The sequence below is a fragment of the Eleutherodactylus coqui genome, chromosome 1, assembly GCF_035609145.1.
Source record: "Eleutherodactylus coqui strain aEleCoq1 chromosome 1, aEleCoq1.hap1, whole genome shotgun sequence".
In the NCBI taxonomy this organism is placed as follows: domain Eukaryota; kingdom Metazoa; phylum Chordata; class Amphibia; order Anura; family Eleutherodactylidae; genus Eleutherodactylus; species Eleutherodactylus coqui.
In genome coordinates this window covers 436,864,818-436,936,906 of record NC_089837.1, presented here as the reverse complement: position 1 = coordinate 436,936,906, position 72,089 = coordinate 436,864,818, and the positions used below count along the sequence as shown (strand labels likewise).

Genomic DNA, 72,089 nt, shown 5'->3' with positions numbered 1-72,089 from the left:
CGTAGGAAATTATTTCCCATTGCAGGTATAATAAAAGCAGTGGTCTGACGGTATAGCGATAATGAATCTTTGCACAAAGAATATAAAAACAGTGATATTGCAGCACAGGGGTAATGAGCAAATGGGTAACAGAATAAGAATAATGGTCACAGTGATGTCACAGTTAATGGATAATAAATATTGCAATATTGGTGAATAATGGTGCACATAGTGACATCACAGAACATGTTTAATAAAAGTCATGATGTCACAGGTAAATGCTTAGAAATCACAGTTATGCCACAACACTGAGGTAAAAAAAAACTAATATTAGTTTTATCGCAGAATAGAGATAATAAATGCTTGTACACACAGGACCTGGGTACAACAGCAAAGTCTGTACTGTGCACCTATAATCATGCCCCTAGGAAGGTCGCCATGCCCATTTTGCCCAGGAACCTTCACAGACCTTAATTCAGCCCTGTTTGACTGAAGAAAAAAGTTTGCAGAAATGGTGTAAAGGACAGAAAGTTCACTGGCTGTGTGAAGAACTGTGACCAATGCAAAGTCAGACATGGTCTCTCTATAGCTGCATCGTTGATTTAATTTGTACTGGAGAGATAGGACAATTCTTCATTATGTCAGATTTCATTAGACACAATCATTGGAGGATGATGGGATAATCTATATGCCATTCAATATACTTACATCATCAGCAAAGTTTGCTGTATAGTTATTAAAAAAAGTGACTCAAATAATGGCGAATCTGATATCAGATTCGAGGGATGATTGGATTTGGTTGAATTTATTGCCCTCCAAACCAAGACAGAAGTAAGGTTCATACAGCTGATATGCCGCCAGTTTAAGTTTTTTGGAATGCAGATAAAGTTGAGTTCAAGTTATGGGTTAAGAGAATTCTCCACTTTGGAGAATACCAACTTGTCAGATGGGTCTCATAAGTTTAACCCTTTCAAGTCCAATTTGTATCCTGGTTTTCCTAGGGGGCTTACTCTTTTTCTGCTGTTATACAACGGTGCCATCTGCTGGCTAAGGCCAGTACTGCATGAGGTGACACGTTGGATAAGCTCCGACAGCAGAGACGCTGGCAATATACAGTAAGAGAACCCCAACGGAAGTCTTCCAACATCAGAGCTGTACAGCCTTAAATCATAATGTCTTCACAGGTCAGACAGTGGATTGGAAAGGGTTAAACTCCGGAAATCAGCTGTAATGTGAGGGTAAACTTGGCAGCAAGTATTCGATTTCCCTGCAGTGCCACCACGTGGGAAAATTAACCATTACACAGTGCGCATTCAAATTAATTGATTATTTGTGTAATGCGGGACAGGTTGTCCAAAGTGAGAGATGTTCTCTACTGTAGCCAAAAGATGATGTTGAGCTGGGAAACTCCTCTCCCCATTACCTCAAAATTTCCTAAAAGGGTATGAAAATGGGTTTTCAAAATTGCACAATCCCTTTAAGGTATCTGAGCATGCTCCTGCTAGAGTATGAGGGAGAAGACAAGTGACTGGGCAATTGGGGGTCTGGAATTTTGTATAGGAACACTATCTGGAAACTGTGCTGTGTTTCGAGCCAGTCCATTGCATCTGAACAATTTTGGGGTTGGGCACTTTCTGGACAATACAAAGTTTTTGTTGGCCTTTGCATTACATTCTGCCATCTGTAATGTTTATTATTAGAGTTGAGTGAATGTATTCTGCCGAGTTTGATGCTCGTTCGTGTATTCGCGTACTCAATGGTGCTCGTTACTCGAACGAGCATCACGCCGTGTTCGCCCCTGCCCCAGTTTGTGGCTCCTCCCCGCTGTGACTTGAGAGAGAGAGAGAACACATGAACCAAGGAAAAAAAAAAAAAAGCTCCGGACCCGGCGTCCCACATACAAAAATGCTCGAGTCTCCCATTGAAGTCAATGGGATTCGTTACTCGAATAAAGCTCTTGAATTTTAATTTTTAAATTTTTAAATTATTTTCTGCGGTCATTTTGTGCGCGCAATACCTTTTTTATTTTTCCGGCGACGTAGTTGAGCAAGGGCTCATTTTTCGCGGGATGTCCTGTAGTTTCCGATAGTATCAATTTGGAATACATACGACTTTTTGACCGCTTTTTATTGCGTTTTTTCTGAGAGGCAGGGTAACTAAAAGGCCTTAGTCAGATGGGCGTTTTTTGCCGCGATTTGCGCATGCGTCCGGCGATTTTATAAAACCATTGCTTTGCAATGGTATCGGACACATGAGCGCTTTTTATGCGCTCGTCCGATAAATTATAGAACAGAAATCGCAGATCGCACCTATCTGCGATCTGCGATTCCTGTTCTCTTCTCTATATGCGCTCAATGGGGCTGGCGGCAGCAGCGCCGACCCCATTGAGAACATATAAAAGACAAATCCTTCTTCTCTGCCACAGCTGTAACAGCTGTAGCAGAGAAGAACGATGTTTGCCCATTGAATTCAATGGAGCCGGCAATACAGCCGGCTCCATTGAAAGCAATGGGCTGCCGGCATGCGCGGGATGAATTGTCGGGAAGGGCTTAAAAATATAAGCCCTTCCCTGCAATTCATCCAGAAATGTGTTACAATAAAAAATATATATATACTCACCTGCTCCCGGCAGCCGGAGTTCCGTGCGGCCGGCCTGCAGTGGGTGTGAAGGGGGTGTGAGTCAGACCTGCCCCCTGATTGGCTCAGCGGCCGGCCTGCAGTGGGTGTGAAGGGGGTGTGAGTCAGACCTGCCCCCTGATTGGCTCAGCGCTGAGCCAATCAGGGGGCAGGTCTGACTCACACCCCCTTCACACCCACTGCAGGCCGGCCGCGCGGAACTCCGGCTGCCGGGAGCAGGTAAGTATATATATATTTTTTTATTTTAACACTTTTCTGGATGAATTGCAGGGAAGGGCTTATATATTTAAGCCCTTCCCGACAATTCATCCCACACTCGCCCGCAGCGCATTGCTTTCAATGGAGCGGGCTGTATTGCCGGCTCCATTGAATGCAATGCGCTGGACAGCTCCGGCCCGTTTCTAATGAAACGCAGCTAGGAGCAGATTTTCGGGCGATTTTCGGGCACCGGTCACGCGATTTGCGGATGCAAAAACGCCCGTCTGACTAAGGCCAAAAAGTGCATTTCTGGCGTTCTTAATTTCTTTTTTCGGACGACGTTCACCGTGCGCAAAAAATAATGCACTACTTTGATAGATCGGACGTTTACGGATGCGGCGATATCAAATACATATTTTTATTTTATGATTTAGATTTTTTAATAACAGATATGGCAAAAGGGGGGTGATTTAAACTTTTATAACTATTTTTTTTTCACAATTAAAAAAACTTGATTTTTTTTTTTTACTTTACTTTGAAGTCCCCCTGGGGGACTTTACCATGCGATACTTTGATCGCTCCTGCAGTATGACGTAATGTTATAGCATTACGTCATACTGCAATTTACCAGGCAGTCTATCAAGCCACGCCACGGGGATGGCTTGATAGGCAGTCTGGTAAGGCAGCCCTAGGGCCTTTCATTAGGCCCCCGGCTGCCATGGCACCTGCACGGCTCCCCCGATCTCACCGCGGGGGGGCCGTGCAGAACCCCCGAACATCGTTTGGGGGATTCAAATGCCTCTGTCAGAATTAACAGCGGCACTTCAATGGTTAATAGCTAGAGATGAGCGAACGTACTCGTCCGAGCTTGATATTCGTGCGAATATTACGGTGTTCGGGATGCTCGTTACTCGTAACGAGTACCACGCGGTGTTCCGGTTACTTTCAGTTTCCTCTCTGAGACGTTAGCGCGCTTTTCTGGCCAATTGAAAGACAGGGAAGGCATTACAACTTCCCCCTGTGACGTTCAAGCCCTATACCACCCCCCTGCTGTGAGTGGCTGGGGAGATCTGATGTCACCCGAGTATAAAAATCGGCCCCTCCCGCGGCTCGCCACACATGCCTTGTGAGTTAGCTGAGGGACAGTGCTGTTCTATTGGAGTTGCTGTAGGGAGATTGTTTGTAGTGAGTGTAGGCTTCAAGAACCCCAACGGTCCTTCTTAGGGCCACATCTACGTGTGTGCAGGCTGCTGTTAGCAGTGGAGAAAATTTTTTTTTTTTTCTCAAAATCGGCAGTGCAGAGCATTGCACCCGGTATTAGGGACAGAAGTGGTGCTTAGGCAGGGAGAGTGTTAGGAGTGAGTGTAGCCTTCAAGATCCTCAACGGTCCTTTCTAGGGCCACATTTAACTGTGTGGAGTACTGTGCAGGCTGCTGTTAGCTGTGTTGCTTTTTTTTTTTTTTTCTCAAAATCGGCGGTGCAGAGCATTGCACCCTCCATTGATACTACAGGCACAGAATTGTGTAGGCAGGGCCACAACACAGTTATTAGTCATTGAATAGACGCAGTGGGCCTATCCTTTTAAACAAAAGGGAAGAAAGTATATTTGCCCTGCCTCTGTCAGTCCTAAGGGCTCTGGGTACGTGTGTGCTGCGTGTAGAACGTAAAAAAATCAGACGCAACCAGCTACGGTTGAGTGCAGCCTTGCGCCAATTTCTTTTCTGCCTGGGAAATACCTGCTCTGCCACAGTTAATAACTCTGCAACAGTAAAGTTCTGTGCCACTTTTGCAGGGACGCAACACAGTGTCAGTTATTAAACTTATTATTCAGTGAATAGACGCAGTGGGCCTATCCTTTTAAACAAAAGGGAAGAAAGTATATTTGCCCTGCCTCTGTCAGTCCTAAGGGCTCTGGGTACGTGTGTGCTGCGTGGAGAACGTAAAAAAATCAGACGCAACCAGCTACGGTTGAGTGAAGCCTTGCGCCAATTTCTTTCCTGCCTGGGAAATCAAATCACTGGTAATACAGCATGCTGAGGGGTAGGGGTAGGCCTAGAGGATGTGGACGCGGCCGAGGACGCGGAGGGCCAAGTGGGGGTGTGGGCACAGGCCGAGCCAGTGCGGTGGCCAGGGGTAGAGGCAGGGCCAGACCGAATAATCCACCAACTGTTTCCCAAAGCGCCCCCTCGCGCCATGCCACCCTGCACAGGTCAAGGTGCTCTACGGTGTGGCAGTTTTTCACAGAGACGCCTGACGACCGACGAACAGTGGTGTGCAACCTTTGTCGCGCCAAGATCAGCTGGGGAGGCACCACCAACAGCATGCGCAGGCATATGATGGCCAAGCACCCCACAAGGTGGGACGATGTCCGTTCACCGCCTCCGGTTTGCACCACTGCCTCTCCCCCTGTGCCCCAACCTGCCACTGAGATCCAACCCCCCTCTCAGGACACAGGCACTACCGTCTCCTGGCCTGCACCCACACCCTCACCTCCGCTGTCCTCGGCCCCATCCAGCAATGTCTCTCAGCGCAGCGTCCAGACGTCGCTAGTGCCACAGTTTGAGCGCAAGCGCAAGTACGACACCACGCACCCGCAAGCTCAAGCGTTAAACGTGCACATTGCAAAATTGATCAGCCTAGAGATGCTGCTGTATAGGCTTGTGGAAACGGAGGCTTTCAAAAGCATGATGGCGGCGGCTGCCTCGCGCTACTCGGTTCCCAGTCGCCACTACTTTTCCCGATGTGCCGTCCCAGCCCTGCACGACCACGTCTCCCGCAACATTGTACGCGCCCTCACCAACGCGGTTACTGCCAAGGTCCACTTAACAACGGACACGTGGACAAGCACAGGCGGGCAGGGCCACTATATCTCCCTGACGGCACATTGGGTGAATTTAGTGGAGGCTGGGACAGAGTCAGAGCCTGGGACCGCTCACGTCCTACCCACCCCCAGAATTGTGGGCCACAGCTCGGTGGTGGTATCTGCGGCGGTGTATGCTTCCTCCACTAAAGCACCTTCCTCCTCCTCCTCCAACGCAACCTCTGTCTCGCAATCAAGATGTGTCAGCAGCACGTCGCCAGCAGTCGGTGTCACGCGGCGTGGCAGCACAGCGGTGGGCAAGCGTCAGCAGGCCGTGCTGAAACTACTCAGCTTAGGAGAGAAGAGGCACACGGCCCACGAACTGCTGCAGGGTCTGACAGAGTAGACCGACCACTGGCTTGCGCCGCTGAGCCTCCAACCGGGCATGGTCGTGTGTGACAACGGCCGTAAGCTGGTGGCGGCTCTGCAGCTCGGCAGCCTCACGCACGTGCCATGCCTGGCCCATGTCTTTAATTTGGTGGTTCAGCGCTTTCTGAAAAGCTACCCCCACTTGTCATACCTGCTCGGAAAGGTGCGCCAGCTCTGCGCACATTTCCGCAAATCCCACACGCACGCTGCCACCCTGCGGACACTGCAACATAGGTTTAATCTGCCAGTGCACCGACTGCTGTGCGACGTGCCCACACAGTGGAACTCGACGCTCCACATGTTGGCCAGACTCTATGAGCAGCGTAGAGCTATAGTGGAATACCAACTCCAACTTGCGCGGCGCAGTGGGAGTCAGCCTCCTCAATTATTTACAGAAGAGTGGCCCTGGTTGGCAGCCATCTGCCAGGTCCTTGGAAAATTTGAGGAGTCTACCCAGGTGGTGAGCGGCGATGCTGCAATCATTAGCGTCACCATTCCTCTGCTATGCATCTTGAGAAGTTCCCTGCAAAGCATAAAGGCAGACGCTTTGCGCTCGGAAACAGAGCTGGGGGAAGACAGTATGTCGCTGGATAGTCAGAGCACCCTCCTGTCTATATCTCAGCGTGTTGAGGAGGAGGAGGAGGAGCATGAGGAGGATGAGGAAGAGGGGGAAGAGACAGCTTGGCCCACTGCTGACGGTACACCGGCTGATTGCCTGTCATCCTTTCAGCGTGTATGGCCTGAGGAGGAGGAAGAGGAGGAGGAGGAGGATCCTGAAAGTGATCTTCCTAGTGAAGACAGCCATGTGTTGCGTACAGGTACCCTGGCACACATGGCTGACTTCATGTTAGGATGCCTTTCTCGTGACCCTCGCGTTACACGCATTCTGGCCACTACGGATTACTGGGTGTACACACTGCTCGATCCACGGTATAAGGACAGCCTTTGCACTCTCATTCCCGAAGAGGAAAGGGGTTCGAGAATGATGCTATACCACAGGGCGCTGGTGGACAAACTGATGGTAAACTTCCCATCCGACAGCGCTAGTGGCAGAAGGCGCAGTTCCGAGGGCCAGGTAGCAGGGGAGGCGCAGAGATCAGGCAGCATGTACAGCGCAGGCAGGGGAACATTCTCCAAGGCCTTTGCCAGCTTTATGGCTCCCCAGCAAGACTGTGTCACCGCTCCCCAGTCAAGGCTGAGTCGGCGGGAGCACTGTAAAAGGATGGTGAGGGAGTACGTAGCCGATCGCACGACCGTCCTCCGTGACGCCTCTGCCCCCTACAACTACTGGGTGTCGAAGCTGGACACGTGGCCTGAAATCGCGCTGTATGCCCTGGAGGTGCTTGCTTGTCCTGCGGCTAGCGTCTTGTCAGAGAGTGTGTTTAGTGTGGCTGGGGGAATCATCACGGATAAGCGTACCCACCTGTCAACCGACAGTGCCGACAGGCTTACACTCATCAAGATGAACAAAGCCTGGATTTCCCCAGACTTCTCTTCTCCACCAGCGGACAGCAGCGATACGTAAGCAATACGTAGGCTGCACCCGCGGATGGAAGCTACGTTCTCTCTCACCATCCAAAACGGGGACATTTCTGCTTCATCAATCTGTGTCTAATATTCCTCCTCCTCCTCCTCCTGCTCCTCCTCCTGAAACCTCACGTAATCACGCTGAACGGGCAATTTTTCTTAGGGCCACAAGGCTCACTCATATAATTTTTCTAAACAATTTTTATATGTTTCAATGCTCTTAAAAGCGTTGAAACTTTAACTTGAACCAATTTTTCGTTAAACTGGTCTGCCTCCAGGCCTAGTTACCACTTAAGCCACATTAACCAAAGCGATTAATGGGTTTCACCTGCCCTCTTGGTTGGCCATGGCCAATTTTTTGGATGTACATTAGTACTGTTGATACAGCAATTTTTGTGGGCCCTCGCCTACAGTGTAATCAAATGAATTTTTAGCCCACCTGCATTACAGCTGACGTTACATCCGCTGTGTTGGGCAATGCAATGGGATATTTTTGTGTATCGCCGGTGGCTTCCAGGGAGCCACCCATGCTGTAGGTGCACACAGAGTTTAACCTACATGTGTCCACTTGTAAAGAACCCTAGTCTGACTGGGGCATGCAGTGTGGGCCGAAGCCCACCTGCATTAAGCACGACATTACTACCTCAGCTGTGTTGGGCAATGCAATGGGATATTTTTATGTACCGCCGGTGGGTTCCTGGCACCCACCCATGCTGTCGGTCCACAGGGACTTCACAATAGGGAGTTTTTACCTGCCTGTGTCTATGAATTAAAAAGCCCGGTCTGACTGGGGCATGCAGACACCTTGACAGAATGAATAGTGTGTGGCACATAGGTTCCCCATTGCTATGCCCACGTGTGCAGCTCCTGATGGCGGTGGCACAGGATTTTATTTCTCATTGCTTCTGTACAGCATTGTGGGCTATCGCCCCGCCCCTTTTAAAGAGGGTGGCTGCCTAGCCGTGCCAACCCTCTGCAGTGTGTGCCTGCGGTTCCTCCTCATGGCAGACGCACTTATAAATAGACATGAGTGTGGCGTGGCATGAGGGCAGCTGAAGGCTGCGCAGGGACAATTTGGTGTGCGCTGTGGACACTGGGTCGTGCGGGGGGGTTGGGCAGCATGTAACCCAGGAGAAGTGGCAGCGGAGTGTCATGCAGGCAGTGATTGTGCTTTGTTGGAGGTAGTGTGGTGCTTAGCTAAGGTATGCATTGCTAATGAGGGCTTTTCAGAAGTAAAAGTTGTTGGGAGGGGGGGGGGCACTCTTGCCGGTATTGTGGCTTAATAGTGGGACCTGTGAACTTGAGATGCAGCCCAACATGTAGCCCCTCGCCTGCCCTATCCGTTGCTGTGTCGTTCCCATCACTTTCTTGAATTGCCCAGATTTTCACACATGAAAACCTTAGCGAGCATCGGCGAAATACAAAAATGCTCGGGTCGCCCATTGACTTCAATGGGGTTCGTTACTCGAAATGAACCCTCGAGCATTGCGATAATTTCGTCCCGAGTAACGAGCACCCGAGCATTTTGGTGCTCGCTCATCTCTATTAATAGCCGCAATCGGCCGATAGCGGCTATTGCCCGCGGGTGTCAGTTGTTATAAACAGCTGACACCCACACTGTATGAAGAGAGGTTACCACGCAACCTCTCTTCATAATACCCCGCCGTTCCATGACGTACCGGTACGGCCAGGCCAGGCCAGGCTCCCAATAATGGGTTGGATTCTGCATGCCGATTTCCACAGGAAGACCTGTGATCATTCATGGAAAGTAATTGTGAATGGTCGTGGAAGCGTTTTTTCACAAGGAAGAAAGATTTTTCGTTCTTCTCCAGCCGGCATTCTGGCTTTTCTATTTTCTTATGAAGTAGCGAGCAATGTTAATCCGCACTAGAATAGAGCATGCTGCGATTTTTCTTCTGCCCGTGGAATCCACAATTCCTACCTGCACATCTGAGTGAATCAGCGACAGTTCATGCCTTTCAAGGCCCACGTATTTCTGAATATCATCCACACAGATGCAAAATCCACAATTCAAATCCACCCATGTGAGCCCAGACTAACAATTATCCATCCTAGTTTATTCATGACCAGCTCCTAACTAGAGTAATTCTAGTAAGGTAATGTTCTGATATTTTTTGAGTATCAGCGATAGGAGCTTTTAACAAGGCTTAGGTTGGGTCCTTTCTAAGATCACACCAGTGACTGAATAAATCATATGGTAAATATGAATGAAAACTCTATGAGCAGTTGGGCACTCCCATCATATGCAGTACGTAGTGTCCCCCTGCCCGCACTTCCTGAAGCCTAACGACAAAGCTCCAATGCACATGCGCGACAGTCTAGCAGGCACCATATACCATTGGAATTGGGTCTTTCCATCCGGCTTCCACCAGTGACATACTGTATTCTGAGGTAGTTTAGCAGTGGTTTGTGCCAAATGCTCCTATTGCCTTAGATCTAATACCTTCCCTGTTTTCTTCTACTATTTTTGCATATGGGGTAATTTATTAGTCACAAGTGAAAGCACTTCATAAATTGAAGAGATCACTCCCTGCATCCCAGATGCATTTAAACAAACAGATTCAAAAGGGATTTTCATTGTCGGCTTTTAGGTTATAACTTATAAAGTGTGTGATCTGGTATTAACTAAAGTGTTCTGAGTCTGGTAGTTTATGGAAGTTACAAAAAAACCCTGAGTGGCCTGATACCTAATCTATTTATGAAGTCACCAGTTCTCAGGAAGCCCTTGTAAAGCCACCAATTTGGAGGAGACAATGAGGCCTGATACAAAGTCAAGACTTTTCAACACTGGACTCACAGTTTATGGGCAGATTCCAGATGGAACCTCATCTGCAACTAGTCCCATAGAGACAATGAGCATGGCATGGATGGACACAAAACAGCCAACCTTCTTTTAAGAGGCAACCAAGGGAGAAAGTCTACAGAGAGTCCAGGAAAGCTGCTCCCTCCAATTCCACCCACAAGGGAATCTGGGATCAAGAATGAAGCTGGGAAAGCTGAGTCAATCTGGAAGCTTGATATTATTTGATAATGAGAGGCATCCCTAGGCCCCATGATCTTGTAAAGTATATATAGTCTTAGTTCCGAGGGCCTCCCTTTTTTGCCCCATATAAGTTTCCAGAGTTCAGTTTGAATGTATTATAACTGCATCAAGGGAACACTGATAGGTAGGGCCGGAGAGACATGGAGCAGTTGGGAAGAATGTTCATTTTGACAGAAGCTATCTGACCCAACCAAGACACCGATAAGTTAGACGATCTGTACAAGTCTTTCCATTAAACAATGACGTTTATTCTCATAATTAAAATACAATAAAATTATATGGCTGCAACTCTATAGACATGTAGAATAAGTCACCCAGGGCTGCTGTTATCTCCCAGATTTCCAGCAGAGATGTTCTGTGGATAGACTCCAATGGAAGTAAAAACCAAAATAGCGATGTGGGATGCATTGCCCAATACTAAAGGAAGAGTTCTCAGATGAATATGAAGTGATAAGGTTACTTTTATTCAACAGATTATACATTTCAGGGTAGGATGACCCTCGTTATGAAGAATGACTAAAAGTGCTTTTACATGGAACACCCTTCTGCCCAACAGGTCATCCCAGCAATAATCGTTCCTATGCTCCTGCACAGGAACGATTATCGGCCCATATAAAAGCACCTTTAGTAGTGTCAGGGCTGAGTTACAAGTAGGGTTGGAGCCAACAGAAGACTGCAGTGGACAACTCAACAGAGGGCCAGAGACATTCATACTCAGCAACGAGATGTGTGTATGCTGTCCGGACAGTCCCAAAAGTCAAGGAAGAAGGTTGGGAGGAAGAGTAAACCGAATCGATTACAGTGAGACATTGTCGGTCTACAGTCATGCCGACTAAATTACCCCTACTGTATATCCCTGTTAGGGTGCATTTAGTTGCACCAGTTTTGTATACGTTTTTTGACATGATTTGCAGAAAAGTTGGGGTAAAAAAACACCACAAAACCAGCATGTGTAAATATGCCCTAAATCTATCTGGCATTTTAGGTCAAAAAGGTGGTGAATGATGCTTGGTTAAAGCAGGAAACTATCATAGTATTTATAACAGATCCTCATGTTAAATAGACAGTGTGGAACATCACATTTGCCTACCACATTGCTGAGCTATAGTCTAACTATATATGCATATGTCTTTTTATAACAGGTGGACTCTAAAACTGAGATCCCAAGTCATAAACTAATTCCCACCAGAACATAGATAAGTAAATAGAACTGCTCGTACTTTTTAGCATATTTTTCTGTTCTCAAAGACTCTTTATTTCTAAAATTGTTAAGTGGAAGATTAAGTGGCAACAAAATCCGTAGGTTGGAACCTTGGATTGTGGCTCTGCATGATCCTAACACGACAATACATAACAGGACAAGCTTTCATCGTGGCTGAGAACAGATTGTGGTAACGTGCTCTTCTCACATTAACCGAGAGGCCACTGGCAACTGGACACCGTAAGAAAAGGAATTTATGTCAAAGTCTTTTAATGTGAGATCACAATGTGATAATCTATTCTGGATTGCGGTGAAACCTTGTGTCTGTGCACCATTTCCCAAGTGTCCTATAATTCTATGAAAGTTGGAAAAACAGGAATCTCATAACAGACGAATGTTGAATATTTATTATATGAAGCTCTGGTAACTGAGAACAAAGTCTTTAACTGTTATTAGTTTGTGACTGAAGATGTTAGATTTGCAGAGTCTGTGTTACTAAACTTCTCACAATAAGGCTTATTTAAAGGGAACCTGTCTTGACTTATGAGCCCCATAAACTACATTATGGGGTTAAAGGTCAGGGAATGGGGTGTCCATGGACCGTTGTTTTATACTGTCCTATAGTGATGAAGGGTAGAGCGCGTGCACAGGGCGGACTGAAAAGGGTCATGCTACTGGCGCGTGGACTTCGAGGGGCAACGGCACGGTAGCGGGGCTCGCGGTGGGTATAAAACACCGCTCGCCGAACTTGGTTTTTCTCTGCCCTTTTAGCCCCATAACGTTGTTCATGGGGCTCAAATGGCATGACAGGTTCCCTTTAAAGAGTACCTGTCACCTCAAAACCCATTAAAAAGTAATTAAATAAGAATTGGTTCCTCGTATGGATATTATTGGCCAGTGGATAGATTTAGTTCCAGTCAATTGTTTCTCTTAAATGTCCGTCTCTCTGCAATCGAACTTAGTAGCTAGGTCAAATTGGGAAAAGGGAGTTAGTACAAAGGTGTAGTGTGCAGAGAAAGATTATTATGAGATGATAAAGAGTGGAGGAAAATATTCATTTGATTGCAAAAATTTGAAAAAAAAAAACTTTCAGAGCCTTTTCGGTTCCTTCCATATTGGCTTCATCTAGAAGCAATGTAAATTAGGAGGCGCTGGGAGTCCTTCCTAGAAATGCATTTACTAGCATCTATATGGAGTTTGTACAATCTTACTGTATTTGCGTTGCTTTTTCCTATTTTGCAGGAGTACAAAAAAAACCCAGTGTTTATTGATGGTATATCAGGAATAGAGATGAGCGAGCATACTCGCTAAGGGCAATTACTCGATCGAGCATTGCCCTTAGCGAGTACCTGCCCACACGGAAGAAAAGGTTCGGCTGCCGGAGGTGGGTGGGTATCTTCCCTTTTCTTCCGAGCGGGAAGATACTAGCTAAGGACAATGCTCGATCGAATAATTGTCCTTAGCGAGTATGCTCGCTCATCTCTAATCAGGAACACTATCTTTTCTCCTTAGGGAGAGCACCTAGATGGTGAGTAAGGAGACTTATAAGGCCATTCATGCTCCTCTGGGAAATATGCAGATTAGGGAGATGGAACAATACCTCCACAGTGCCACCTATTGAAAGGCAGCATTCCTGCAAGTCAATGTTAGACTCTCTATACAAGCCTTGCAACAATGACTGAAAATATGAAACTAGTTTTAGTGTGTAAGATAGGAAAATAAGATTGTGAGCCCAGTTGGGATGGGGAATGACGTGAATGGTGACAATCGCTCTACAGTGCTATGGAATATGTTGGTGCTATTTAAGAAGTTGAATGAATATATAATGTTTCTATACGCAAAATGTGCCTTTAGGTACATTTACAGGAGCGAGCGCCATATTGCTCTGAGAAACTCAAGAGGATTATCACACTCATGAACCTGCGATTGCAAGAAAATTGCATTGAATCGCATTGCTGCAATTTATGTTTTTTATGCGGCTGAAAAGCGCATGCTGTTTCAATAATAAAAATAGAAAATATTTTTATATAGCACTCTATTGCATATTGTATGACATGCGAGGGTGATGCAAGTGAGACGTGTTGTTTGGAGGGGCACTGAAAATAATGAGCAATGTCGCCCCAAAACTAGGACGTGTTGCGATTTTTCTTTCTCATAGCATTTCGATTTCTGTGTGAGTTTTGGGCATCTTACAAAACTCGCAAGATTTAAGCTCCCATGTAAATACATCTTTAAAGGTGCTGTCCACTATTTTGAAAAATATTTTATGAGGGTAGGAAATGTGATCAAATAACCAAAGGTGTATATACTCACTTGTTAAATTTCCCAGATGTTCCAGTGAGACAGCTCCGTTCTTTCCTGCCGGGCTTTCTTTACACAACTGCAACTGCCATGAGCCTGTATAGCCACATGATCACTGCAGCTAATCACTGGCCTTATGAACGTTGTGCAATACACCATTGAGGGCAGTGATTGACTGCAGCAGTCACGTGGGTATACAGGCTCATCAATACTGCAGCCATGTAAGCATAGGCCACTGGAAAGGACCATAGCGGCATCACTGGAGCAGTGGAGATTCAGAACGGTGAGCATAGAAGGTAAATGGATTGTAGCAAAATCTAAAGTTATCCCATATCCACAGAATGAATGATAATGTTATGATCAGAGGGGGTCCGACCGCTAGAATCCCCATATGAAGGGAGCAGAGGACGCGCACGTATACCATTGTTGCATTCATTTCAATGACATCACAGGAAGTTACCAAATACGAGCGCTTGGCAATCTCTGGCACTGTCATTGAAATGAGTGAAATGGAAGCGTGCATGCACATCTTCCACTCCATTCAGGTGGGAACCATTCAGACACCCATTCTCAAGATCGTTAAGGATCCCAGCAGTCAGCAGCACACCAATCACAAAGTAATGTTTATCCTGCGGATAGGGAATAACATCAGATTTTGGTACAACCCAGGGGCGTAACTATAGAGGATGCAGGGGATGCGGTTGCACCCGGGCCCAGGAGCCCTAGAGGGCCCAAAGGCCACTCTTCTCCACATAGGGAACCCAGTACTATGAGTAAAGCATTATAGTTGGGGGCCTTGTTACAAGTTTTGCATCGGGGCCCGGGAGCTTCAAGTCACGCCTCTGGTACAACCTCTTTAATATTCAAGTATACTCCAAAACTGAAAAGCATAAAAATGGAAACAAAACTTATAAAGGTTCATGTATTAAGTAAACTTACAAAAAAATGAGGGGAATTCTGAAAGAAAAAGCTTATTTGTTAGTCGTCGAGGCCTCACGTTTTTGAAGTAGAATTTGGTAGCAAAAACAGTGTTCGATCTCCTGAGCCTGTGCATGGCCATATGCACACAGTGCTTGAGCAGTACACTTAATGTATTTACTAGGAAAACTTCCCAGTCGATATATTTCATGTATCCACAGTCCCCATTCACCCAACAGGCCAAATACTATTTTGGTCTCCATTAGGCTGATATGTGCCAACATACCTTTTTCCAAGTGTTCATGGAAGTACAGAAGACTGTCAATTCTTATACAGATAGCCAGCACAAAAAAAATGTATGCCATACTATTTTTTAACAAGACATGTCACAGACCTCCATTGGATGTATATGACCGAATATATACCTTTGACTGAAGGCTCAAATGCTATGTAAATGGAACCTAAATGTTTCTTTTTTTTAGCTTTAAATGATTGATCACCTACCCTTGGAGACGTCATCAATAGCTGATCAGTAGGGACACCACCAATCAGCTGTTTGCTGGGCCACTGTGTCGGTGTATGGATCTAGAAGCACACAGCTCCATACACACTGCAGTGGCTTGGATTGGTATTGTAGGCACACTTCCCATTCACTTTGCAGCTCGGCCAACTGCTGATCGGTGGAGGTACTGACTGGTAGCTATCAATGACCTATCCTAAAAATGTCAATCATTTAGAGCTGGAAAACTCCTTTAAGATTGGATGTTTCTTGGCACTTATATAAAGGACCAGTCTATTAATTTCTTACCCTTTCGATTGCAGCAAGAGGCAGAAAAGACTAATAGATACCGCAGTAAGCGACATGAGTTGGCCTCAAACTATTCGGTGAAACAAGGTCGTTGTATATATGGTGGGAATCTTCGTGATGGTCAGAAGATCATTTCCAGTATAGGTAAATAATGCAGTAACAGTACGGTCATCTCACAATTTTATTGCGACTTGCAGCCAAATGTGTGTCACAGAGTAAAAAATAAACTAAAAAAGGAAAGCTGAGCTGTGTTCGTGTAGTGCTGGCTTACCATTTTTTAAACCAGAACCAGTTGTGAAATAAAAAAAATAAAAAGTTTAGAACTTCTCCTTTAGTATCCATTCCGGTTTTTGGTTCCAAACAAAGAGCACCCAAACTACACCAATAGTGCACTGTAGATTTGAGACTCAAGACTGGCACAAAAGTGGATGGTGGCAATTCCTGAGCTTTTGGAGTACTAATTCTATCTTCTTCTAGGCACTTGTCCTATAGCATTGTGCACAGAAGTAATGATATGAAGAATTAAAACATTCCAGTAGATAAATGGTTCCAGTTTCCCTCCTTAGTGTGACTTAAGAATGTCATGATACTTATATATTTTAATGTAGAGCACATTGTGGCATGTTTTAAATTAGAAGTTATGTTCATTAAAATGTTGCACTAAGGCAAAGCCAACTTTGGTAATTATATAGTATCATTCTTAACCCTTTAAAGGACATGGCCTAGTTTGGTAGAGTAACTGCACTTTTTACAAACATTTGACATGTCAAAAGTTTTGATCATTGATCGGTGAAATGAGTGGGATGAAACATGCACCTAAGCCCTTAGCTGGCTTAGTTGCTTGCTAGCTGAAAATGGACACATAGAGGTCTATAGACATCTTCAATAGACCTCTATGCACACATCTTCAGCTGATGACAGTAGCTGACAAGCAACCAAGACAGCCGAAGTGGGATAGCGCCAACAGCCTGTTCGGTAAAGCGATCAACGTGAGTCACAGCAGCAGATTACCCACTGAACAAAATTTTTGACATGCCACTGTGGCATGTCAAAAATTTATAAAAAGTGCAGATATTCTTTAGGGGCACAACTAATTTTTTGAAGTTTCCATCTCTACTTTTCAAAATCCAAAACTTTATTATTTTTCCATCGCAGCAATATGATAACTTCTTCATAGCACATAGAGCTGTAGTTTTTATTGGTACCATTTTGGGCTACAAATGATCTATTATATAACTTTTATTACATTTTTTTGGTGGGGACAGGGTGAAAGAACACATCAATTTCCGCCATCTTATGTTTTTTGTTCTTTTTCAGCATTCCCCAAGCGCCATAAAGGACATGATAGCTTATTTCTGCAAGTCAGTCGAATTACGGAAATACCAAGTTTTTATTTATTTAAGGTTTTTTGCGTAATAAACACTTTTGGAAAACAATGTGTTTTTGACATCACGGAATTCAAAGACCCATAACTTTTTATGTTTCAAATCGACAGAGTTGTGACAGTTTGTTTTTTATATGACGTCTTTTTGTTGGCAACATTTTGGGGTACAGATAAGATTTTTGCTTACTTTAGTTTTTTCGGGAGGCGAAATGGACATACATAGTATTTTGGTAGTTTTTTTTTTACTTTTTTTTTTTCTTTAAAAACTGTGTTTGTGATCTAGGATAAGAAGCGTTTACTTTATTGTACAGGCTGTTACAGATGCGGTGATTCCAAACATGTAGATCTTTAAAAAAAAATTCAACTTCATCCTTTTATTTTTTTTTTTCTACCTTTTTACATGTTCCTGCAGGGAACTTGAACCTACTGTCTAGTGATCACTCAGATAATACACTGCAGTGTATTTTTTTTTATTCACAATACCAGCCATGTCAGATCCAGAGGCCAATGTCAGGCGCCCAGTTGTCATAGTAACACATCAGCCCTCCATGATTGGATAGCAGAGGGTCAATGATGTCACAAAGGAAGCTCCCTTCCCTCAAGTCACATGCTATAGTCAGTATCGCTTGCAGCTTGTAAAGGCCAGGAATGAGCAAACTCCATCCATGTGCTGTACATGCGAACCATTTCATGGAAACTGTTTCCCTCTCATGAAGTACATGTATTGCATCGGGTGGGGAGGGGTTAATTGGCATTTAAACGGAAGATTTAGGAACTCCGGCTCTTTAACTGCAATCCTAAAATGTGTACCACCCTGTAAGTGAGGTTTTATGTATAACGACATCTGTAGTTTCATCAAACACATACATATAATGGCCAGAACGTATTTCATAGGCAAATAAAGTATCAAACGTCATGAAAGATTCCACTCTATAAATGTAAGGATATCATTCCCTAAGACTAATACATTATATATATATATATTCCATGTTCTGATATGCACAGATATGTCCACCCTTAACTTTCCCAAATTATGCTAAGGGCTCCCATTTCTCTCAATACAAATTTGAGGCGTAGACAGAGTATCGCAATGTCATGCTTTTGTAGTTTCAAAGCTCGCCATCTCATGACGCAGATCTCAAAGTATATTGAGGCATGAGGAAAAGATGAAGATGGACTCATTAAAATGTCCTTGTTTACAGGCTTCATGAAGACCCCTATGCTGTTATAGATTGTGTATTGGTGCTTAGGAGTTACGCCTCAAAAGGATACCTGTGATGAGGAGGTCAACTTTTTTTTGTTGAGTGGTGAGTAATTTGGATCAGCTCAACTTTCTTTGCTTACCCATGTGCCTTTTTTCCCCATACAGGCAGACTTTGTGACACTTTTGCACGTTTGTAGTAACAGAATGAATGATCTTCTCAAATCAGTGGTGGCTGGTTTAATGTTAAAAAAAACGGAATTTATTTTTTTGGATGGGGAGAGTTCTTTAGCACACTTCATGCAAGGGATTTTAAGGATGATGGGCCAAGGCATCAATCATCTAGTTTGCCACAGTTGATATTATTCAATGAGTAACAAGTGAATTGTGTAAGACTTTCTTTAAATCTGCCTTGTGGCTTCTGCTTATAAGGAAAACTACACTGCTGTGAAGAATCAGTCACACAACAGATCACAGCGGAGCCCGTATACCTTCATTGGCTGATCAAGTCCGTTGGGTTATGCTAAACTGGCCATTGTTAGATGGGAAAAATAGTGCTGCATGCAGTGCTATGTGTACTGTCAAACGCAATGGGGTATATCATTCTTGTACTCCACAATTGCAAACTTACAGGTTTTTACATTGGGCCCAACCACTCTTTGAAAAGGTACCTAGCAGTACGGGCCGTGGCTGCATGTGGCACATACATTTACTACGATATACACCAGAAACTGTACATAATAGAAACCTACACTACGTCATTGCTGACGTAGGCTTAAATCTGACGCATTGAAGTACCACTAACTGAGAGTAATGTATTAGTCCCAGGAACCTCAGTGCATAATTTGCTTAGGCTGATGTACATATGTGTTAATTTGCTTACATTTTCAGGCTAAAAATGACAGATTTTTTTTTTTTTGGGGGGGGGGGGGCCTTGAAGTTACACTACAATTCTCATTAAAAAAGTTTGACAAAACCTTGGATGATCTAATTTGACTAGATAATGAGGCCAATGGTGCACCAAAAGATATGGCAACTTCACTGTTTCATCCATTATCAGACTTTTGTTACAGAAGTGTTTTTTTTTTGTTGTTGTTGTTTTTTTTTTACCCTTTGAAGATCTGCTCTCCATTAAATAGGTATTTCGGAACTCTGAAATTGCTGAGCAGAATAGATTATCAATATCAGATCGGTGGGAGTCTGCTGCGCAGAACCCCCACTGATCAGCTGTTCGTTGGTCACATGGCCTGACAGCAGCCAAGCAAATGCAGTGCCTCTTCAATCAGCTGATCATGGGGATCCCTAGCAGCCCATCAGTTAGATATTGATAGCCTGTCCTGAGGGTAAGTCATCAATATTAGAATAGAAGAAAAACTCTTTACGGCGGGGGTGGGTAGTGTGGGGGGATGGGAGAGGGGGGGGACTGGATCTCAGCACAAATAAGAGAGAAAACACTTCTTTAGAAAATGGTATTGGACACCATACCCCCTTACTTTCTGATCTTCTATAGCGAGATCCAATCCTACTTTTGTTTCCCGCATACAAAAAGATATACAGTAGCAAGGAGTGGGTCCCCAACATAGGACGCCATGGACCTAAATTGGGTTTTGCCCTCCTTTGTTTTTGGAAGCTGTAAGAGTGCAATGCTTATGTAACAGGTACAATACAAAATATACCTCTGTGTCCAATTACACATTTCAGAAGACTTTTAAATAAATATTTATTTCTATGCTTATTGCTTAAAAAATATTACAATTTTTTTTTATCTTTTCAAAATGTACCACACATTTCAAACTTGCCTATGAAGGATCCAGAATTTGTGATGTGCAGACAATTTTTGATGCACAAAACCAAAAAGGTAAAAAATAAAAATAAAAAAAGAAAATAAATAAAAAGAAAGTATAATACTTTTCCCCTTGTCATTATTTGTAAAGATTTATTAGGTTCGATTTGCAAGTTATTGGGGAAAAAAAAGGAGAAAAAAAACAGAAAAGAAAAAAAAAAAAAAAAAGGGTGCTAATGTTTTATGACAGTTCACACTGAAAGCAATTTCAATAGACAGATGTTACATTGACCCCTAGGAAGGCTGTATTGTCAGGTAGAAGATATTGTGTGCACATATAAACATGTTTACGTACAAGAGTTATCCTGTTAACCTGGGTCTTGCATTAATAACCACCACGTTATTCAAGCATTAGCGAACATACGGGACTATCGGCAGCTGCTGTATTACATCCATTAGTCCCAGTAGCCATTATTACACAGCTGTGTGAAAAAAAGGCACCTACATTGTATTTTACTGCACAGAGCCTTTAACTATGACAAAACATGAGATTATATCGTGCTCCTGGACATTTTCTAAAAAAATTTAAAAAAAAACAAAAAAAAAAATACAATAATTTACCATCTGTTCCATAATATGTAATAAACAGGTAGATAATATATATGCATATATAGTAAACCTTAGGTGCCTTTCAGCAGCAGAGAAGTTTGAAGATGGTGAAACAAATGGAAAGGACATATCCTTTAAGGTTACAGCATAAAAATTGGAAGCATGGTATGTTTTTGGATTAGATTTTAACAGTGGTGAAAGTGAATACGAGAGGGTTGACAGGTAAAGCTTTCAACACAGAGTAGGCCTGCAATGCAAAACAGGCATTTCTATGCTGGAAGCGAAAAAATAAAAATATAATAAATAATTCCAGTCTTCAAAAAGTAAAAAGTGGAAATCAAAAGCCCAAAAACAAACAAAAGTGCAGACTTGGGTTTGCACAGTATTCGTACAACTCACAGCTTGACTATGATGTATACAACAAATTAACATGAAGACCATACAGAATTATTCCAAGACTCGAAATCAGCAGATCACTGGCCTCCAAAGAGTATTTGCACTTATGGACTCCATGGGGAAGGAGGGGAAGGAGGGGTTCTACTTGCCAGATTGGCTCCTATTCTGGTGGATTCGGTACATCTATGCATTACATCTGAAGTGAATAGAGGTCTCAGGGAGCGAAGACTCCGGTGCAACCTGTTGGGGTTGGCGGCTTGAAAGAGCAAAGCTGATTGTTTTGATTAAAATGACACTTTATTATGGACCATCTGGTCCAAAATAAATTGGTATTTTAATCAAAACGATCTACCCTTCTCCTTTAAGTCCCCAACGCCAAGAGGGTGCAACAATGCCTCAGCTCCTTCTTCACATCAGTGTACAACGCTCACATGACTTTTGGCCGACCAGGGTACTAGGCCAAGACCACCTATTCTGCGTTGACCCCCACAAATACAACACACCTGTATGTTACATCTGTACCCCTGCTAAGCTATGTTGTTTTTTTACCCCTAGGGGTACTCTGCCTATCTCTTTTTCCTTTCTTACTTGATGTGCTACAAATTTGACCAGCCTATAATTCAACATTTTTCCTCCAGTGGTTGCCACAGGAAAAATGCATTAATTTCCATCACTTCTTCCAACAATAACAACTGATTGCTGGGGTTTGGGGGGATAGAGAAGTCGTTTTTCTTTTTTCTAAAAATGTGTTGTCTTTACCAGACAACCCTTATATGGCATTATTCAATGGATCAGCTGATTTACAGTCTCTGAATAATTCAGTATGATGTTGCATAAGGTGGTTGTACTTAACAGAGTAACGGGAAAAAGTAGATTGTCACCTAGAGGGTCATTATTAATTTTTCCATCTTTCTCTTCCATTTTAATCCATGCACCTCAATAATAAACTTGCATGAATTTACCACAGGTTCATAATGGCCTTTAACAGATAATGCTTACAGAGCCTAAAGCTTCGAAAATGCCTATCTGGCCTGTACATATTTCATTAAAAATAAACTCTATATAATAAATAAATATATAAAATAAATATAATGTTGCCTTTGGAATTTCTATAAATAAATTTAAGTTTGTTTTTGTATAGTATTTTTTAAAATTTTTGTTTCTTTTTTTCATCCATTTTTTTTTCTTTTCTAAGAGGTCTTTGATTTATGCTTATTGGGATGGCACCCCAATGAGCAATTATCTGAAAAGTCTTTTTTTTTCTTAAAGTAAGACTGCACCCATCCATGCCTTTGTAAATGAGCGTACAACTTGAGCAGGCCTTCAGCCAAAAATCTTGATGAACCGAAGTATGGCAGCTATGCTGATATATGATGAATTAAGGGGCGATCAAAAATTTAAAAGCATGTCTATTTTCCCAGCATGCATCAGGCCTCATTCCTTCTTGCTTTGCTTCTATATTTTTTTTTAGCTCTTTGCCTTGGAATAGATCAAGCACTCATGGGCACAGCCTTTCCTCCAGGAGGACAATCCTTTAAGTGCAGAACAGAATTAGCATGTTCCATCCAAGCCTCCATCATATATTATGCATGCGACAAAGTTTGGCAACAGTGCAGCTGATGTGATGACCCAGCTAACCAATAAGAACCCATCGGTGAAACCTTTTTGATTTAATATAGTGGTTACTTTTTTTTCTTTTTTTTTTCTTTTTTTGTTTTTTTCTTTTTTTAAGGGCTCGAGTGAAATAAACGTCTTTGTCAACTTTGGCTTAGTATATCTTTATAAAGTTCAGGAACTTTCCATGGGTCCACAGGTCTAGGTAAAAAATGTGTAAATTTCTGATGCCGTTTAGTCCTATTCCCTTCTCTAGGAGTCCCATCTTTATTCAATGCTACATAGTATCGACGTCCAGTGTCCACATGTTTATAGAGGTTAGATGAATACGTGTTGTACCAGTTTTCTTCAAATTGCTCTCGAAATACACACTCTTGGGTCAACTTCTCCTGGAAGAAACAAACCAGAACAGAAAGTCAATATTGATGTTCATATGAAGTTTCAGGCAAAATCTATCAGATTTTATTCTGGTTGGTGCAATGATCATATGTAGCATGACATAAGAATCAAGCTTGAATTGCATTGAGATAACAAATGCTCGAGAGGATATAACAAGACTCAATTACACAAGATCTTTCAACAATATTGGAAAGATTTGTGCAATAAACACAATACTTCTCTCATCCATTGGGAATAAAACCATGCAGGATGGCCAACTGAACAATGACCAATTTCCAATAATCATCAAGTCCCAGATTTCCAAGCACTTTTTCTTAAGACAGTATTCCAGCCAATAATATTAAATCACCTATTTGATGGCTGATAGATCAGTGGCGATCCACATGATTTAACCCCACTAATCACCAGAATAGAAGACTTTACTCCCACATCCCTCCACATCAGCACAACCACAGTGAGGAGAACTTATATGGACCAATAATCTTCCATGGACAAGTGTTCCCCACATGTTGCTGGGAAGGAGCCCTTAGTTTGTAGTTGGTGCACTCAAGTCAACAAAACTGTACAAAAATTAAGCTAAGAAAATATAATAAGGCAAATCTTACCAAGTGGAACTTTATCAATGTATTTAACCTATTTTCCTCTAGAGTCAGAAGCCATACATCAAGACACCCATACAAACGAACAAAAAGCACAAGAAGTTAAAGTTAATGGGGAAAAAGGTTTTGCCAAGTCAGTGCTACCTTATATTATTTCATCAGTTAAACAGGAGGTAAACATTTAAAAGTTAAAGCTCCACGACTGGAGCCATCAATTAGTCATTGCTAATATTTTTAAGAATTGCACCCCTTAGCTACAGGGGTCTTCCAAAGATAACCTATAGCAAATGTTTAAAATGCCTTTCAGAATTGTAATACGGCCTATAATCTGATGACTAGTCTTCAAGCTAAGCGCAGAAAGCTGAAATACCCTTCAGGATTTAACAACTTTGGAGAAGAAAATATTTTAAAAAAAGACCAGTCTTGTCTCTCAATTGAACCTGAGCAAGACTGATGGTGCCCCATACTTTTCGCTTTTAGCCACTGACATAGGTGTAAGTAAGCAGGCACCCACTAAATCAGACATTCATAGAATTGTTTGGTAAACCTATTTAAAAGTTTTCCCATGAAAATACTATGGATGACCCATCGGTCAGGTCCACAAGCATCAGACTCCAACCGATCAACCAATGAGGACCTATCCTGAGATTTGGTCATCAATAGTATTTTCATTGAAAACCCTTTTAACCATTTCCCATAATGTCATTATATTGAGAAAAGGAACTCCTTGTAAAAATTATTCCCATCATCTTGTAGCTGAGCTTCACTGAAGTGAATGGGGCTGAACTGCAGTGCTACATACAACCACTGGACAGGTGTGATGTGGTTTTTGAAAGAAAGTAGCCATGTTTTGCTAATGCTGTACAACCCTTTTAAGCTCAAAAGATGCCTTCTATACAGAGCCCTTTTTAATACCAGCATACTTTACATTATAGAAGTCAGTTTGGTTTACAAAACAGATGCGGAGATAAGAGAGGGGTGAACTGTGCCAAGGTTACTAACACTGCCATGGACCTGCCATAATCACAAAAATCAAGTTCCCCTAAATTGGGGACCGTGTAGAATTTTTTACCCTTCTAAACTGTGCCTATTTGAATTCGTGTGACTGCATAGAATTATACCACTTCAGCACAAGTCTTCCAATTCATGCAGCTGGGTCTTCAGTCAATAAATATTGAACAGGACTGCGTAAAATGCAAAAAGGACAATACATTCACCAGAGCAGTAACCATTTCATGACTGGGAAGATAGAGTTGCTTGTTTCTATATAACCATATAATACAAGTAGCAAAACTATAAATATATGACTAATTCTGTAAAATGCGAGATTGTAAGTAAATTTGGAAGATTTACCGTATTGTTGCCCGAAGTAAATAAAAAAAATATACATATATATATCAAACTACTTACTTTTAATGCAGTCTTGGGGTGCATTAAAAGAGATATAGGGGCAAGGGACAAGAACATTATTCTTTTACTATTTAAGGCACTTGTCACGCCCCACATGGAATACTGTGTGCAGTTCTGGTCACCGGTGCTCAGGAAAGATGTTACAGTGCTTGAGGGGGTTCAAAGAAGGGCAACTAAATTAATAAATTAAATGGGAGGACTGGAATACCCAGAGAGGCTATCAAAACTAGGATTAATTACCCTAGAAAAGAGACGGTTAAGGGGCGACCAAATAACGATGTATAAATATATGAGGGGACAATACAAGAATCTCTCCCATGAGCTGTTTATACAAAGGACTGCATCGGTAACAAGAGGGCATCCGCTATGTCTAGAAGAAAGCAGGTTTCATCACCAATACAGAAGGGGGTTCTTTACTGTAAGAGCAGTGAGACTAAGAAACTCTCTACCCGAGGACGCGGTGATGGCAAAAATCAACAGAGGTGTTCAAGAGGGTGTTCTAGATGCCTTTCTGGAGTGCTAGGATATTACAAATTATAGACATTAAATAACCAGTGGGGTTGTCATTCTGGGTCTTGGAGTCAAGTAGGAACTTTCAAACATTGATCCAGGGATTGTTTTGACTGCCATAATGGAGTCAGGAAAGAATTATTTTGTCCAAATGGGCTAAATTGGTTTCTGCCTCATTGGAGTTTTGCATTTCCCTGGATTAACAAGGTGAGGTGGGGGGTGCGTGGGGGGAACCAGGCTGAACCAGATTTATATTGTCTCCTTTCAGCCTAACATTCTATGTGACTATGGGATAACAAACACTAAATCTGCGACTTGGTTGTCACTTTGACAATATTCTCATAAAAAGATTGCGAAAAAAAAATTTAATTTCCCCATCTATACTGCTATGCTTTATCATTGCCATTATGTATTATATAACATCACTAGCACTCTTTCCCTCCAAAAGTCCTTCAATCTGGCATTCAACAGCAGATTATATTGTACTTTAGGTTTGCTTTCTAGAGGATCAGTAGCCTAAAGGCCTGTTTACCCCAAATGATTGATCATTTGAACGAGCGATATCAGAGTTCGCTTGTGCAGTCAGTTTACATTGTTGGCCCCTTCAAATGAGAAATCATTCAGTCGAATGAGAACGCCTGCACGATCAGTACTTAAACCAAACGATTAGTGTACGAGCCAACGATTATTGTATGCAGGCATAAAAATTAACGAAGAACGAAAAGCAAACCATTTGTGATTTGATCACTGGCTGTGCTTACGCTGATTTTTGCCCGTTTGAACGGTTTGTTGATCGATAACCATTCGGTTAGGACTTTTTAGGACCATCCAATAGCTCTACTATTATACTGCTACTGTGTATACATAACAGGTTCTATTATGAATCAGATTCAGGCTAAAGTAATGCATTCATTTAATAATATTATAAAATAATTGTATTTGTTGTATCTCAAGCTGTATGAATGTCCCACAAAAATTTTTTTTCAAAATCATCGTACTCCAGACAGGGTTAGCCTTGGAGACACCTTGACTACTATGCACCGTTTAAAGCTATAATTTCCTCATGAAAGACTCCATCTGAGCTCTTTGCAAACACTGCCCCCCTCAATAATAAATTAATCATGGATAAAATGATCGTTTTATCCAGAACATCTATATTTACATTTTGGGAGGCAGTACATATGCTGTATGGGATCTTTAATGATTGGTGCTCCTAAGGCTTTTAGAATATGTACTGATCAGTGGGCTATTTCAGACTTTTAATTATTTATCTGCATGGATGGTAAAATGCATTATTTAAGATCACCAGAGGAATCTCTTAACTGGGAGTGACATGTACAGAGCTTGGAAGGCAAACAAAGAGCCCGTTCCCCCACCCCACTTTATAAACCACAAAAGAAATATAAAAATTCTGTTATATAAACAGTACAAGATTTTATTTCACAAGGCCGGTTAATAATCGCACTGAGAAATGCCCGTTACTTTACAGACAAAGTAAGAGGATTGCATAAGTAGCTATTGCCTAAATTAACATAACTGGAATTGTTCACAGAGGTGTAACTAAACTCCTGAGCCCCAATGCAAAAATCTGTTATGCAAGAGAGAAGCCTTTGCCCCCCTTAGGCAACAAGCCCTAATGCTAGCACTACCTTAAAATTTCCCTACAGCTATGCCCCGGATTGTATTATGGACCACAAGATCCTAGTGACCATGACTGGGATGGTTAAAGGGGTATTCCGCTTACGGCACATTTTTTCAAGTTTTTACCTATCCACTGGAAGGGCGAAAACTGATAGATCAGTGGGTGTCAGACAGCTAGCACCCCCCCCCCCCCCCCATCCAGAGACCCCATTTTCCCTGTCCTTTACACTGTAGCCTCAACAGTGAGAAGATTGAATGGACAACAAGTTGGGCAGGGTCACTCCATTCATTTCCAATGGGACTGCGGAGTACAAAGCGCTTGACTGCTTCTGTCAGCCGCAATGAAATTAATAGAGTGGCGTCTATGCAAGCATGGCCCGTTTTTCATTCAAAGACGTCACTGCGGGTGTGAGAAGCCATTCAACAGTGAGGTGGACAGGGAAACCTGGAGCCCATCATTGTCGGGATGAGTGGGGGTCCCTGCAGTTGGACACCCACTGATCAGTTTTCCCCCATCCCGTAACTTGAATGCCCCATTTAGTGTTGGGCCACTATTTCTTGTTGAACTTCTGCCATGTTTTGTGGTCACCACCTTTTACTGCAGGGACTGTGAAATCTTGACAGTTATGTTAAGATGCAATTGGCCAGGGATGTAGAAGCAGCAAATAGCGCCACCAGGCTCAGTCAGAGCATTGGTGATGCCGTTAGTCCAGGTCACTAAATCCGCAATAGGGCAAGGGTTTTAGGTCATAATACAAGTGCATAAGCTAATCTATATTATACTGGTGTGAATCTAATATCATGCCCTAACACTACATGCTCTCAGGACCATTTAGGACCAGTGGGACAGGATAGGGAATACTAAGGAAATGGTATCCAAAATCTAATGTCCCATTTAAATGGGACGACAGTCTTCTAAACAACTGCACGAGCATCGACATCATCGCTAAGATAGTTAGCACTCGTGCAGAGTGTTTAGACAGGCAGAGTTCACCACTGGATCGCAGGCTTCTCGCTCAGCGCTTCACTTTCTACATGAAGCGCTAAGCGTGGAGCGTTTACACTCTGCGAGAATCTTGCGATCTAGCGATATTTTTATGTTGACTGAAAGCCAGCGATAACGAGAAGTGATTTTTTTTTTGCATCTACACGGGATGATTGCTCAATTGTGTTCGTTTTAATCAATTTTGAGCGACAATCGTCCCGTGAAAACGGCCCTTAAACGTTGTGGGCGACATGAACTTATTCAACCATGTCAAAAATAACTGTGGTGAAAATGTAGTTTGTGTTAGTTTCAAATAAATACATTCAAACAAACGCTCTGAAAATCCCTCCACAAACCAGAAATAGGAGGCGTAAAACAGAGTTATATGCATTACTAAATCCACTTTATTTTGCAGTCCCTTTATTCGAACAATGTGTTTTATAGATTCTGTGGTTGTTGGCAGTTCTAGAGTTATAAACACATGGGTGGGAAAAGAAAAATGTATTTATATACTTTTTTTGCATTTTGTGACAAGTAGAACTTTGCCGGCTAACACAATGGAATGTTTAATTTTCTATCCCGAGTCACAATGTAGTCATTGTTTAGAAACTGGAACATTGAAGAGATGCTTGAAATTACTAGGCCTCTTCCTAGACTAGAAATATTGACAGATCCCTAATGTCAAATGATTTACCAGCATAGCGCTCCTTTCATACCCATTGTTGTCAAATCTCTGTTTTTGCCAACTTTATGCCTCTAACATTTTTGTTTCTTTTGTTATAGTTTAGAAAATAAAGTGAATTACTGAAAAGTACAGACTTGCTATTAAGGTTAACTGCATTCACAGCTATTAAGCAATTTAGGTTTATGGAACATTGAGAAAAATCTATCAGCAGATAAGTAACTTGAAACTCCTGGGCCTGGAACAAAGACTCTACTACCAAGATGCCATACAGCACTGTATATAAGGCTAGGCTGTATAGCAGAATAGTAGATAATATGAGAAGATTGAGTACGCATGTGGGTAATGGTTCTATTATGTACATATTCTGAGATGGTCTTGTTATTTATGATCAAGATACTAAAATATACTTGAGATTATGGAGCACGGGTGGTCAGAAACATTAAATATAGATTGTCTGAACTCTTATCTATGTCACATCTATGTGGTGGTTGACTACACACTAGAGGTATATCATCAGAACTTGATCTGGGTAGGACCAACAATCTAATATGTATAGTAGCCACCTGACTTTCCACTAGGCAGACGTTGGGGGAGATAACAATCGGACAATTGGATTGCAGCTGCCTGATCTTTTTATTCTCAGGAGATAAACAGCTACTCATTCAAAACTCATGCATGCTCGGCCGAGCCAAGCTTACATGTGTATGGGGTAACAGTCAGCCAAATCAGTGTTCAGCCTACGGGCATCTAATGTGTTTGGGCAGTTTAAGCTTGGGCGTCCTATGAAAAGCTACCTGTGTTTGGGCTTCTGGGGTTTTCAGATGTAAATGTTCATAACTGCTTAAAAGAGCTTGTCTCATGAAGACAACCACTTCCCATAAGTCCTATTAAAGTATATGGAAGTCATATAGATGGCCTTCCACTTCCCTCTTAGCCAGAGGCAATCAAAAAGAACTTTTAATCTTGCAAACACGGTCTATGTGGTTGCCACTCATCTGAATGGCCAAACAGAGCCAGAGAGAACAGAATTAAATCTCTACTTTTAGCAGCACGGTGGCTCAGTGCTTAGCACTGTTGTGCCTTGCAGTGCTGGGGTCCTAGGTTCAAAGTCTGACCAAGAAGAACATCTGCATGGAGTTTGTATGTTCTCCCCATGTTTGTGTAGGGAGGTGGAGTTCACATTATCTTATACAGTCTTTGTTACTATACAACATGTGCAGGGTTTGTGTCTTTAAGAGAAGGAAGAAGCAGAGGAATGAGACAATGGAGCGTTTGGGCAAAACGGGCAGGGGGAAGCGAGTAAGACGGAAGTTGCATCGTGGAGCATCTTCCCGGGAGAAAAGCTATGTAGCGTCTGCGGTACATGGTCTCACAGATCACTGGCCACTGTAAGAGGAAGCAAAGGACATTTATAGCTAATTTGGCTAAACAGACTCTCTTGTATAAAACATTGTAACTAGAGATGAGCGAACGTACTCGGTAAGGCTGATTTCGCAATCGAGCACCGCGATTTTCGAGTACTTCACTACTCGGGTGAAAAGTACTCGGGGGCGCTGTGGGTGAGCGGGGGGTTGCAGAGGGGAGTGGGGGGGGAGAGGGAGAGAGAGAGAGCTCCCACCTGTTCCGCGCTGCTAGCCCCCACTCCACCACGCCACGCTCCGCCCCACAGCGCCCCCGAGTACTTTTCACCCGAGTAGTGAAGTACTCGAAAATTACGGTGCTCGATTGCGAAATCGGCCTTACCGAGTACGTTTGCTCATCTCTAATTGTAACCATCGCCAGCAACTCTGTTCCGGTCTTCACGATATACCCAGAGCAAAAACTTAACGAGAGTTAAAAGGCTCATCAGTTACCAGTACGTCTTCACAAACTATTCCCTGGACTCTCCGGTGTACCCCTTATGGCTGGGCTCTCTTCCTCACTTGGCCATCCACTGACCTAGTTTGGCCTAAACCTGGTCCTGATCTAAATGTGACATCTATGGCAGTTAAGGAGAAAGGACCAGTACCATTTAACAGAGGTAAATATGAGCTAGAGGCTATTAACCTGACCTGGTCCAGTGAGCCTGAGATAGCAGGGCCTACTAATACTGGTCTCACTACATTTACATGGGTTTCTTCCAGGAACTCCGGTGTTCTCCTACACTCCAAAAACATACTAGTAGGTGAATTTAGTGAGCCCCAAGGGACCTTTTACATGAAACAATTTGATTCAGAAGACAATCGATGGCTCGTCTAATGGGCCTTTACACAGGTTGCTTCAGATCCTTAGGCCTCATGTCCACGGGCAAAATATGATTTAAGATCCGCAGCGGATCTCCCGCATGCGGATCCGCATCCCATAGGGATGCATTGACCACCCGCGGGGTAGATAAATACCCGCGGATGGTCAATAAAAGGGATTTTAAAAAAAATGGAGCATGAAAAAATCTGGACCATGCTCCATTTTCGTGCGGGTCTCCCGCATGGACGGCTCCCGCGGGCTTCTATTGAAGCCTATGGAAGCCGTCCGGATCCGCGGGAGACCTAAAATAGGAATTTAAAAGTATTTACCCATCCGGAGCGGCCCGGGAAGGTCTTCTCTTCCTCACGGCCGCATCTTTCTTGCTTCGGCTCGGCGGATGTGCCCGGCGCATGCGCGCGGCACGTCGACGATGTGCCGGCGACGTGCCGCCTGCGTGACGAATTCATCCGCCGGCCGAAAAAGAAGATCCAGCCGTGAGGAACAGCTGACCTTCCCCGACCGCTACGGATAGGTAAATTCTTTTAAATTCTTCTTTTCAGCGCTCATGTCTGCGGGGCAGGAGGGACCCGCTGCAGATTCTACATGTAGAATCCGTAGCGGGCCCGATTTTCCCCGTGGACATGAGGCCTTAGGGAATGAACTATCATAAAGTTTCATCACAGTCAGTAATATATTCCCTGTTCAGACAATGAGGCTTTAGGGGTTTTTTGTGTTGTATAAAAGATGTTTTTACCCAACGAATGACTGGCAACCCCTTTGCATGGTCTGACGATCAAGCACATGAACTTTCGTAGGAACGTTGTTGCCTAGTCATCAGGCCAAGTTAAAGGACTTTAATGTACCTTGGTAACCTATGTGAGCATGGAGAGTTTGCCTTGGTTGGATTCAAACCCATGGTCCCAATGCTGAACAAAGCAGCAAGGCTAATCAGGGAGATACTTTGTAAAAGAAAAAAACATCCCCAATACACCAAACCATTAAAATTCCAACCCATGCAAAAAAAAAAAAAACATACCTCCTATCACACCAACCTGTAGACATGCAAAGTACTGTAGCAGGAAATTGGACTATGCATTGCAATCAGTTCGCCATCAGTACCTTAAACACAAATGTGTTAACTGTCCTTTGTAGTAGGTAACACCTACAGTGTGTATTCCTCATTGTTTGACAATGCTGCATTCACACAATTTGCATAGCAGAATCAAAGTGATTGGTTGAGTATTCCCATAGATATGTGAAAACTACTGTTCTCTGGTACAAGTTCACACAAACCACTTGTGTGGATGCACATGCTCAAATTTATAGGCTCCTATTGAAAAAGATGTGGAAACATGCTTGATTATCAGTTATAAGATTGGAGATCAATAAACAGTACGTAATGTTTATTCAGTGCCAACAGAGATGGAACTTGATAATTATAAATGTGGTTTGGAATTAACATGCTTAAAATAGTGGAAAGAGTCCCAAGTGATCAGTTGTAATCTGCAGGAAAAACCAACAGTGAGTGTTCCGTTTTCCTGCAGTGCCACCACAGTCCAATCTAAGTATTACACACTACCTAATGAAATCAATGGGCTGTCCGTGTAATGCATGGACGAATTACATTCAATCCCCTGCTATGTAAACATCACTTTTGTGTCGCAGCATCAAAAAGGAAGCTATGCCTTAAATGTAATATAATCATTTTAAATGAATGGAGAATTTTGTAATTAAGGTTTGTGGTATGTATGCTACAAATAGTCGCTTCCAATTTACATAATATGGCATTAGGCCTCAATAATGTTTGGCCTAGAACTACATTTTGTTTTTCCATGTAGCACTGACTTAAAGGGGTTAACAACCCCCATCTCTATTACCCAGAGAAGAGCACCACCGCAAACAGCGACTCTTACTCTAGTGGATGCTGCCTATCCATGTATCACATGTCAATAACCAATTTGTAACAGCAAATCTGTGGCCATGGAGGATTCCCGACTCCAACTGCTAATAAAGCAGTATTTTGAATACTGGACTTGCAATAAGCCGATTACTATGTTGGCTTCAGTATAAAAACAGCATTGAAAACCTACTTGAGATATTGTAAAATGATGATCATTGGCTTGGATATTCAGAAAGGTATTTTTGTTCCAAGGCTAAACTTCAACTAGGAAAAATACATCATCGATGTACCTAAAGGACATAGCTCCCTCCTTCAATTACTATATATTCTTGTTCTTTGGAGAGGTCTATGTCCTAGTTTTCCTGGAAATTGTGGATTCATGGCCATTCAATAAAGGGATGGCTAGAGAGTGCTAGGTTTGCAAATCCTTTTCTGCAGGCCTGTGTGATCTCTCAGGGTGTCCTCTGACAGAAAGGTTATGTCAGATGCGTATTACTTAAATGCTCTGTGTTGTTCTGGGTCGAGCTGTCCTTACACACTTTGTTTTGAAAGCCCTCAGGTTACTTTATTATGCAAGTTCTGCTTCCCTTTCTGACCAGGCCTTAAGCGGTCTCACCCTTAGGACATTATCAGGGACATGAATGAAGATCTGTATGCAGGGGAATACCAGCGGGGGACTGACAGGTTTGATTTATGGTGGTCTCCTTACAATGCTGTGTATTCTTGTGCGTTTCAATTCGTTTTTGAACACACATCTGACTTCTGTACATCTATCACACATTAACTCATCCAACAGCACAATCTGGTGACAACCCCCTCTTAAATTTAGGCATCATTTTACTTCCATTCTGCCCAAAATTTTCAGTTTATGAACAAAGAAATAAAAAAAAAAATAATCCGATTTACACACTGAAGGAAAACCTAATAAAACTGGTACAAACTTTGATAGATTTTGGTGATTTTAAAATTTTTATTACAAAGTGTCATCCACATAAAACATTTGGTTCTCCAGGAGGTCTACAGTAATTTTTACTTTAAAAAAAAAAATTGATGCTGATCACTTCAGTTAACATTCACCAATTCGTACAATATTTAATTGTTACATTCGGCCATGTCCATTGCAATGGGTACTCCCCCCCCCCCCCCATAGTAAGAATAATTAGAAAGGTGTAGGACATATGGGTATAGTGTATGTAATTTGGAAGTGGAAAATAGTGGAAAAAGGTTAAGAACTTACCGACCCATACAGTTCCCCTCTCTCATTCATTCCTAGGTACAGTCCACTGTCAACACCTCGAATGCTGACTAGACCCACGGCTATACTTATAAATTCCAGGATCCCTGTAAAACAAAAACACAAGGGATTGGTCAGTTTAGTAAATATAAAAGAATAATACAATTAGTCGCATTTATAACAACTTGTGCAGAGGGCAAAGCTGTACTGCCTTTAAAGAGGGAAAATGAGAAAAAAGGAAAAAGAAAAAGGGGCGGGGGGTATAGTACCACTTTTCTCTAGGATGTGTGCGTGTGGTATTGCAGCTGAACCCCATTTACTTAGAGTTTTTGCTAAGTTATAAAGTTATGATCCATGGCAATCCAAGATTCTGGTCGGTCCCCAAGTGAATGGAGTGGATGTTTTGCAGGTGTGCCACAGCTCCATTCTCTTCAAGTGCCGCAGACTGCTGAAGTGTTTGAACTTGTTAATCTCCAGGGTGGTTACTGAAGTGAATGAAGCAGCAGTGTGCCTATGTAACCTCCATTCTATTCACTCAGGTACCCAACCGGAATCCGTGTGGCTCCCAGTGGTTGGACCCCACTGATTATAAAGTTACCCCCTATCCTATGGTTTTCGGAGACTAAACTATTAATAACCTACTCTCAAGATAGGTCATCAACAGTTGATCAGTGGAATTCCACCACTATGGATCCATGACAATCAGCTGATGGAAGTGACAGCGGCACTTAAGTGAGCACTTTGGCCATTCATACATTACATAGCGCCTATGCCTGGGTACTGCAACTCCATCCCATTCACTTGAATCTGAGCGAGCTGCTCTCAGGCCATATGGTCGATTAACACAACATCACATGCAAAAGATGATACCAAGGAGTGTTGTGGTCTTTTCAGGCAACTGATCAGCAGTAATCACAAGTGGCGGGCCCCACAGTCAACGGTTGATGACCTATCATGAGGATAAGCCATCAATATCTTAGTCCTACAAAAGTGCTTTGTGCAAGAGTGTCCTGGTTTCTTTAATCTCATACAACCCCTGCTACAGCTAAAAACAGTAGTCTTGCTATACAACATTAAATTATGCTATGGAAAACACAATACCCCACATCAGGGGTGTAGCTAAAGGCTCATGGGCCTGGGTGCAAAGGTTTATCTTGGGGCTCCCCCAACTTCTCTTAACCCCTTAATGCAGAGATGTAACTTGAAGCGCCTGGGCCCCAATGCAAAACCTGTAACGGGGCCCCCAACTATAATGCTTTATTCATAGTACTAGGCTCCCTATATGGAGAAGAGAGGCCTTATGGGCCCCCTAAGGCTCCTGGGCCCAGGTGCAACCACATTCCCTATAGTTACACCAGTGCCCCACATATATATGTACTTCCTGCCATAGTCTAACTTAGTATTGCGGTCATGAAGATTTATCATGTAATTTACCCAACTTTGCACCAGTTTACTGCATGACGGACACCAATCATAACGAACGTTGCCAAGTTCCTCAAAGTAATTCTAACACAACAGGTCTACTGCGCAGGCATCAGTTGTGTTGTCGCTATACAAGTCAATCACATCCCTTAAATCAATATTCTATCATTACACATTTAATTTGAAGGTTAGGACAAATAAGGGCATTTTCTTTAGTTATATTAGAGAGTCTGTCTACTCTTTAAATAACCCCTAATCATGCTGCCACCTTACACCTAGCCCACTCGCCTATTTCCCTTTTAAGCCTTCATCCTCTGAGCCATAAAACTGCTTCCTCTGTCAAACTAATATCCATCAGACTGCCTTTGTCATGTAAAGCAGCCACTTCCCAGTCTCACCCATAGAATCTGCTGTCTATCTTCCATGGAAATGAACCTTAAGATCTATTCTGGTTTCTGTTTATATGGAACATTTAATACAGGTGAGAGAGGAATAGAAGAACACAAGGGTGTAAAAAGTAGCAGAAGACGGAAAAGAGAACAATGACCTGCAATAAATGGAGAAGAAGAAAAGAATGCAACATTTTAAGAGATAGATATTCCAACTCTTGTAACACTATTTGGTAACCATATACTAGTTCCAAGCTATTTGCACAAATTTCGAGCTTTATATATAGGTTATAAAGAGGAGGTAATTTTTTTTCCCCAAAGACACTATGAGAATGATGCATTGCAGATAGCAGGATAGTGTCACAGCAATAAAGCCGGCAGCATACTGCACCCATCCCTGAGATCCCTCCTTACATCATGTTGTGACTGTGCACTAAAAACGCTTCTATTTTTAATCCCAGTGAATTAGCACATAATACATTAATGCAACGGAATTCGTTTCATGTCCTGGAAACACAATTGGACTGAGATTCTGAAATCCAAGGAAGGCATCCTCACCCTCCTGGAACAACAAGTCCCAACATGCCCATTAAAAAATATATTTTACATACACATTCATACTGTATTTTTTGCTTTATAAAATACACACCTGATAAGGCTACTCTCACACAGCAGTGCGGCAAAGCATCACAATTTCTATTGCTGTGTCTTGCCGCGATTTCACTTTCGGGGTTTAGCACACCTCATCATTGATGAGGTGCGCTAAACGCAAAAAATAGACTCAGCTCAAAAATCGCATGTCTGTGAGGCTCCCATTGAAATCTATGGCAGCGTTATACCGCTGCGTTGTAAATGCGGAAAAAAAAGAGCCTGCATGAGATCGGCCTAAGACGCACCTAGGAGGAAAGTAGGGAAAAATATTTTGAACACACCCAGGGACTTTGGATGACAGTGCAGGGGATAGTACCGGACAACGGAGGGACACTATAACTCCTTTCCTTTCTCTTCCACAGCAGGAGCAGCAGAGCCCTGTAACATCGGCGCCCATGTACAGCAGAAGGTAGCTGATTGGTGTAGGTGGGGGGGGGGAAGCAGCAATTCCCGCCGGCGCTCACCACCAATCAGAGGTGGTCGTGAGTGCTAGCGGGAGAGGAGAAAGAACTGCTCCTTCCCTGCTGTGAAGCGGACCTGGCTGGACGTGTGACCGAGTGAACACAGGCCGCTGCAAGGAAGAAAAAAAAAAGTGTGTCTTATAAAGCGAAAAATATTATACATACAGGTTGGCCTTAATAATTGGTTGTCTGAGGTTTTTAATTTTTTTTTTCTATCGCTGACCTCGGGACAGGTCATCAATGGATGATTGGCATGGACCCCCACCAATCATCCATTAAAAAAAATTTAAAAAAAGTACCAGACAACCTTCCAACTGCACGAGTTTACAATTCATTTCTTCTTTTTTTTTTTTAAAGTCCGTGTCCGCCTCCATATTCCACAGCAAATACCGTTCATAGCATGCTATAGAAAAGTGATTCATCATGCACACGCGTGGAAAGCAGTCTGACCAGAGTCCATTCCGCACTTGACTTTGCGTTAAGGTCCCGGATTCTGTGTCATCACTAGGTGATGATTCTGGAAAAGCAGGAGTTAAAAAAGAAAAAACCTGTACTGCGCATATCAGGCAGCGAGCCATGTGGACCATCGGCAGTACAGAGAAGTCGAAGAATGACAGGAACGCAGGGTCACCGGCCACGGTCAGGGCCGTATTCCGTTACAGGATTTTGCATGCGGAATCCTACCCGTCCGTGTTCAGGCAGCCTTATAGTCACCTTTTCCTGCTCCCCGCTGTGTCCTTTGCCTCTGCTCCCAGTCTTTCCTCGGACGTCACACTTATAGACTTTTTTTTATAGGACATCACAGGCGCTGCAGCCAGTGACAGAACTCAGCAATCGATCTCTGCGCTTTGTCATTGGCTGCAGCATCTGTGATGTACTATAAACCAGGTGGGACAAGGAGCGGTTGACCAAGCAGGACCAAGGGACATGGCGGGAAAAAGTAAGCATACGACTAATTATTATGTTAGTTAATGGGGAAAGGATTTTACAGAGGAACTACAACATGGACAACCCCTTTAAGAATCTTTATAACAATCAGAGAGCAGGTATAGTCCATTAGCAGTCTAATATTACCAATACACTGTTGGGATTAGGTAGTCTGAAAATTGTGTAGGTCATTTTAGATGGCAGAAAACAGGACCTGGAACTGAATGGAGAATATGGATGGCAGAGAACAAGAAGTGGAGATAACATAACCCCCGCTCCTCTGGTTTTGGACAGAATATTGTCCCGAAATAAGGGTTGCTTTAACTAATCAGTACTTAGACAGTATTGACTGGAAGTATTACATACATATACAGTCATGCACAATCTAACAATACAAGATACAAAAAAATGCAGCACTTCTTTTCTCCTCCTCTCTTAAGGTCGAAAACAATCTCATAATCTGAAGTTTATATAAAGAATTGCTGATTTGACTGCTACCCAATTTACATCTCAAGAGCCAAATAGCAAGCCTTATTCTTGCATAGGATGGCTCTTGATCAGCAGAACTTGGCACAATGTTGCGCCAGAGGTGCACTTCAATGATAACAGCTGACCTATACAAGTTTTAGTGGCTGCACTTACAATCATCTCACCATGAATTTTTTTTTTTAAATACTACCGCAATACAGAGGGTTCAACTGAGAAAATACCTTTTAGGGTAGATTAACACACTGCAGTTTTTGGAAAAATGCTGCAGTTTTTCATAGTGTTTTTTTTTTTGTTTTTTTTTTTAAACCAAAACCAGAAATGGAGTCAAAAGCAAAACAGACTTCTACGCATCCTTCCTGCTAGATCCACTTCTGGAATTTGGTCAAAAAACTGCATTAAAAACTGCAGTGGTGTCTTTCTAAGAAGCAAAATTCTGAGTTTTCCCCAAAATGCAAAACTCCTAAACTCTATGTCGCATGCCTGCTTTATTTTTTCTCGTCTAGCAATTCTTCTTACCGAAGTCATCTCCTGTCCCCCATATAAATCAATGAATAGACACCATTTCAATATTCATGGATGGAGTCTGCACATCCAGAATCCCCTGCGCAGAACAACCACCAATGACCACAGGTAGAGTGTCTGGTACATACAGTATATAGATAAAGTGGTCACCGATACAGGGAGTTATCAACAGCTAGGGGAAATGAGGCATCAGGACATGCAGAAGAGTGGATTTGAGAGGAACACACAGTAATCAATAGTATAAAGAACTAGCACTTACTAGTAGGACTTTCTAGTAGTATTATTTGGAGATGCAGTGGTACAAGCAGGTTTCTACTGTTGGGGATCCCATGATTAGTCACTTATGACCATATGTGATCAGTGGAAACAGTTTAAAATAAAAGTAATGCAATTGTGCTTTAAAAAAAAAAAAAAAAAAAAATCACTAAATATCAATACTGTTCTTATAATACATCACTGGAAGGAGAGGACGTTTCATGCATGGACAAGTTAACACATTAGCGATGTCACTATGGAGGACACAAACATATAGCAGCAGATGAAACATATCTGTAGGGGTTGGAACATATTTTTAAAGAGTCCCTCCCAATTCAGGATGCAATTCTGTCGTAGAACCGCAAGGGAGGGGGGGAAATTACCTGCAGCTACACTGTGCAGTGCACTGATTGGCCAGTGTGAATGACATGAGCAACTCAGGTCAATTAGAACACAGTTATAGTGCATTGGTAGTCTAATGCTACCAGTGTACGGCGTGTGGGGAATTAGATAAATTGAAGATTGTGTCAGCCATCTTAGATGGCAAAAATGGGACTCGAAACTGGTGGGTGGGAGAGATGATAGAAAAGAACACAACTACAAGCAATGTATCTTCCTCCTCCTCCAGGCCCAGGACAGAATTTTGTCTTGAAAACGCAAGGTCATCAATAGTTAATCCCTGGTGATGATTTGATCGCCCGGCCCGCTGTCGGTGCAGCGGGCCCAGACGTCACCATTGGCGACGGGAGTGGAAGTGCCATAGCTGGCTTCACTCCCATTGGGAGCCAACGCGGGCTATTACGCTTCTGGTACTTCCACCTCCAACACCGCGGCCGGAAGTGGACATGTAATAGCCGCTTCAGCTCACACCAATTTCAATGGTAGCGAAAGCCAGCTATGGCACCTCCACTCCCGTCACCTATGACAATGTTAAGCCCCTCTGCACTGACAGTGGGCCAGGTCGTGATATCCCTGGCATGGGATATTGTGCTCATCAGCCACATGGCTTGAGAGCAGAGTGGTCAGATTCAATTGAATGGGATTAAGCTGCAATACCCAGGCATAGGAGCTATACAATGTACGGTGCTGTGCCTGGTATGGACTGAACTGGCCACAGGACTTACCAGACTGCTGCTTTCACTTCCATCAGCCTATTGCCGGGGATCCCAAGCGGCAGGTCCCTGGCAATTAACTATTGATGACCTATCTTGAGGATAGGAAATCAATAGTTTTTGCCCAGAAAACCCCTTTAAGTTATCATTAGCAAGGTGGAAGGCTCTTAGATTGCTACCCATATATTTCCACCCTAGAGACAAAAGAACATTTCTCACTTTCTACTCCATAGTTACTTTACTGATTTATTTTACCATTTACATATTCTACAGTGCTGAACACCAATTGTCATCACTGCCATTGAACCCTAACCCCATGGAGGTCCACCATCCCTATTAGGTTTTTGGAATTTGGGAAATACAGAGAGAACATACAAATTTTACGCAGATGTTGCCCTTGATTGGATTTGAAATCAGAACCCCCGTGCTACAAGGTAACAGTGCAAACCACCGAGACAACGTACGGAATATCTTACGAAAGCGAAATTGAAATTTGATGCACAAAACTCTATGAATAAACATTCCTATAAGCATAATGAATAATTGACAAGCCGGACAATGCTCCAATAAGTTTGCAATCAAATCTCAATTACAGTGGAAGTCACAGAGCCAAATCCTCTTATTGTACAGACACGCTCTACACAGACATCCTATTCTTCATTCAGTATACTGGGCTAGCCTGCAGTCGGTATCGCTGTACAATGACTGCTACATGTGCAGAGGAAATGCACAACTGGGGCATGTTAGGTGTGTGTGAAGTGTGGCAAATGTATTGACACAACTTGACCCTATTTGCCAAGAGCAATTTTGAAAATCTGACTACACAACACTTCAAGAATCCTTTATTGTCAACACTTCACCTTTCATTCCTGTTGTCTCATAAATGATTCATGGGCTTTGCACATTTTATCTAAGAGCCTGAGACGCATCTGAGCGGCGTGCGCTGTGATTCCAGCTCCGTGCACACAGGCTTCAAATCCATTTTATCAGCACTGATTGGATAGTGTGTCAAGGCTTTCTGCACTTCAAGAGTCTAGCACCTCAGAGCAGTCACCCCATGTCAATGCACATAGCCAAACCCTGAAATAAATTGACTCGTAGGCTGCTAACCAAATCAGAATATATTACACAAGGCCGGTAAGAATCTACCGAAACACAAAATCTCCTGGCACCCTATGGCAGCATTATCTGCCGACACTTTATAGCAGCTGATTAATATTTCAGATGGGAGAAGGTTCACAATGCAGGAAGTAGAATATTCATGACTTGTATTACAGCATTCACTACTAGAAAGTTAGAATAAAAGTTTCAAGATGACAGATTATCCCTTGCCCTTTTAACTAGAGTGCCTCTCCTATTGCCATCATTGGGATTCTGAAGCAATTTTGTGCAGTCCTATAGTCGGTCCCCAAATAGTTTTGCAATATTGAAAAACTTTAACGTGAATTGCCAGATCCCTTAAAAAAAATTGTATGAATATAATGCTAAGTGTTGGTCTTTGTACTGGTTGATACTATGCGCTCTAATGCATAACGGCTGCAAGTTTCATGGAGCCATAATAAAGAAACCATAGACTTCTGCGGGGCTCTACTGTACCTCAGAATAACTCGTTTCATATGGAGTTTTATTCTGTAAAATATATGAAAACAAATCTTGCCAGGTTCCATCAGTTGCCGCATCGAGTTATTGCCCACTAGAAGCATACAATAGGGCATGGAGGCACCATGGGGTGATACACAGAGTTTGCATGAGGGCTTGTTCTTTATGTCAGGGTACTTTTACATGGAATACCTGAGAGTTGTCACAATGACTATGGCTCCTGAACTTTCATACAGGAGCGATAGTCGTACAGTAAATGGAGGTGGAGAATGCTGGAGATCTTACAGCCAGCTGCCTCCCTTCACTATGAACAGGCAGTTTTTCAATGATGAACTGCCTGTTTAGACTGAGCAAGAATCCTCACTAGTTTTGCTTCAGAGATCTAAAATGAAGCTACTATTGAGCAATCTCTCTCTCAGGTCCCACGTTTACATGGCACAACGAATGCTTTTCGGCCCGTTTAAAAGATCCCATAACCAAGAAGAGCCTCCAGAACCTCAAATCAGCCAGGGTGTGCGAACAAAGGGAAAAAAATAAATAAATAAATAAACACACCACCACAACATTGTGCCTAGAGTATGCTGCATTTTGAGCAAAACGCCACCGACTCCAAAAACACTACAAAAAGCCAAATGCTTATTTGGGTGAGAGTGTGGGAGGGGTCCCTGCATGTTTATACAGCTAAATGCGCCAGAATTCTGGCTCAGCTATCAGCAAACAAACTGGCATTTATGTCTTGAGATACATTATGTGCTTTAGAAACATTTAGTGCTGTAATATACAGGGTCTAGAAAGGGGGGTATTGGGGGAAATAGAGAAAAGAGGTGCAACTTAAAATGTGGAACGTAATGCTTATATCCCCATAATCTAGAGGTAGGTGTGCTTCATGCTGGAGCGCACAAGCTGACCTCCTCCTGCCAACCTGTGTCGGTAGCGGGTGTGGAGATGTTTCTGCTGGTTTTTCTCAAGCAGATGTATAGGAAAGGGGGGGGGGGGGGGGGAAGAGTAACTAACATGTCTAGAAAGGTGCCCCAAATGTATCATACAGCTGTAGTGGCCACAATTGGACTTGCAAGACACATTCCTATTGAAATGAATGAGATACAGGCTGCAATACCAAGCCCAGCCACTGCAGTGGGAATGGAGCTCTCCACTTCCTGCAGAAATCAGCTCAGCACTGAAGCACATCAGCCTGACAAACAGCTGATCAGTACCACCTGGGTGGTGGACCTCCACCGATCTACTACTCATGACCTATCCTGAGGAAAGGATAGAAAAGTGCCTCTGGATGTACAATTACACCAAAATTATCCAAATGACAGGAAACCTCCCAGTTGAATACCCTCATTAAAATCTAAACTTTTATTACATTAAAATACTAAAAGGCATAGAGATTAAAAATACAAACACCTGCCTATCAAAAGTGGGAGCGCTAAGCGACCTAGAATATATATAATTCAATAATGCTATAATATGCCGTATAATGTGCTTTATGAAGCTCTACTACATAGCTAGTAGCTGTATAAGATGGGACGTTGGTTACTGCTGTAGATTAATACGGTTAAGGGCTAATGTCCATGGGTGTTTTTTCACTGCATGATACGCGGTGAATGGAGGCAGTAAAAAGTCAATGGACTTTCATTCCTCCATGCACGCCAGCGTGTATAGAGAAATAAATCGCAGCATACACTATTTCTCTGCGCATGGTACAGAGCTCTGCTATGGGCTCCGTATCGAAACGCTGCCCCTACGCAGGCATTACGAGAGGGCAGCAATTCAAAACTCGGTCTCTACCAGCAGAGTGAAAGTCCTCCGTATGTGTAAAACAGCACAGGAGACCAGTGACGGTTAACGCATATTACGCCCTTAGTCTGAGTGATTGAGCTAATAGAAATATAGAAACCCCTCGACCCGTTTCGCCAACATAGTGGTGCTCTTAGGAGTCTGGGGTAACTAGAAAGGCTGTATTTTTAATCACTATGCCTTCACACTGGCGAGAAAATCATGAGAAATTTGTAGGTTCATTCACATTAGCGATATTTTCCTGCATGGCACTGCGATGCGATGCTGCAATATATTTTTTTTCTTTTTGCATTACATGTCCTAACTTTCTGCGAGACCGCCCATTGTTTTCAATTGGAGAACTGGGAGAACTCTGCGATCCTCTGCCGTGGCTGTGACAGCCGCAGCAGGTGATTCCTTCATCCCCACAGTGATGTGCGGCCATTTTCACGTGAAAACGCCTCGCATCTACAGGTTTCACATGGATGGTGAAGGCAATATCGTTCTCGCCAGTGTGAAGGAGCTCTTAGTATTTTCATTTAGCTCAATAAAAGCTAAACGGAGGAAAGACAATCAATAGCTTACAACATGACAACCCCTTTAAGGACAACAATCCATATAATAATGGGGAAGTTGATACATATTGGTCTCCTTAAAAGGGAGTGTTCGAGTTGCATTTTTTTCAGTAAAACCTTGTTCCCCATGCTATAACATAACTAGCCGTTGTATACTCCCCTCTCCCCGATGTGTCCCACGCTGCTGCTCCGGGTCTCCCCTCTGACTTTACATTTACAGGCTGGTCCAGCTGGTTTATGGGACTTCACAGGCACTGCAGCCAATGGCAGAGCTCATCTACCAATGTAATCTGTCATTGGCTGGGACGTCCCATAAACCAAGCAGGACTGCAGCCTGTAAATCAAGGACCAAGAACCGAGCAGCACCGCAAGACACAGCGGGAGACAAGGTGAGGAGAGCATATGCTGGGGAGTTATCTTATAGCTTGGGGAACAGGGTTTTACTGGAAAAAAAAAAAAATAGGACCTTAAAAATCCCTTTAAGTTTTTATAATTTAGGAATACGTTTCAAAGAATGTAAATAAAATCCAAATCCCAATTTACTCATCATTTTAGTTGGCAAGAAAAGGACTTTTGCTCACAAAAGCTAAAATTGCAATTTTAGGAACTTTACACCTACTGGCCCCGCCTTTTGATAAAAAACATCTAAACAGATGACATCATCGTAAGTTTTCTAAGATCTTTCTGGTCAAGTAGACTTGGTTGTTTCCTACTACTAAATGTATAGGCAGTCTCTCCAGCCCGCTCTCTGTATTCCTCATGTGTTCTCCTCTTTGCCCTTTAGTATCCAGCAATGTGAAGCTTTGCTGTGCCTACAAATGAAAGATTCACTTTTTAGGAGAAGATGAGGCAGATGATATTTGAGGATTTGTCAATTTATATTCCTTTGTTTAAGAAGCGGCCTATCTATCCAATGCTTGCCGCAGCCTGCATTCATGTGTTACAATAAAATAACTCACTTCCATATTACTGGGTCCACTGTCTCCCGAGCCTCATAAAAAAGCACTTACATGGATTTTTGCACAATTAATTTTGAATCTCTTACAAAATAGACTATGCACTAATCAATACCAGCCATGTGCTGCATAAATCTAATAAAGCATGGGTTTAACCTCCAGAGAACATGTGCAGCTCAAAAATAAAGCAGGGATGAAATGGAGGGATGCATTCCTCACATTGGTCTATGCATTATTCAAGATACACATGATGCTCCTTTGCCTAGTATTTCTTGGTTTAAGAGGAATCTGCTCGATTCTAGATAATAATGAAAAAAAAAATTAAAAAAGATTAGATATAGGAAGATTTGGGTTTATTAGATTTTTTTTTAATATAGTGTACATAGAATATTCTATCATACCATCTTACTTATAGGTAATATTATTTAAAAAGACGTATTCCAGGCATTTATTATCCTCAAGATAAGTCATCAGTAGTTGATTGGTGGGAGTTCACTGCTCGGGATCCCCACTGAACCGCTGTCAGTGTGGCTGAACCAAACGTACACATTGGGGTCCGGGCAGGAAATGTAACAGATAGAAAGCAAATCTCCCATTGATTTCAGTGGGAGTGAAACCTTCTATTGTACATCCGGCTCTGACCACCAATGCAGATGTCTAACAGCAGGCAGGAATCAGATGATTGGTAGGGATTCTGAGTGGCGGACACCCGATAATCAACTATTGATGACCTATTCTGAAGATAGGTCATCAATAATAAAGGTCACGAGTACCCCCTTAAAAAAGTAACACTTTTTTATTGGTTATTAATGGTGTTGAAAAGTTGGTTTTTTTTCCCACCAGGACATCTAAATTTGTGTTTTAAGTCATAAAATTGGGTTTTGCCGTCTGATATCTACCAGCGTATATTTTGTCAAGTTTTTCTCTGGGGAAATGTGAACAGGTTCGGATGAAGGGAGTACTGTATAGATGAAATAGTTAAGAAAGTAATCATAAGCAACCATTTTCAGCATCATGGAGGCATTGGAGCTCATTTATCAAAACGGTCTTAAAAAAAAAAAAAAAAAAAAATTATATATATAATAAATAAATCAAAAACTGGCTTTGCTGGTTGTCCATAGCAACCCATCACAGCTTTCATTTTATCAGAGCAGTTTCAGAAATTAAAGCTCATCACTGATTGGTTGCTATGAGCAACAAAGACATTTTTGATTAATACTGTAAATTCTAAACCACAGAAATCCGATACAATGAATAAAAATAAAGGAATTATCCACAATTATTGCTGTAATCATTTCTATTTCATACATTATAGAAAAATGTTACTTTTCCATGAGGAATTAAGTCACTAAAACAGAATTCCTCATGCAACCAATCACAGCCCAGCTTTCATTTTACTTCAGCAATATTAGAAATGAAAGCTGTGCTGTGATTGGTTGCCATGGAAAACAAACAATTTTGAAGGTTCAGCCAATTACAGCCAGCGCTGGATGCACCAATCACAGCCATTCATTGAATGGCTGCAATTGGTTCATTGAGCGCTGGCTCTGAAGAACAGTGGCAGGAACCCAGATGGCAACAACTAGGAGAGTATTGATTTTTTTATTTTTTTTTTAAGGTAGTTTAGTTAGTGCTTCCATTTAGCGCTGTCAAAAGCGTGGTACCAAGTTGTGCCACGTTTTCATTTCAATGGGCGACGCAGGGCTGAAAACAGCCAAAGATAGCACATGCATCGCTGTCAAAGCGCAGCGGTTTGACGCTTGTGTGAGCAGCCCCATTGAAATGAATGGGAGCCTTGTACAGCGTTTAGCGCAGCGCTGAAAGGGCAGCGTTAAATGCTGTACAAAAAGGTCTGTGTGAGGGAGGCAGCTTTCAAAAGAGAGAGTGTGGTGCCGGGCTACTTTTCATTGGCCACCCTGTATATAACCTCAAGTGAACAATTTCAACCAACTCTCCAACCCCATGTATAATTACTTGTATACTAGACATAAAACATATTAGTTTGTTAAAACTTGCTATAGTAAGCCCTGACCAAAAATCATAGGTCTAAATATGCTGCAATCGCATGGTCTTTAGGTGTCAACTGTGAGTCGATGGAGATGGCAGGCAAAAAAAACAAACAAAAAAAAAAAACGTGAACAAGTGGCTAGATGAAATCTATTTTTAAGGTGGACCTGGTATGAGAATAATCAGTTGATTAAAAAGAACTATTCTTAATAACCTGAGTAGATAAAATAGAAATAGTGAACAACCTGTGGAGAAAACTACTGAAGACCCAAAGAGACATCTGGACATTGAGAAGAAATCTTATTTATATGGTCATCTGCACAAAACATAGTCATAAATGACTGAATGAAGTGATAAAAGAGAGATGTGGAAAGAAAAGGTGTACGAGGTTGGCAACTTGGTCACCATTGACCGGTGTGTATACTAAATGGTTGGCGATTGCACAACATGACCATCCAAATATACAGATAAGGCGTAAATACGCGCCGGCGATTATACGGTGGACAAAGGGGATCGTTCTGGAATCATTTTTTGACCAAGATACGGCGGCGGCTCCCATGGACTCCTATGGGAGAAGGGGGAAAAAAAATAAAATAAAAGAAAGGGGGAGGCATTTTAGCAGCATGCAATGCTGCAAAAAGCTTACAGGTGCTTCTATGTAGGCATTCTGAGGATTTATGCTGAATGAGGGCTTTCCGGGGTGCAACATATTTTTTAGATAAAATCGTTGCACCCGACTGTGTGAATGGTCAAGAAAACTCTAATTAACTCGAGACTTGATCACGGCAAATACAATTTTACGGCGTAGATGAGAGAACGTAAAAAAAAAAAACAAACAAAAAAAAACAAAACGCATACGATCGTGTGAAAGAGCCCTAAGGCGAATATTTACCACAGCATGATCCATTCAAGCATCATGCTATGCGGGCCGTTTAATTTCATCATAGGCTGGATCTATTTGGGTAAGGATTCCATTTTCCCCAACTCCCATAATGGAGCAGGGAAATAGAATCCCACAACAGAAGCCAGGCCAGATGCAAATGTGGCCTTAACCATTGTATAATAAGCTTTAGGGAGAGGTTACAAATAGGATATCACATCCCATTTACATCCGGCAAAGCTGTGTGTCATCCAGTAGAGACACTCCGGTTGCACAGCACTTGCTTAAAATTCAACACATACAGTTAGCGTTTCCCAACCAAGATTTGTGAGCAGAGGTTCCCCAGAGGATAGCAGGAGTGGTCACTTTTACAGTAGACATGAGACAGATGTACAGGTTCCCCAAGAGGTGGAAACAATTAGTTGCCCCATGGTAATGCAGTTGGGAATCACTGCATAAAGTTAGTTTTAGAAAGGCTATAATTATTTAGGTACAACAAAAATAAATGGCCTTGGAAAAAAAAAAAAAAAAAAATTATATGAATCTTTGTAATGAAAATAACACAACAAACCAAAACTAAATTACTAAATCACATTTATTGTCTTACTTTTTGGGTGCTATATATATTTATTACAATGCAGGCCAAAGTTTATGAAATTCCTCATCCATTTACCAATGTTTCACAAGTAACTGATTTTCTGGCCTTTCCTTTGCCTCCTGTCGTCCTTTTGTTCCTCGATTTGTGCTGCCTGTGGACCACACACTGCTCTCCAAATGTCTCACAAATAATGGAATCCATACGGACAGAGGCCGAGAGCGGAGCGCTTCTCTGCCTAGTATGACTCGCTCATGCAAATATCTTCAATATGTTATCCCTGGATAACGCCGCGTGTCACTTTCACTTTACTTTACAAGCCGTACCAACCCATTGTTAACCTGTTTGGGAGCAAAGACTTCAGATGCTTATCAATACACACGATGCATGGACCTTCTCCGAACCTGTAAAGTTTATCTAAACAACTACTCACCGAGCTGCAATGTTAAAGGCGAACTACACTATTGCTGTAACATCAAAGAAGAGCGCCACCATTAGAACCACATAAAAAAAAAAAATTATATAGGAGAACTACGTCAATAGCAAACCCATATTTTAATGTGCTAATCGCAATTGTTTCCTTTATAAAACTTAATAACCTATGTTATACGAAATCAGACTAAGTGCCCCTTTAATTCGAACCGTTCATTTCTGTCTCCAAGACCTCTCCAGAGCAGCACCAGTCGTCTAGAACGCGCTACCCAAAACTATCCGGGCAATCACTGACACACAAAACTTCAGCGTCCTCCAAAACCGAACTCCTTCAGGGAGGCATACCATATCTCCTAAACCAAACCGTCTTTACTCGGCTTGATAACATGCTCCCTGTCCCCGCGGACTGCCATCCCTGCTAGCTGTAATCAACAGCCCCCGGCAGTCACTATACAGCCCAATTTGACCATTGTCTGTGTATAGCACCCCTCACCCTCCAACTCGCCATACCGTGCACATCTCCAGCCCCTTTACCTTCTGTATCACCCCATTATTTGTAGTATGTAGCTCGTTGGAACAGGACCCTCACCCCTACTGTTTCCATCAATTGATTACTAGATGTAATTGTGGTTTTGTTTTCATTCCCCGTCTTGTAAGCGCTATGGAAAATGTTAGCGCTATATAAAGATTATTATCAGCCAAAAGAAGCCTTTACGTTCCCCTTGGGTACCAAGGTCCTGGGCGATTGTGTTAGATCTAACTCTACAGCTACTTCCCAGTTTATCGTAACAAAAATTGGAGGCGACAACCGATATGACCCTAAATACAGCTTCTGTTGTCATTCAACTTTCCTAAAACTTTAGGGCCAGAAGTGTAATAGGAGGCAATCCTCCCACTCAATTTCAATTAAAAGTTTTTTCCTTTTCCAGCCCTGACCACCGATGACAACGCCCAACCTGCTGCACTGATAGGACGATCAGCATGGATCCACAGCAGTTGATCCCTGCCGATCAACTATGGATGACCTATCCTGAGCATGGTGTCAAAGTGTGATTGGTGCAAGTCTTACCTCAGTAACCCCCATTAATTTCTAGAATGAAGTGGTGGCAGTGCAAGGAAAGCACCATGCCACTTTGGTTTTCTTCATTCTCACCAGAGGCCACATAGTTCTCCCACTGTAGTCAATGGCTGACTATGAAGCAATCATGTTCTAGTGACTGGTGGGGCTCATATCAATCATATACTTATGTACTAACTTAGTGATACACTAGCAAGGTACTCGTTAAGTGCTGCTCGGGTACGGCTTACAATGTTCAAGCCATTCAGTCAAGGCAACACCTGTTCCGTATAGTATACATACAAGGCAGTGGACTTCATCTTCATGCTGTAAACGAAGACTTTATTGCATTGATCAATGGCACACATGCCTACTACATGTGATGCTTCAGCCATAAAATGCCTTTTTCAAGCCATATATAGCCCAATATTGTTTTGGATCCAACTGTAACCTCATGGACAATACATCTATATCTGAGTCACTCCTGTGCATAAATGAAGCTATTCAAGTAGCAAGTATAGATTAGGGAATTGCTAAAAAGTAGAGCCAATAGGTTTTTTAGCAGTGCAGCACATTTTCCAATCGATCAGTATAGTTAGTTTCGTCACATATTTTTGCTCCAATCACTTGCGATCAGCCAAATGAGTCAAACATTGGTGCCTCTTAAACAGAAATCTGGACATCTCTTTAGCTGCATGTGATTTTTTTTAAGGCCACAAATACTACTGTCCTACTTTCAGAGGCCAAAAGAGATAATTAATGCATATGGGATACTAATTTGCATTAGAAGAGTCTGCATTATTGAGTTCAATTAACTCCTGTACATCAGCATGCAGCAGTACAGTGATTGATGAGACTTGGCCCATTCTGCAGCTGAAACAGGTACAGGGTCTGAGAAGTGCAGTCAGCATTTATACTATCGCAGTCATTTCACTTCTTGATACCTGGAAGCAAATACAATTCAGTTTTTACCCAAGAGGGGTCATGTGACAATTTCAGCACCGACTCATTCAAGCTTGTGCCCCCAAAGAGCCATTGTATAGTCGGCACCCGCTACTTCAGCTCGGATGTTGTTTCAATGAATGGTGATGGCAAAGCGAAATATTTCAGATTCTATCAAAGAACTTGAACTTTTGCCTACATATTTGTAAATCTCATTAACAGTTTCTTTATTAGCAGCTTTATAAATCACAGCTGGCAATATCCACGTCTTCTGAAAATCCTCCCACATCAGTGCAGCGCTATTGTTTTGGTCGCTTCAAGAGGGAAATAACGTAATACATTTGTTTGCAAATTCACTTGATACAATAGTTAATATAATAGTTCCTCCTATCAGAAGATGATTGCAGGACGTCTTAGTACTGGAAGCTCCCCAGGTAGTGGATTAAGGCAGGGAACCTGCAATGCTGAGGTGGCCATACACTTAAGTTGTGCATCGGCCGAACCTGCCAATTTCGATGAGACAGGTCAAACATCAATTGTGTGTGGGATCCTCCTTACTTTTCCCCAGTGGCCGATGCACAGTAGACGTTCACCGCTCCACATTCATAACGCATGCATGCTTGGCCATTCATACATGTCTATGCGGGAGATAGCGGTATACTTAGCAGACCGCTAACTAATATGTGTATGGCCACCTTAAAAGGGTTTTTCCACTTCAATAACCTCCAAGCCACCAGCTGCAACACTGCCACCAATTTCACAATGTATTGTCCAACCCGTTTTTCTTTACCAACAGAGATCATACACCTGGTCACATGACCCTCCCAAAAGGTAGTTTTCCCAAGTTCATTCATTCAATTCTCTAGTACGGCTAGGGGAATGTACGCCTGACCAGATGGTCAGAAGCTGCAGCCATACTGTCATCAATGCGCATGTGGTTTATGAAACATTAGAAGGGCGAAAGTAGTGCTTAAATGGTAAGATAAAAGCACCGAGTCATGACGGACTCTGCGGGTGACGTCACATCGTGACATTTTCTCAACAGACTGCCATTCAACTCCCCCCCCCTCCCCTCAGAAGGACGCAAGGCGTAGTCAACCTACAGCCGGCTACCTGAACCACGTGGGGATTGAACCTACCACCTTCAGGTCATGAGCGAGAGCTTAAAGGGGTGGTCTCGCGAAACCAAGTGGGGTTATACACTTCCGTATGGCCATATTAATGCACTTTGTAATGTACATTGTGCATCAAATATGAGCCATACAGAAGTTATTCCACTTACCTGCTCCGTTGCTAGCGTCCTCGTCTCCATGGTTCCGTCTAAATTCGCTGGCAGCTTGCTTTTTTAGACGCGCTTGCGCAGTCCGGTCTTCTCCATTCAGCACGAGCCGCTTCAGTGTGCTCCCCGCTACAGCTCTTCTGCGCATGCGCAGACGAGCTGTCACTGCTCGGGAGCGCGCTGAAGCGGCCATTCTGCACCATCCTCTGTTAGAGGAAGGTGCAGAAACTGGAGCTGCCCAGCGGAGAAGACCAGCCCAGCCGCCCCGAGAAGCCTCCCAGGTAAGTGATGGGTCGGGGGGGGGCTGCCGCTGCGCCGGGCTGCGCCGGGGGGGGGGCTGCCGCTGCGCCGGGGGGGGCTGCCGCTGCGCCGGGGGAGCTAGCGCTAGGCCGGGGGGGCTGTCGCTGCGATGGGGGGGGCTGTCGCTGCGATGGGGGGGGCTGTCGCTAGGCCGGGGGGGGGGCTGTCGCTAGGCCGGGGGGGCTGTCGCTAGGCCGGGGGGGGCTGTCGCTGCGCCGGGGGAGCTAGCGCTAGGCCGGGGGGGGGCTGTCGCTGCGCCGGGGGAGCTAGCGCTGGGGAGCCGGGGGCTAGCGCCGGTTACCTGCTGTCTGGTCGGCGGCTGCGGGGCGTCTGGTCGGCGGCTGCGATGCGTCCGGTTGCCATGGAGACACAGCTGGCGGCGTCTCGGGAGCGCGCACGTCGGGCTGCAGCGAGCGACGGGGAAAGAGCCGGCGGCCATCTTGAGGAAACTTTTATAACTTGCTGAAACGCTGGAACGGTAAGTACGAACCAGCTAGAAATGTCATTTACAGGGGGGCTTTGTAATGTGTGTTTAATGGGGGGGACTGGGCAAAAAAAAAAATTAACTGCTTCCTCGAGACATCTCCTTTAAGACTGCATTTCTGTTGCCTTAACTCTCAACACCACATGAATACAGCACTACTGTTCATCGGCTAGGCTACTTTCACACCTGTGTTAGGGCTCAGTTCAGAATTTCCATCTCTCTGCTCAATTTGTGGAATAAGAATGGAAAAGAATAAAAGTTCACCCCCCCCCCCCCCCACCTCAGCTAATCAGAGCAATCGCTTGCTGGAGGCTGGGTATTCAAGCCACGTCATCAGCAAGAAATGCTCTGTTGGCGTTGAGGACTACATGGAAGCCTGCCGGAGCTCCGGCCAGCAGGAGGGACCCAGACGGCGACTGCTAGTTAAGTATAAGACACCCCCCCCTCCCCCTGAAAATAAAACCACGTGCCTCTTTTGGGGCAAAAATTATTAGAAAGGGTCTTCTTTTTGGGGAAGTGGTATATGCCTTTTGGCTGGATCCAGATAGCCATAATACAGTTGCATTTTACCATTCATTTTCTTGCTATATGAAATCCTTATTGTTATATTGAACCAGAGTTGGATCCCCATAGAACTCTATGATGATCGAAAATCAGTTCAGCTAAACCGCAGGGAGTCTAGGTTTTGTAGCCATAATTTGGCTAACTGAAAGTGGGCATTCTCTTCAGAAAAATAAAGCAAAAAACAGTGTCTATTGTAATGTGATGGATGTAGAGTCCATTATTATTTAAATGCCAAGAGACAGGTTTGAAATGTAGGTAAAAAAAAAAAAAAAAAAAGAGAAGAAAGGGGGCTTAACCCCCTGTAATTAATATAACATTTGAAACCGTTTAAAACTATGGGACAAATAAGTCGCTTGGTTCTCAAAGGGTTAAGTGCAGACCTCCCCAATTAGCTACTATCCTATTGGGGTGCATGAACATTGCTTTAAAGCAAACAGCCTCTTTAACAACCCACTACAGGTGAAATGGGGTATTAGATGGCAACCATTAAAATTAGTGGGCCAACACGTAGTACATGATGGCGTCGAGTCCTTTAGGGTGGGACCTCCATCTAAGACGTTAATATACCATAATAACTGAATTCTTTACAGGACAAAGTATGCAGAATGTAACATATTTGCGTATAGTACAAGGTTTTACCAACTCCACGCTAACAGACAGCAAAGTTTCACTTCCTCTATAGATATTGGATATCTGATAACTCCAAGGTAGAAGTTTAAACAAACCAAGATATATATATATTTTTTAAATACATTTCTTTCTTTTGAGACCGATCTGTAAAGAGTTAACCACACTCATGTCCATGATACCTATTGTATGGTTGATTAGCCATCTACATCATATTTATGATCTATATTGTAGAGGATAAAGGAAGAAGTCTTTATAGTTCCAGAAGAGAATATTTGCATAACTTCGCCTTTTTGTACCCAATGTCCATTAGTGGTTGCCTTAGGTTACTTTTACATGGGATGGCTGTCAGGCATCTAAGTGACCCTCCAGGCTTAGAGAAACAAAGATGGCAACACCAGTTTCTCCGACTGCCTGATAGACTAGTGATGCATACCAATGCAGTGTGTAAGGCACTACACCTGGTTTGACTAACCAGTGCTGATCACATGAGCAGTGCTCACTAGTCAGAGCCGCATGTGTGCATCAGGTAGTCAAAGACACTAATGTGCGCTAGTATGTATTGGTAGTCTAAGAAGCAGTTTGGCCATCTTAGTTTCTCCAGGACCGGAGGGTCGCATTAGGCCTCTTGCACACAGGCGGATTTGCATTGCAAAATCCAGAGCAGGATTCCGCCTCTGGATTCTGCGGCAAAGCCAGCCCATAGCATATTATGTGAAAACGCGATTTCCTGCCCAAGAGCAAAAAAAATCGAATGCGATTTTACGCTCGTTGGGGAGAACTCGCACCATGCTGCTATTTGGTGCAGACTACGCACGGCGGGGTTTCATTGAAGTCAATGGAAGCTGTCCGTCCTGTGGTCATTCTGCAGTCATTGCAGAATGGCCCGCAGGAGCAGAGTCATCGCCATAGCGACGGCATGGCGTCCTCTGTACTGCGCAGGTGCCGGACAGCGCTCTGGCCTACACATTCACCACAGAGGAGAAGACCGGCGAAGCGGTAAGTTGGGGGTCACCGGCCAGGCACCAGGTCGTACTCGCTGCGGGAATCCCGCATGCGGGTCCGACTCACCCGTGTGCAGGGGGCCTTAAGGTCCCAACAGTCATTCCAACTATTATTGCTCCTGTGCTTTCATACAGCAGCAACAGAGGTCGCTTCCAGTCACCTAGCTCCATTCAGAGTGAACAGGCAGTCGTTTATAGATCAATGACTGCCTGTTCACATGAGCCAATGGTCACTGGATTTTTATGCCTACATAAACAATAAGCAAACGAATCATCATTTGTCATTCAGCTGCTGGCAGAGTTTACTCTGAACGATTATCGTTTAGTTTTACACTATCGATCGATAAACTGAACAATACATTCTATGTAAAAGGGCCCTTCCACATATCTAAGGTGTTTTATCTCCTACTGTCACTGGTTTATCTGTACTGCGATCTAAACATTGAATAATCTCCTGGCCGAGGACAATTACACCTTCATATGATAACTGGAAGATTCTACTACAGAATAGGTTTACCAAGCCATAGGAGAATCACTGCAACCATTGTTCTAGAGGGGCATTGGCAAGCATCAACAAACATTTGCATCCCACAGTCTAAAAAAAAATATGTTAGACCGCCATAGCTTCACCAAGTGTCCACCGTAGTGGTTCCCAGTAGAATGTTGCATGAAAAAGGCTGTACCATACTGGATCTACAGTATGTGAAGGGAACTTAAAGCATATACAGTATTACATATTTATCATGCCTTGTCATTATAAGGAGTTGTACTGACTGAATCAAATTCACCCACTAGCATTTTTGGTCTTGCTAGTTTCTATTAAATTCACATTTTTTTCACTTCTTCGTGTGATGTAAGAGGTGTACATTATACTCTGTCCAATCAGATATATACCCCTGCTGCTCCGCCTTCCCTCTCACAGCATGCCATGCCACACACAGTGGGTGAAACTGCAGCTTCATCTCCCTCCTATCCCCTGTATTTTGTGTTAAAAAATATTTCAATTTTAGTGTAAGACCAAAGAGATTTCTATGTATTGACAGAACCTCTGCAGAACATTTATAATTGATTAAACAAAAACAACAACAAAAAAAACTTAATATTTATGCTTTATGAAGAATTGTCAAACTAATAACTATAAATAAAAAGAGCAAAAGATAATAACATTTTTGATTGCAATCATAAATTAATCCAGTTGCAAGCTTGATAGGATTTGGCTAATATACTAGAAGAGGTTGTCCCACAAAAGACATTAAGCAACTATCCACAGAAGAGGTGATAAATGCCTTATTACTGGGGGCCTCACTGCCCGGGCCCCAACGATCAATAGAACTGCCGAAAAGGTCCTGAGTCCTCTGTTTCCCCACACAGTATAAGGGTGCGGGCAGACGAGCGCATAAACGGCGCGTTTTTGCGACCAAACGTATATACGTGACCATCTGAGGCAATGGTTTCGAATGTATTCGTTCACATGGGCGATTTTACGGCGCGTAAAAACGGCAATTCGAAAAAAACGGAACATATGCGACCGAAATACGCGCCAACGCATATTCGATCGCCGAAAAGACCGTTTGCAAAGTAGGAACAAATGAAAATACGCTTTCTAGCTCTGGTCGTGATCGGTGAAAAACGATCGCTCGGGCGATTATACGTTGCGCTCGTGCGAACGTAAATACGCCTACGCTCGTCTGCCCGCACCCTAAATGCACTGATGAGTTTGAATGAAGCGATGGTCACACATGCCCAATACCATTCCAATTAGTGTCAAAGGGGCTGATGGAAACAGACAAGTATACAGCACTCGTTTCCATTGGCCCCACAGGTAATCCCAGCTCCACTGAAATGCCTTCTCATTGTAGACAGGCCAGAAAGTTCTGTTGTGGGACAGTCCTTTAATATTTACTTGTGGAATAACCTCTTTAAAGAAGACCTGTCTAGGGATAGAATCCGCTGAGGCTGGTGGCATGGCTCTGCTGACTCCATCCCTGTTTCTCCGTACGCTCCATCCTTCCCCTGGGTGGGTGGCTCTTAGGTCCAGTTCCAGTAGTTCTCAATGTGTCAAGTGGGTGGTCCCCACTGCTGACTCTCAATGGGCGACAGTGAACTTAATTGGCAGTCCAACATCACCCATCAAGAGTGAGTGATGGGTACTGCCCACTTGAGCATTAGGAGTCCTAGGAGACAGACCTAAGAAGAGTCTGTTTGAGCAAAGGAAGAGGATTATGAGGGGGAAAAAAGGGAATAGAGTCAGCGTAGTCATGGCTGCAGAGCCATGCAGCAAACTTTACTAATTCTATCCCATGACAGGTCTGAGTTAATTCAGACTTACCCATGTTTGTATCACAAGATTATTATATATATATTTCCTCCACTTAAAATCATTCTGTTCTGTATGTATTGGCAATTAAACTTGGCACGCATTAATTTCTTAAAATGCTTGTACCTTCCAATCTGAGCTGCAGTGTAAAGCATAGGGAACAGATCAGCAAATTGAACCTGTGTGTTGTAAGAAGTATAGTTCTCAAATATACTGCAGTTATTAGTTATAGCGGAGGTGATCTGCAGAGTGACCAGCAGCCACCAAACTCAAAAGTGTAAATAGCAGATATTGCTTATAGTTAGTGACTTCCATATAAAGAAAAAAGTAACCTCTGCTTAAACTATTGAGCTGGAATCGTAGGTGTAGTTTTAGGGGGTGTAGATGTAGCAGCCATATCTGGAACCTGGGGGCATAGGTTCTTTTACCACAGAAGACACCTGTGACATATAAATTGTACCGTAGGCAGTGGGACCCAGTTACATGTTTTGCATTGGGGTCCAGGAGATTGATGTTCCGTCTGCCTGGAATATCTGGAAAAATGCACATTTATTGTATATCCTTACATTAAGGCTACGTCTTTGCGGATTACTTAAACTACAGTGCTATCTCGAAATTCACAGAGAAAAGAAAGTATCACCTTCCATTAAGAACAACAAGACGTAATTATACTTCAGCCTCAATTAAGACGCCGGGGTGAACAATGCACAGCAGTTAATCTATGTTTTACATATAACCGTTTCTAAGGGCAGGAAGAAACAATCACATAATCCTGACCCCGAGGCCTAAAGCGAAAAGAATTCATGTCCTCTAGGTGGAGATTACATAAAGGTAATTTAGTGGATTTTTCCATTCTTCTTTGACGTTTTTTGTGGTTCTGTTTTTTGTTTTTTTCCTTTCTTGTGAAAAGTGTTTTTTTTCCTATTTTCTTTTATTTAGAATAGGATGCTAAAACATCGAAGTCAAAGTTAGGAATGTCAAGCCAAGAGGAGGCGCTTTCCCAACAGGTTTGCACAAGTTACGATAAATCTTTAAAGAGACTCACAGGCCTATCAGAGGGCAGGCTTTACAGTTACAAGGAAACAATAGAACATGTACAGAACAAATGTGCGATCAAGAGCAGAAATCCTATAATCTGTCTAAAATACCTGCTCTACAGACACCGCCAAGTTAAAAGCACACTTGTTCTGACAAAAATCGCTATTTGTGAATTCCTCCCATTTCATAATCACTTAATCTTTTTTTTTATGTACTGGCATATCTTTGAGGCATCCAGAGTTCTTAAAAGAAGGCGTAGGGATGCTTGTTACGCTTTTCAGCTGTTTGCCCACAGAATAATATTTTTCTGTTCGTGTGAGGGGGTTTTTAGTTGGAAAGATTTTGTCGTATCCAAAATGTTATTACACTTTAGGTTTTCTTTTTAAGTTCGGCCATTCCCAAAAAAAGTCCCATTGTGCAAATGCTTTAAACAAGAAAAGATTTGTCAATTCCAAGTTAAAGAGTACAGGATTAGAAAAACATGACTGCTTTTGTTCCAGTAACAGCGTCACAGCTGTCCATGGATTGTGTATGGTATTGCAACACAGCTCAGTTGAAGTGAATGGGCAACTCTTGCCAATCCAGCCCACCGCCCCCCAGACTGCCTCTGTTCCGATGTGGCAATCCCCTGCAGTCCGACAGCTATACTGTACCCCAGCTATACTGATGAAGAGGTTCTGTACCTCGAAATGGGTTTGCTTGATTAAACCTAATAAAAGAGAAGTCGGTCACCTATTTGCAGACCTGCCGCTTCTATTTCATCTCATGGAAGGTTGCACCATTCCACCAGGTTTTTGCTTATCCACTCCAACACACAAACCGTGGATAATTGTGGCACCGTCTTAGGAAGAAAACAGTCATGTTTTATTAAACCATTACAACTTCTTTAACTATATATGCGGAAATTTAGATGAGGACTATAAATCCTAATGCACATGGGTGTAGAATAACTCCACACAACCTCTAAATTCCATAAAGCAGTGCTACGGTGCTGTAATCTCTATATGCCCCTGATGTAATACCAAGGAGTACTGACAAGGATTGTGGCATGCTCCATTGCAGCCAGTATAACAGGATTATACCGTTATGCAGGGGCAGATATGGTGGCACATGGATTGACTACGTTACAGCATAACATAAATCCACATGTTCTATTCATTGCAGAAATTTGCTCTATGAGGAACCTGAACAGTGAGGTCATAAATATATGTGATGTCATCTTCCCAAGTCCAAAACAGGATGCTATGTTCGTGAACACAATCATGGACTCAACTGCTAACCATCAATCCAAAAGATTGCTTGTTAGGTTATAAAGTTATACAACCTAGAAGATCAAGACATAGAGAACCCCTATATAACATTGCATAAAACATGCCGATCGGGAGGACAGAAACAGAGGAGCGGATTGGGCTACGTTGTTTCCATAGAAGTCAATGGATGCTAAGCAAGCAGTGCAGCACAGCAAGCTGCAGCGTTTCCATACCTCAGGAACTGCTAAAACTACATGGCTTGCTGTGCTGTTTGTATTACTCCCATTGACTTCTATGGGAGTTACAGAAACATTGCAGCTCAGCTGCAGGTACTGTAGCAGGTAGCAAACTTTAAATTGACATTTAGCACAACAAAAGCAATAAAAATGTCAAGTTAAAGATTTTTTTTTTTTTAAACCTACTGTTTAAGTGGAAAAATGTAATATAAAATAAATAAGACCTTCTCACCATACCTGAGCCCTTGCTACTCCCCTTCTGATAGTGTCAATTGTTCTGCGGCTCTCCACGTCCTGCTGCAGCAGCAAGGACATCCAAACAATGGGACTTGTACCCGCCCCCCCCCCCCCCCCCCCGCTGCTAATCCCTAGCCGAAGTGACTGGCTGCAGAGATCACGATCATCACTGCAGTATGAAGCTGAGAGCAATGAGGGACTAGGCACCTGCAAGAGGATTGGGAATGGGAAGTATGCAGGTTTTTTAAAAAATTAAATAAAAAATTGGGGGTGGGGGACTGGTAACCCCTTTAAAGTTTGCTTCAACTGTATTTAATGCATTAAAGGGGTTTTCTAGGAAAATGCTGTCTGCCTGCAATGAACAGGGGTCGGAGTGGAAGCTGCTCATCAGTTGCAAGCGCAAGCCACTATGCCAGGGTTGGAGCAACAACTTCTGCTCTGACCCTTGTGTACTGTGGTGCCAACAGTGGGCGCCAGATCAGTTGAACCGGTGGGGTTCCAAGCAGTAGACCCCAACTGATTAACTATTGATGATCTATCTGGAGGATAGGTCCTCTATAGTATTTTCCTGGAAGATTTTCTTTATCTGACAATTGCAGGTGCCTCATTCACAGCCCTCCCAATTGTGAATTACATATGTACCGCCACTACAAATACAAACACTATATACCATGTAGACTGTACCGAGAACCAGACCTCCCAGTCTTAAGTGAAATGACTCTGCTCTTTCATCGATTGTATATACCTTGCAGTTTGCCATTTATCTCATCTAGCTTGACTAGACTTCCCAGCTACACAACATTAAGATGAACATTTCTCCCCTGAGAGTTGCTATATTACATACATGAAAAAAACTGCAAGCTCAGCATGTGTTTATGGGAAATATTCTGAAGCAAATAATACCACCACAGTATCCTGTGAGTCACCAGCCGTCCACCATCATCAGCACACATTAGGGACCCGCCAGGCAGGCTGACCGCAGTGACGGGAAGCAGACGGAACTGCAACACAATCAGTGCAGAACTGATGCAATGGTGTGTATTTATATTAAATCTGCATGGCAGGCATTAAAAGTGATGATCCACGTTATAGTCACCCAGCAGAATGGGTGACCTGAGGCCATGGAACGACGGATAGAGTTTTGGTTAATACTGCTGACAGGTCTAAACTTTTCGAAAATCGTTTTAAACTTTGTGCTGTATATGTTGTAACAATTTGATGCGCTGCATACACACTCAGAAAAACCTGTATGACTGCAAAAATTTAAAATATATATGACTTTTTAGATTACTACATTAATAGGCTCCTACTAGACAGGAAGGGGGTATTGCTGTTCATACAGTGCAACAGCTCTCCCTAGAGTATGGCATGAATCTTGTTACTCACCAGAGTAGACCTGGCTGTTCGCCAGCAAAAATAGAACATCGGCGACCGAAAACGGTGACTGATTTTATTCAGCATGTGAAAAGATAGGTCTTGTCCTAGCTTTGGCCGAGAAACGGTGGAAGCTCCCATAGACTTCTATGAGAGTTGTACAAGAAAAAAAAAAAAAGAGGGGGGGGGGGGGCACGTCTAATGTGATTGGAGCAATAATTAGTGACTCTAAGGTGACCAATGCATTAGTTACTGCAGATTAATTTCACTGGCTGCAGTTATTTATTTATTGGCCCTTAATGGAATGGTATTTTCAATGGAAAAATTGGAAAATTGCTCCATATCAAAGCATCTTTTCCCTACTGATGATCGATTTGATATCATGACTTTCAACGGACCTCTGCCGAATATTTGTAATTATGGACACCGGCACAATGTAGAAATTCAACAAACTTACAATAGCTGGAAAATCAATGTTAAGGCCGGTTTCACACGAGCAGATTTGAATTGCAGATTCCATGTCCGCGCGTATGATATGCGGTTGTACATGGGCATTGAATTGCATGGACCTTTGCCGGTCCGCTCACACTTGCGAGTAGCAATTGTGTATTCTGCGAGCGCAAGAAAAATCGCAACATGCTGTATTTTACCACGGATTCCGTGTATATGAGCTCCATTGATCTCTAGAAATGCTTTTGTTCCGCAGTGCATATGTAATTAACATTGCGTATAAATGCGGATTCGCTCGTAAGTTGCTAGGAGACCAGATACAAATGGTATAAAGAAAGCAGGAATTTGTGGACAGACAATGCAGGACAGAGTCTGGGGAGCAACACACCATCCAGACTGTCTGCAACGTCCCCTTGTTCTCCTGGTCTCCTCCTCCAGAAAAAAAAAATTTTTTAATTTTTTTTTTTTTAATGGTTTATACTATTTCCAAAATAAGTAGTATAAACCAGCCAAGCCAAGAGTGCAGTATCCTATTCTGAAGGTTCTCAGAACAGCTCACCACGACAGCACAAGAGCATGGCGTTTCCCCAACTTTATGATGTCATTCCCTACTTGCAATCTTTCTTCCATGGGGACGATACGCGTCCATCTGCATGGAAAACCGCACACATACGCGGCCATTCAAAATTCATTTCCTTGGTCATTCGCAAATATTTTGCTGCGGATACCCACACACATAGTCCAACCCGCTCGTGTGAGCCTGGCCTTAATGTCAGAATTACATTATTAAAGCAACACTATGGGCAAAGCGGATACATTGTGTTATGCCTAGTGCAGAGTCTGAGAGGGCGGAGCATGGCACTACTATTGTGTCATGCTCCACCTCCGAAGACTTGACACAGTGGATCAATCCTGTCCAGAGAGTGTTACTTTAAAACTATGATTGATGCAAACTTTTCGGCTTATGGAAAAAGAAAACACCCGGTAAATGATTTTTTTTATAAAACACCAACCAAGATAATGACAGTAACAAGGTATAAGTGCCAGAACCCTGATTCACTGCTCTTAGCCGTCCGTCAGTCACTTTGATCCTGAAATCACCTACAGGGAGCAAAGATGGGTGGATATATAGATACTTTTTATAAATAATAGAAACTTTTCCGAATGCTCCTGCATGCCATTGCTTGTACAGGAGAGCCTGCGCCATAATAAACAAAACTGGAGATTAGACATGATAGAAACTCCTCTCTTACCTTGCTTGCACTGAAGCTCTTGACCTGAGTTTTTACGAGTCCAACACTCAAGAAACTTCAAAAGTTGTTACTTACATGTGATGTGTGAGGGAATTGTAGGGACACCTGTGGTCTTCACTACTCCCCCATTCGCAGTAAAGTATTTATCCATCCCTGGTTTATGTATTCTGCATACGATAGTTACACACTGGAAACTTTTTAAATGGTTTTTCATATGTCTATAGAGGTTGTCTAGTTTTAACCCATTGATGGCCTACTTCAGCATAGGACATCCATAGTAGATCACTGGGAGTTTGCTACCCAAGAGTCCCGCTGATCACCTGTTTGCTGGACTGGTGTACTTGTGCATGAAGCAAATTTCTAAAGGAGGCAGACAGCCCCGTTCCGACTACCGTGGCAGGGCTCGGTATTGCAGGCATTGAAGTGAATGGGAACTTTGCTGTAATACCAAGCCTGGCCACTGCACTGTGAATAAAGATGTACGCTTCCTGCAGGAATCAGTTCCATGGACAAGTGCAATGGCCCAGCAATGAGTTGAGCAAGAAGGGGGAGACCTTTGGTGGTAAATATCAATAATTAAAGCTGGACAACCCCTTTAAGTGTATGCCTAGCTGATATGAATTTTGTCTACAACTACAAGCCTAGAAAGACGGCTCCATGGAGCTCTGATGCAATAGTTCTTACACCTCAGGTAAAAAGCAAGTGCAAATTCACCAATAAAGTTGGTAACCGATGACATTCACTACAAGTACCAGTATACTCTCAATGTTGTGACTCAAGGAGAACAAAGCAATCAACCACTGATGACTTTTACTCTTCAGTAGGAACTGATGGAGAGCTAACTTGAAGCTACTGCTCTCCCCAATTCAAAATCTGTAACAAGACCCCCAACTACCATGTGCCATTTATAATACTGGTGTGTTATATATTTGGGCCCCGTGAAACATCAGGGCCTGGGTGTGATTACTTCCTCTGCTTTCACTCTAGTTACACCACTAATTTGAAGTCAGATCCTAAGGAAGAAGTCAATTGGGCATCAACCCAATGTTCAACAAGACCAAAAAGTGCCAAAAAGGGGCAAAATTTACTGGGTTTCAATCAATCTGACTTGCGTTAAAGTTCCCCTACAGACTGTTACTCAGCTTTCCCAGACTCCTCAATGGTGACTCTACTTAGACATACAGACATACGTTGCTCACTCCTGTATGGCTGCACCATGAGAAAAAAATAGATGATCCCAGACACTAGAAAAAGTGAGCAGCCACTCTGTGGTAGTCATATGTTGCAAAAAAGCTATACCTGAATGTAACGTAAGAACTTGTATAAAATGCATTTAAGTGTAATAAAACCCAGTATGCACCTTATATATTCCATGCCTCGAAGGAAAATACAACTACGCATAACTGACTGCTATACAGAGCACAGAGGAGAAAGACTGCAGTGACTGCACACATCTGATGGCATCCACGTGAGTGCTCGTCCCAACATTTAGAGGGCATCAGGAACAGCCGAGTAAAATCAAAATGGCAGTTCTGTTAAGATCCTATGTATAGATCTACTTTAATTAAATCTGCAATGTTCTGCAGTGGAAGAGACTGAGGAGGCAGAGAGAGGAGTGGTGCCCGGTGTCAGAATGCCAGGCTTTGTAAGCACATTTCTCTATGTGGATGGGAGATGCAGCATTAAAACATTTTCTGTGCCCTGCGTCAGTAGATGGAGGTCACCTCCTCTCTTGACTTTGCCATTCTGCATGCGCCTAGGTTTTGTTCTTACTTTTTTTTTTAATGCTGTGCATGGAACGGTTCTGCTGATGCTAGAGGTACGCCCACTGGATAAAGAGTTACTGGATATAAAAGGACTACATCTGCCCTGCACTATGCCAGACTGCATTATAACATGCCACTCACATTATCACCTGCATAGGTGCATCTCACCCCACAGGATGGGTGTAATACCTGAACCACTAATGGGAAGAAAGACTCAAGATGCTGAAAGAATGACTGGAGACTAAATGACTCAAGGCTGTGTTTACATGTGATGACAGCCCCTTCAATTAGACAGACGTCTAGATATTTAATGATCCCAACATCAGTCTGGAGTTCTGTATTCACATGTGGGATAAGGAAATTGCTACACAGTATATACTTAGTATTAATCCTAATGGTGTTTTCTTATTATTATTATAGCATATTCGATATATTATATCCAGTCATCAGGACCATTATATATGTTAATTTCTTATCTGACATTTCCCATCCAAAAGAGGCCCCACCAAGGGTGGACTGGCCAGTGCCTGAAAACTGGTCATGGTCAAAGTGGGCCCACAATACTCTGTAAAACTCCTTGCAAAAATCAGATATATCATATAAATGAGTGTACTACTGCTCCACATAGACATCATGCACATGGCAGAACTAGTTAATAGTGGTTGGTAAGGGGTCCATGATATTTAGTGCCCTGGGGATCACTCCTGGTCAATCCCTGCCACCTACCCACACATAGTGAGGGGCACAGCAATACTTTATATACTTCTTAAAGGGGTTGTCCCGAGGCAGCAAGTGGGTCTGTACACTTCTGCATGGCCATAATAATGCACTTTGTAATGTACATTGTGCATTAATTATGAGCCATGCAGAAGTTATAAAAAGTTTTATACTTACCTGCTCCGTTGCTAGCGTCCTGGTCTCCATGGTGCCGACTAATTTTCGCCCTCCGATGGCCAAATTAGCCGCGCTTGCGCAGTCCGGGTCTTCTGCAGTCTTCTATGGGGCTCCGTGTAGCTCCGTGTAGCTCCGCCCCGTCACGTGCCGATTCCAGCCAATCAGGAGGCTGGAATCGGCAGTGGACCGCACAGAAGAGCTGCGGTCCACGGAGGAAGAGGCCATCTTCAGCGGTGAGTAGAGAAGTCACCGGAGCGCGGGGATTCAGGTAAGCGCTCCGGTGAGCTTTCTTTACCTCCCTGCATCGGGGTTGTCTCGCGCCGAACGGGGGGGGGGTTGAAAAAAAAAAAAACCCGTTTCGGCGCGGGACAACCCCTTTAAGTATTATCTATGATGTTAAATAGTCTTATATGAAAAAAAAAGTATAACAGTGGTGATACCTTTATTGGCTAACCAGGAAAATTACACATGCAAGCTTTTTAGGCTAAAAGGCCTCTTCATCTGGCTGGTGTGGATATTGGCCTAATGAGGAGGCCTGGTAGCCTCAAAAGCTTGCATATATGAGTTTACTGGTTAGTCAATAAATAGGTATCACTTCTAGAATTCTTTTGTATTTCTTATACAAGAGTATTTACCGTCATGGAGTTCTCTGGTTAACAAGGTACCACACTAGTTTTGCTCTACATCTTAAGTATTACAAGAGTTACGAAAGAATAAAACAGATATTGAAGTCAATATAACGATGGGCGGCATGAACCCGGGATAGGGATGCCTGTTGCCCTAATGGGTGTTTTATTCTGAAACGCTGCAGCACTTTAGAATAAATACACTTTTGAAGTTTGCCCCAGAGCTGAACTCATTCGAGTCATGTGGGTGGGAGAGCGCCAGCCTCTTCCCACCCGCTGCATGAAGACTGACAGCTCTTCTCCATGCTTGTGTAAGGGGAGAGAGCCTTCACTCTGCATGCAGCAGGCGGGGAGATGGCGGCGCGGCCCGCCCCTGTGACTCGGAATTAAGTTCTAAGTCAGACTTCAAAGTGTATTTATTCTGAAATGCTGCGGACTTTCAGAATAAAACACCCACAGGGCCAACGAGCTTCCCTGTCCCAGGTTCATGCTAGCCATGATTCAGGTAGCATGAACTAAATGATGGAATCCCTTTAAAGATCCCTATTCACTAGCACAGCTAACACCATGGGCGTAACTATAAGGGATGCAGGGGATGTGGTTGCACCTGGGCCCAGGAGCATTAGGGGGCCCATCAGCCCTCTCTTCTCCATATAGGGAGCCTAGTACTATGCATAAAGCATTAAACTTGGGGGCCCGGTATAGCTTTTGTATCGGGCCCAGAAGCTTCAAGTTACGCCTCTGGCTAACACCAATGTCCTGCGTGAACCAGACCACTAGGGCAAAGGCTCTCCTATTCCATCAATGTCTGTCTGTAGACTAAGCTACAAGACTAGGTGCGTCGGGTGATCATAGATAGATCATGACTTGGTGCAGGTTCTACATGTACTAGGACCAATGGGAGTCAATATGATGAAGTTTCCCCTCCGATCACATCTTACCCACTTATACCATAGAGATCAGATAGAATTTTCATGAATCAGATGTGATCACTATAACATTACAATTATTACTAGGATATAATATTCTCACACTGTAGCAATTAAAGGGAAGGGTCACGGGGCGGAATTCGACAACATATATAGCCTTTAACCCTTCAGTATAAACACAACCATATTTATTGTATCCATTATTAATTAGTATCCGCTCATAGCCACAAGCATGCAGCCAATGGTCTCCATGTTATTAATTAGTTGTGACATGATGAGGCACTCAGGATTTTCACAGTGACAATTACTTAAACCAATTAGCACCAATACACATGTAAAACAAGGGGAGATAAGGAGTAATCTTTCAAGTTGAAATGTAGATTTCCCATGCTCCAGGGTAAGAAAAAAAAAAAGTCACAAGAATGCAACACTCTACAGCAAACTTCACAGGTTCAAATCCCGGCTGTCACTGAAAGACTGCAGCAAATACATATTAATCAAATGATAAAGAAATCCCAGGCGTGTGGAGAAGAAGGAAATTCTCACCCACGTGGTCATATTATAACATTCCTATAATATACAGGCCACTGTGCCTTTTAGGATGCGTGCTCCAAAGTTAACACATTCAATGCTGAATTTGAAAGCTGCTGAAAGACAAATAAGCTGAAGGATCCCCTTAAAGCTGAACAGTCCTAATAGAAGAGCGCACACACCTGATTGGGGGTGGAAGTGGGGTGCAATATATATATTTTTTATTTATAAGTGTGCAATCACACATACAGGCTTTGTTCAGGTTTATTGATATAGTTTTTGAAGTCTAAACCAGGGCTGGATCCAAAAAAAGAGAAGTTGTATCCATCCTTTATTTTTTTCCCCTCTCCTTTTATGATCGTCACCTGGTTTTGGCATCAAAAGCCTTATCAATAAACCTGAACAAAACCTGCACGTGTGAACGCATCCTAATCCAAAACATCATATTTGTACAAGAATTGAGTATTAACATTTCCACATATAGGAAGCCTCAACCTATTGATTTGAAACGTTCCGATAATAATGACTGAAGAGCGCTGGGATGGGGAACATTTTTCTTCTAGATTTCAGTCGTTCTGAGTCACTTTCTCAGCAAAGACAACTTCAAACTACTGGTTTAAAATTATCCGTGAAAAGCTAATTCAACATCGCTTTACGCCATAAAACCGCTAAGTGATGACGTAAAATCTAAGGTGCTAAAAAATTTTTAATGCTATTACAGAGACCTTTATACAGAATGAGTATCAAAATTTTGTTGCTCATTACATGTCGATCTGTTGAATCATGAATGGTTAAATAACACAGTTCTGGAATTTTCTGAAGATGATGACACCCTACGTTGTAGATCAGTAAAAATAACTGAATTTTTTTTTAATTTTTTTTTTTATACAGAAGTCCTTACATGTATAACGAGCTTATAGGAGGGAAATAGCTCTTTTAAGAACATAAAAACTTCCTTGATTAATGTCATTGTTATGTACACAGTAGTTCCCGGAAACGAACATGTTAATAAATGTCCTGTCAATTCCAAGCACAGGGAAATTGAGCGATTCCCGTAGTGTCTGTAGTAGCGCCGCACATGCCGCTCTTTCCTGCCCCACGTGTAGGGGAAGCCGGCGGTACTTAGGACCCGACGGCGGCCTGGCCCACACATACTAGACACCTGCTGGAGGCGTGGAGCTGCAGTCCATGCTCTTCTCCCCAATGTACCCTGTGCTGCACACACCTCACTGCATCATGCCTGAGCCTAATGGGGTGGGACAGCTACGTGCATGGTGGATCACCCATGGGGAGATCTGCTGCCACTGGAGAAAAGTAAGTAAAGGGCTACGTGCAATCCTTGGATCCCCCATCACTCGGGATAGCGCTGATCCCATCACAATACAGCCCTGATCACACCACAAGCGGTACAGCCTGCAAGTACTGTACTTTCCATGTGCAATCACTGCTGCAATGTATGTATGCACCCACCTCCATCTGCTACTCCCATCATCCAGAGGTCCTCATACTGGTGCTATGAAGAGCATCCACCTGCATTGTTGTAATTGATCCTCTAGAATTATTAAAGCACCCTGACATGTGGATGAATAAGAACTCTACACACAGCTAAAGCAGCTGTAAATAGTTTTTTTTGTTAATCTCCTTCCAAGCTGCAACATATATAGCAAACTTGCAGCAATGCAGAAGAACAATGTCCCAGTAAGGGTTAAATGGTAGGAGTAAGGGGGGGGGGGGGGTTTGCTATGCGCCCTCCAGTCTCCAGCTCTTCTTAATGCTGAGTCACAAATAGCACCCTATAGAAGTAAAAGCCAATGGTATGCTCTTTAAAATTAGTCCAGTCTATGGATTTCTTCATGCATCCTGCACTAGGAATTTGAGGGGGGAAGCAAATGGCAACACACATTTGTGCTTTCTATATTATCACCCTGCACCACACCTCTCTAAATAGCACGGATCAATAATAGCCGGGAGGGGGGAGGGGGTGCACACTGGCCTACTATAGAGCCTAAGCCATCCATTTACATTATGACAAGTCCTGACAACTACTTGCAATACCCATAGTGCCAACACATACCGCAGCAAAGTAACAGGCATGCAGAATACAACTTTACAACATGTAGTGCCCCCCCAAAAGTTACCTGCACTCCATTGCAACCTACCAAATCTATTGTGGTCCTGCCTTGTCCCCTGGATAGTCCCATTAGGAAATATCTCTAAATGGAATCCAGTCCTGCAGTAAAGCTGCCTCCTTCTTAGAATCCCCTTTAAGTGTTCCAAGTCAGTGACTGCAGAGCCTCTGGGTAGCCCCCCAGCCTCAGCCTGGCTCAGGTGGTCACTTAACAACATAGGGTTATTATCCACTGGCAGAACAGGTACACTTCCAAAAGATACAGCATCCTGAACAGCAAAATAGTTGCCAACTTCACCCAAGGGAGCCATCAAGCCTTGTGTTAGGTGCTGTAGAGACAGATGCAGAGAGGAAGAGCTCAGGTCAGGTGTATATATATGTATCTATATACACTGTATCCTCTGAATGACTCAGTGAGGGAGGGGGAAAGGATGCTGCCTCTTCAATCCATCAATAATACAAGATTGTGGGCTGAGAGGTTCAAGGTCAAACCTATGCAAGCAGCACTTGGAGCTCACCCACTAGTGACATATTGCTGTCCACACATCTTCAGCAGGCTCCTTCTCCTTGATCAGCCCATGCACTGGCAAGCAAGGGGGGAAGGTGGAGTTCCTCCATTGGGTAGAAGACCAGCAGTGCTCATGCCAACTTCTAGCAGCCTGGGATTTTTTTTTTCTTTTTAAGATGTCCAGGCTACGTCAGTATGTATGGATCCTGAGTCCAGGGAGGCTGGAGGATAATGCACTGCATGCATCAGGAGGAGAAATGCAGGGAAACTTTTCAGGTGCCAGCTGCAGGAGGGTGCATGGGCTGCCTGGGAACAGGTGTCTGTGCTGGGCACACAAGTGCTGCTGATCTCCAGCTCTGAGGAGGAGGCTGCTGCTCTAGCTTTTCCATCCAGCTCGCAGAGTGGCGCAGCAGCAGGCATTGGGCTGGGTTTAAGGTAGCCTTACTGCCTTCCTGCCAAGCCGCGTCCTCCCGGGTCCTACCGCCCGCCTGGTACTAGCGCCGGCTCACACACAGTCACTGCTCTGCGGCAGTGTATGGACAGCAGATGCAGTAGACACTGGAAAGCAATGCAGTAGAGAGAGGCATGACATGTGCTGACTGTGCACAGAGGAGGGAAGGAGAGTTCTCAGAAGGTGGCCAGGACTAGAATACATCCTTAAAACATGTTTAGATCTAGTAGGACTGCGTGTAGATGATAGATTATGTTAAATACATCGTGTCTTGTATCTTGTTACATTTTTGTGTATTATGGTTACTGTGTATTATAATATGTGTAATGATGACAAACACAGATTTTTGTCTAAA

At 43.1% G+C, this 72,089-nt stretch overlaps 1 protein-coding gene across 1 annotated transcript; it reads right to left on the bottom strand.

The window, feature by feature from the left end:
* Nucleotides 1–20,181: 20,181 nt before the first annotated feature.
* On the bottom strand, nt 20,182–71,742 carry FGF9 (fibroblast growth factor 9). The gene is made up of 3 exons (XM_066582211.1): nt 70,807–71,742; nt 34,439–34,542; nt 20,182–23,238 (listed from the first exon to the last, which is right to left on the bottom strand). Exons 1-3 carry the CDS (start codon nt 71,084–71,086, stop codon nt 22,993–22,995), a joined length of 630 nt encoding a protein of 209 aa, XP_066438308.1. The 5' UTR covers nt 71,087–71,742; the 3' UTR covers nt 20,182–22,992.
* Nucleotides 71,743–72,089: the final 347 nt, after the last annotated feature.

Coding starts and splice junctions, on each gene's coding strand:
- FGF9 (XM_066582211.1), bottom strand. CDS start 71,086: ATGGCTCCCTTGGGTGAAGTTGGCAACTATTTTGCTGTTCAGGATGCT. Junction 34,543..70,806: donor GCAGGACCACAATAGATTTG/GTAGGTTGCAAT, acceptor TTTGTTTTACAG/GGATCCTGGAATTTATAAGT. Junction 23,239..34,438: donor GAGGGGAACTGTATGGGTCG/GTAAGTTCTTAA, acceptor TGTTTCTTCCAG/GAGAAGTTGACCCAAGAGTG.